Source organism: Serinus canaria, chromosome 1 (genome assembly GCF_022539315.1).
Source record: "Serinus canaria isolate serCan28SL12 chromosome 1, serCan2020, whole genome shotgun sequence".
Taxonomy (NCBI): domain Eukaryota; kingdom Metazoa; phylum Chordata; class Aves; order Passeriformes; family Fringillidae; genus Serinus; species Serinus canaria.
In genome coordinates, this window is record NC_066313.1 from 36,405,111 (window position 1) to 36,458,650 (window position 53,540).

Genomic DNA, 53,540 nt, shown 5'->3' on the forward strand with positions numbered 1-53,540 from the left:
CCCCTGGCTTTGGAGAGCTGGGGCTACATGTAACGCAGCTGGGCATTTACCTGCTGCAAGAATACTTGATGTGATCACTTTGTTTTCTTAGCACTTCACAGACTTTTATAAAACTCCATTCAAACCTTGATGTTGAAGTATTTGACTCAGATTTGATTTATGCTTTGAAAAATCAGATTTAAAAAACTACTTCTATAACTTGATTTATCAGAAGGCAATGGCAGGTTTTTAATGACTTCACCTGATAATGAGCACTCTTGGAAATCATAAGACACTGCTGAAGAAGTGTCTCAGCATGAGTTTTCTGGAAAATGCTTGTAATAAATCATTCAATTTTGCCCACAAGCTACTGTATGCTGGGAAAAGGTTTGAAACCCTATTTCTAAGACATTTTTGAAGGCAACTGACAGTTGGAGCAATACATACAGTTAAAAAAACAGAGGCACAGTTACACCTTTAGCTGAGAAGCTCACACAAGTTGACATTTGGGCAACCACCATTTATTTATTTCCCCATTATTACTCAGTGATTTTTGACAGTTTCTGTCTGCAGAGGCTTCATACCTTTTTTCCAAATCCATATTCTCATATTCAATACTAGTAAAAGGGAATTTGGTGGAAAATGTCAGAATCCAACTTTACTGTTTACTAGAGAAAAAAATATTAGGTTTTTTTAAGTTTCAATTCCAGCTTTTACATAAGGAACCATTCAGAATGTGTAACACTATTTTCCTCTCAATTAGAGCTCAATAAAATTGCACATTTCAGAGAATTGAAATACACATCTTTAATTAGCTATAGGTTCGTATTAAAAGACATTTGTCTCTGAAAATATTATTCTTGTGACCTGAAGAATTTACAGATGAGAAGATATAAAGGAAGGGCATAAGAAAAAGCAGCAGAAATGTAACATCGCATTAGAGGAATAATCATACATGTTATCTAACCTAACTGACCTTTTACCTGTTGAGTTGTTATCAGCCAGTTCATCAGTTCATTGCTCTTATGTCACAGACTCAACTCTTGCAGAAAATGAAGGTGGGGCAAAACTGCATAAGGACTCTGAACAATTTTGGGAAAGGCTCTCTGAATTATAAAATCATTGCCTGGGCTCATAAAGAAACCCTGCAGGTAGAAGGAACTGAAATAAGCTACTACTCAGAGATGGGGAAGTCACAGGAACTTCATTAGAGCCATCACAAAGTATTACAGAACAAGAAGGGTCAGAAATCCCTGGTTAAGAATCTGTGGAAGAGGACAATGAGGAGGAATTTGTGCAAGAGGTTATCAAAAACTGCACTTCTATTCCAGACACCCGAGAGACCAAGTACCCTGCAGGACATGCATATTTAAATTGCACACACTTTTGGTCACTTGCTCAGGCACAAATTTTATTCAAGCTGAACAGCTCAGTTGAAAAAGGTTTAAACTACCAGAGCTCCACTGCAGCCATCCCTGACTGAGGATAAAATAAAAATAGGACAAGGATTTGGTGCCTAGGAGAACAGAAGCAGCTGGGAGATGACAGACTAAGCAATTACTGTTACAGATTCATCATTTCAGAGCTCCCCAGTTGAAGGAAGCGGTTGTCAGTGCAAAGCACAGATAATTTCAGTGTCAGCACACGGCCCGCTGAGCACAGGGGTTTGCCAGCAGACTTCCTGCTGGCCGCTCCGCGGGTAAACGCTCTTGCAGTCAGACCACGCTGGCCATGCTGTCTGTGCAGCTCGTTGTGCACACATCCCAGCTATGATGCGAGCTGCGGGGGGGAACAACCTCACGGTTCATCCAAACTCTTTCTTTAGGTTTTAGTAAACTTTGTATTTCAAAAACACGTCGGTCTTCAGGGCCAGTTTTATTCTAGACACTCCCAACAGCAGTAGCACCAGGTCAGGAGCCACAGCCACCCCTGGCACCATCATTCCCAGTGGAGCTGGTTTATAGGTTTATAGCCAGCCATAGGCTCACCCTGCTGTGGGAACATGGGCCTTAGGGCAAAGTACACTGCAAGGACCTGCATTTTCTCACCTGAAGTGGTTTTTTTTTTTGTAAAACAACTTTGGCAGCAGCATTCTGCACAGGAGCAGTACAAGGGGGTGATGCAGGAAACACAGCCCCCTCTTTCACTGGCACCTCAGTGAAGAGTCCTGCTGACTTCACTGGGACTATGCCTGAGCCAAAGGACTACACATGAGGGAAATACTCAAGGGATCTTTAACTTTTAGCATAGAAATATTTCCTGCCACGCACCAGTGCACCATAGCATCAACGTTCTTTCTTGCTTGACCTGCATTTAAGCAGCAGTGAAGAGTTCTCAATCTCCTTCCCCAAAATCTTCTGAACGTTAATGCCTATTGAGTGCTTTAAAATACTTGGATGAGAAAGTGCTGTAGTGGAATACAGGGTCATTCAGGCATTTTGATGAGAATTTGTAGCTTAATTTCCTAGAGTTAAACTGCCCAAGTTGTGCTCACAGGCTCCTTCCAAGGAGGGGATGGGGGCATGCCACAGGACAGCAGCTCACTTCAGCAAACAGGTCAGAGAGCAAAGTTACACTGTTACTTTTCCCTTCTTAACAAAAGAAATAATCAAGGGTCTGTATGCAAAACCACCTTTTTATTGCCACTTACACAGTTCAAAAATATTGAACATTCAGATAAGCAACTATCTGTATTTGTGTAGTTTGTTATTAGTTACTTCACCACAACCTGGCAGAATCTCCCTGTCCAAATTCTGTATGATTCCATCCAGCAGGTCCTGAAGTATTCACTCTGCGTATTGGCATCTCGCACCAAAAAGAAATTCTTTTTGAGTGAACTATATAGTGGTTGATGAAAAAATTATTACACAATGTAGGCTCTCACAATGTCACATTTTTTTGCAAAATAATTTGAAGATTCCAAGTAAGACTTCTTTTATTCAAAAAATAAATATATCCTTTCTGAATCAAAGCACTTCATATGACATTAAGTACAAAGAAGAAATGTACTTCTTTGGAAATTCTGAAATAGACATATAAGAGCTCATGGGAGCAACATTATCCGTAACAGTGATAAAAGCTGAAAGCTGATTTTTTACAAATTTATAGCAGAACACGATTTCCTTTTACAATATAGAGCTTCAAACAGCTTTAAGAAAAACACCATTTTTAAAAGTCTGAAAGGCACATAACTGGACCATAAAACGTACTGGCACATTCACTAATACGTTTTATGTTACATTCCTAAAGAGAATTTGTGGGACTCTAGCCAAGAGAAAGACTGAAAATACCAGCAAGATCCTTTGCAAAGTACTAAAAGAGTGGCAGAGAGTTCCTTTTGGCTCTTGGTAAAATTAACATCCCAAAGCTAGAGAGTCTGAAAAGCTGCATCATTCAGTTGTATTGGGACGAGTGGCTACATAGACAAACACAACAATCAGCAATACTACGACAGCCAGTGTGGGAAGCACCACGGTGGTGATCTGTTGCCGGGCCTCTTGCATTGCCTGTTTTCTCTCCTTTTTGTCTTTGGAGGTCTCTTTTTTGGGTTTCCCTCTAAGCTGCCTCATCCTCCTCTCTGGATCTTTTTTTTGCTGAAATGTGGGACCAAAAGGAGTGGAACAGCAGAAGATTGTCCAAGGTCTTTCGAAACAAGATGATGAAGAATTCTTTTTCTGTTGAGTGGTTGGCTGTGCAAGAAACTGCAAAAGAAAGAAAACAATTCATTTGAGCAAGATCTACACAAATTCCAGCCATTAAAAACATTTCCAGCTCCACTTGGTAAATCTTTCATCCAAAGGAGACCAATGCAGCTTCTTTCAAGGAAACAGAATCATGGAGTTCAGCTCATCCACACACCACTTTCCCCATAAAAACCAGCAGTTCATCATGGTGTGTATCAGTCCAAGAACCCTGAACTTGTATTGTACACTGTTAAACCAGAAACAAAGCCCAGCACCATGCATTTTATCCCCCCAAGGCAAACAAGGTAATACAGCTAGAGACTTTATGAAAATCTGAATTAGTCTTGCATGAACACAGGGTTCCAGCTGCCCTTGGTGGAGGCAGGGAGGAGGCTCCCTTCTCAGGGGCTGTGGCTCCCACAAACCTGCAGAACAAGGAGGGGCAAGCACACACCCTGCCACAAGCATTTATCATCCACAACAGGTATTAATTGGCATTAAGGGTACTCCAACAGGAAGAAATGGGGAGAAAGAGCTGTTTAATTTAATACTTCTGGTTCTGCCGCCACACAACAAAGTCTAAATCATAACATGACTCAGTGCTGTCACACTTATTGCAGCTGTCATTGACAACTGAAAAAAAGCCCATGCGATAATGAGTCTGCTAACAACCACTGGTGTAGACAAGCAGTCATCAATAAAGTAGAAGGTAGAATGTTCTGAAGTATCTCCTAGACAATTTTTAAATACAGAAGTATCTACAAAGTGAGATTAACAAAAACACAGCATGGTATGAAAGCCTCTCTGAAATGAGAGTTAGCAGCAGCTTAGTATTTCCATACTCAAATTTTTTTTGCTCCTGAGCTGCCTGGAGCTGTGCAATTCCCTGAATGGACAGTGAGGGTGGATGCCAGCCATTGGTTATATTCTTCTCCACCACATCCCCCAGTTCTGCCATGGCACAACAGGTGGACACAGGCCACACATAAATAAACACAGTTTTGGAGGGTAATAATTAAATGTATCAAATACTGAGTTGAATTGAAGTAAATTATGAACTAAGGTTTTTCCATCACTTAATATACTCAGAATAAAATGTAGGTAGAAATTATTGGTTTACCTGCAACTTCCTCTTTTTCCCTCTTCTTTATATCAAAATGTAAAGGTGATTTTAATGTGCTGCTGTAGGTGAGGAGCATATGTCAACAAGCAAAGGTGCAAAGCTCAGTTCACCCCAGACACGATTTCCTCTTGATATGGTGGATGCTACAAGTTGTCTTCTGACTACTTTTTTGAAAAATAAGAGGTTTCACTGAGAGCGAGAAGCTTTATTTTGGTGTTACCACTCAATCTCATTCCTCAGCCTCATCACAAAAGCAAAACGGAACTAAAACCACTCAAACACTCACATACAAAACAAGAATCCTCACCTAGAGGTTATGTGCAGCTACAAAGGACTTTTCATCCTTTTTCTCAGGTAACAACCTGCCTGCTGTGAATCTCATCCAGACAATTACTTTGCATCATTTAAGGTACAATGTGGAATAACTCTGCTAAACTTGGACTGATAGAAGTGACCAGGCTATCAAAGCAAGCCTGGTACTAGAAAACCAGCAACAAGGCAAAGAATCAATACTTCTGGCTTTATATGGTCCATCCTGGATGCAATCTAAACAAATAAACAAAACCAAAACAACCTTAAAAAACTCCACTCCCAACAAAAAAAAAGGCTCAAGCATGACAAGATATCAGTGTTCAGCTGGATTCATCAATTCTATATCCCCTGCCTATACATCTTTCAGGAAGTTTTTTTCTGATCCTAAACTTAGCAAATTCAGCTTGCAGTCTGAGGCAAACCCTTCATTTTGGTTTTGATAGAGTAGAAAAGGGGAATTTTGGTGCCTAGGATATTTTTCAGAAGAGGAAACAATAAAATTCAAGTCTTAAAAATAATAAATTCCTTCTGCACGGTACAGCATTAGAATCAAAATATGTAACAGATTTAGAGACCAGAAGTGGTCAATGAGCTTCACGATGGACAGGTAAACAGGAACTGGATGGTGCAACTATACACAACACCCTGTTCCCATCTTTTAATCAAATGGGCTATGGAATTTCTAAACTTCCATAATTTTCTTAGCAAATCTTCAACTCTCCCTGACTCAGGGAAGAGCTTTTGATATACACCACCTGCAAGCCATAGGTTTCTGGTTTGGTGGTGTTATCACTTCCCTAATTCCTGAATTTCCTCTGAGGCAAAACAAATTTTTTACCCCCTCCAATTCCATTCCCTCTCCTCCTCTGCTCACAAGATTTATTACCAAATGCTAGAAAAACTACTATGCAAAATAAAGTTTTACCTTTGTCCGTTGGGATAATTAGCCAACCAGAGCATTTCAGGCTGTATTTTTGTATTATTTTCTGTTTCCACTGTTAATTTACATCTGAAGGTTTTGTATCTGGATTATCCACAAGACTCAAGAAGTGATGGACAGTAAAAGCCTCTGGGACTTTCTGTGTACCACAGTAACAAAGAGGAGTTGCCATGAAACCAATCTCTCTAACAATAAATGTATGTCTTGCTCTGTGCAGCATCACTTAGTACCCAGACACTAAAAACATCAGGATGGTTTTTTAAGTCTCTTTTGAATGAATATTTCATCCTGAAGCAGAATTATACCAAGTTAATTACATACACTGGCTAACATCTGACAGCTTAGAACAGAAAGCCTTCCTGCAAACGTCAGCACCACTTGAATTGCAAAGCTGACACTCTCCAGTTTGGGAAGCTGGCATCAATCTCCAAACACGTACCCAGTAGACTGTGTTACTTGGCTTTGCTACTGGCAGAGATGGACTCACACAGAAACTGACCCAGAGTTTTCAGAGAAATGAGCCTTAGGGTTCATCTTAACTGAACCATAGAATGGAAGTGGTGAATCTCTGCAAGTTGCTGCCAGAGTCCTGCTGCCACCATGACTGCCAGGATTGGACAGTTGCTGCAAGAGACAACACCTTCCCACAGGAAAAGTCCAGGATGTTGTAGATTCTGTTATGTTCATCCTGAAATGAAACAGCCCTGAAAAAACAATGCTCAGCTGGATACGAATTAAGTCTACAGCCCATGTTGTACAAGCACATTCAGAGTGCTTTACACTGCCAAGCCTCTTACCAGCCCCCACGGACTTCACTGACTACTAAAAATTATGGGAAGAAAAAACCAGATCCATAAAGCACATCAGTGCAGTGACAGGGGCAGGATTACGACATTAGGGTCTTGTTCCCTGTGGCGTGCACAGTCCATGAGAACAAATTATCTGACATTACTGAGCTACATCCTCCCTCAGCCAGCAAACACCCTGCTTGTGCTCTGGGAAGGCTGAATACCAGTAAGAGGAAGGAAGTAATACAGCATTGGGATGGGTGTAATTAACAGTCTCATTAGCACTGCTCATTTGAAACATCTCAGAGCAAGCCTCTATCAAAAGGTCAATGAGAAAGTGTTGTCCCACAGGTAGTTCAGTCTTGTGCAGACTCAAACCTTGCTGCAGAAGAACTGGCAGCTCACCCTTCCTCCTCAGACAGAAGCTGAGTCTCCTTTCCATGCCAGTCTCCCCTGAACAGGGGAGGACTCTCTGCCACAGGCTGCACACATTCCATCCTCCTAAGGCTACTTCCCATGGATATTAACTGCTCAAGTGGCCCAAACATCTGGCAAGGGGGAAAGTGATCACCAAACTGGTTCAACTACTGCCTTAACTGAAAAGCCAGCAACTTCCTCAGCAGGGACACAAGCAGAACATCAACAGAAGGGATTAACACTCTAGCAAAAGTGTCATACAACAATATTACAGCAGCCTGACATTAGCCAGACATGGTAACTTCACCTTACTTTCATCAGTTTTGAAATTTAAAATTCAATAATAAAATTGTATGGGGTGATGAGGTTATTTTTAAGTTCACTATAACAAAGTTTCTCCCAAAAGCAGACACCTGCTGGCTAGAAAGAAACAATCTTGATTGCCAAGTCAAAAAAATGAGTGTTGACTTGGTAAAGTTGTTTGAAATGCCCATCTCAGCAAGCCGACCCCAGCTTGATACTGAAGAGCTAAGGTTTCCAGGAGAAAAAAAACAATAAAAAAATTCAGGCTACAGAGACAAAATCTAAAGACAACGTTCTTCTTCATTCATCATTCTTCACCATAACACAAATTCACTAATTTAGCATTCTGGGTTGCCTACTAGAGCAATTACATGCCTCTTTCCCCATCATCAGCATTGCTTTTTATATACAAAAGTGTTCTTCATTCTGTCTTCTGGGTTGAGTTACTCTGAACTGTTTCTGCAGAGCTAATGTCAAAACCTAAAAACATGAATTGGTGGACTGAGTCACTGAAGTCACTCATACCAATGCTGAAGTATTGGACAGCATCTTAAACCAAGTAAATTGTGGCTAAGCAGGGATAATTTTATACCAGAATGCTGTAGTGGAACGTGACTGATATCCTTCCAAATACACCAACAATCTTCCAACCACATCTGTGTCAGTCTGCCATCTCCTTTTTTTGGTAAAATTGACCCTGAGCTTCGGTAATCTGCAGTTAAAAGCTCCTCACACCACACAAGGCTATTCCTGTGAGTCTTGAATGGCAGCCTCAACTCAGGCTAGACCACTGCTCATGGAGTATTGCAAATTTGCATATGCAACACATGCACAAAAGATTTTGTTTATCTGCACTTAGGGTAATTGCATGTCTCGATGTCTAAAGAACTTATTATCACCAACCCTACAGCATGAATGTATTAACCATGTTAAACTGACTAATTTTTCTCCAAATCCAAAATTACAAGTGTATGCAAGCCAATTTGGCTCAACCTGGCTTCATGATCCTGCTACCAACACTGCAACATTCCTGAAACAGCAAAACAACTTGAAATTCAAACAAATAATCTGACAGGAATTAATTTTTATAATTTAAATTTTCCCCGAGGGGAATGGATATTACTGAGACATTAAAAATAAAATCGAACAACAAACCAGCAGACAATCTGGACACACAGTATTCAGACTGCCTGCCAGCAATTGGAAAAAAGGACACAAGACATCTAAGCAGCAATACTCTTCAGAATATTTGAGCATTAAAAAGCCCCGAAACCGGTAGTTCCCAATCACCAAGACACACCAGCATCAGAGGTGAGAAGAAGCCAAACCAACAAACTTATCAGCTTGTTACTTATGTTTGCTGCTGGGCTGATTACTTCAGGGTCATGCAGCCAGAGCTGCTGCATGGAGGCTGGAAGAACCATTGAGCCCAAGAGCTGGAAAGAGCAGGTAGGGACCCTGTTCCAGGGGAAAGAGGAAGCCTGGCCAGTAGGGAACCACTACGCAGCACTGTGTGGTCATTAAAACAGAAGCACTCCCCATCATCCTTACAAAGACCCTGCCTCCCACCACAGAAACAGGATTGTTCCTTGAGTGCTGCCAAAGCCCCAGGCCATGGCAAGCATCCTCTCCTTGCACAGTCCCAGCTAAGTGGGAATTTTGAAAAGCATTCCAGTAGGAGTCTGGAACAGATGTACAAGCAGGAATACTGGTGCATGGAGCTCTAGATGAGCTCTCCAGAGAGTACAGTTCTGTACACAGCCTTTCCATCCACCGAGGTCCAACTCCATTTTAGTTTTGGCAGATATGTAAAAATTAACAACCCTTCCATCTTCTCTGGAGAACATTTCATCCCTTACTGTGGCTATTACCCAGGTAGAACTTGCAGCAGCACTTGGACTTTGGAATTAGTTTGGAATTAAGTCTCCCACACAGAGACAGAAGCTAAACCTGCCCGTGTTTTTGTCAGACCCATTAGGCACCCAGTGCCTTGCAAGCTTGGTTCTATGGAGGAAGCTTTTGGGGAGAAAAAACGGCAAAAAAGCTTGACTTTAACAGTTTTTAGGCAACTGCAGTGGTAAATGTCCAGCAGTATTTCCATCACATTCAAGCACAATTATTACACTTCATTTTTAAAACTAAAAGTAAAATTATTGTTTAAATAAAAAAATCTTCATTATTCGACTGGTTCTATTTTATCACTTTTGTGAGTGACAGAGCAAAGATTAACAATTTGACTATGAGTTCCGAACCCTAAAGACTGGGCCTGCCCAAAGGATTAGCAAAACCCTTCAATCCTAGTCACATCCTCCATCCCTCTCCCAAACCTCGCCAGACAACCCACTCCGAGCAACACAAAAGCAGTTCCATGGCAAAGTGAATATTCCAGCTACAGGAGAGCTTCTTATGGTACTGGAACACAGTTCTGTGCAACCACTAAAGAGGGAAACTTATTAACAATTGCATAAAAAACCCCCAATTTCTAATTTGTACAAGCCATCTCCTAATAAAACAAGCAATGACTACAGCAACAGCCAAAAAAATAACTTTCTTTCTCTGTGACCAAAATGCTCTGGGTCACGCATTCCTTCCAAACTGAAGCTGCACAGCAGAATTGATGCATACCTGAAGATAATGCTTGCAATGCTAAATTTGGGACCCTGTCTTTCAGTGACACTGTCATGATTTCAGAGTCTGCTGAAAATGAAGAAAAGCATTAAGAGAAAAATTTTTGCTCTGTGAAAAATGGATTTTCACGTTGCAGCATGAGGCCAATTCTTAATATCATAAAAATTTACCTCAGTCTATTTGACTGTAGCAAGGAATTACAATTAGCAAATAAAAAGAACCCTGTTTTCAAGGGTGAAAGCTTTTAATTATATGCAGAGCAATATGGAACTATTAAGATTCTGTTTGAAGTCAGCTTAACATTATTTTTTAGTGAGAGGTGGTGGCTTTTTTTTTAAAGCTGAATTGACCCATCATTACTGCAACATCACATTTACTGTAAATGCAGCTTTGAGAGTCTCCAAACTATTCACAGCATTTGGAAAATGAAAGCCATCACTGAATGCTGCCAGAAAGTCAGAGAGAGCAAGGCCGCCAAAGCAGAAAGCTATTTCTGTATGATTCTCACAATTCTAAGGACTTGGGTACAGCAAGCAATCTCCATTAGAAACAAAGAGCTGCAGATTTCTGCATTTGGGGAGGCATTGTTAAACAGAGGCCAGGTGACCTGCAGTGCCATCCTAGCTGCCCTGAATGCAGCAAAGAAACCGAGCAGAATGCAATTAAAATTAAATAAATAAATAGGCAAATTCTTTTGCTTCATGAACAGGTGGATAAATGACCCGTATTTTTCCTGGTAGAGAACCAACATCAAGATAACTTTTCCAACAGGCAGTCTAATGAAGAAATACAACTAATGTTTACTGAAAACACAAGAAAAATAAACATGTAATTTCTGCCCCTGCATGAATTAAAGTCCGTGGGGGGGCTGTAAAAGAAGAGCTTGGCATTCTGCATCTCCACAGCTACAGATGATCTTGCACATAAATGCAGTAAACCACAACATCTAGCATATGACTTGGTATTATGTGTTTGCTCAGCTGTTTTCATAAAAGGTAATTTTCTCAGCTGTTCCTGACAAGGCTCCTTTGGATACAAAACATTTATCTTTCCGGTGTATTTACATAAATTCAGTCAGTTTGTAAACAGCTATACTAAATAAATATCAACATAGTCACTGGTGTCAGGGCTCCTCAAAATTTAAGTGCTGCTTTCCCAGACCAACCTTTGGCATCTGCCAGAAGGGGCAGCAACAGGAATCTGGTGTGAAAACAATATTTCTGTTTTCCAGTTCAGCTGTGTCAGCCCACCCAGATCTCGAGTGCCACTGCTCACACCTCAAGCTGAACTGTCACCAGAGGGTAGCAGCGCTCATCTCCTGAAATGGCAACGACCTGGATGAGAAACACACTTTTCCTACATGAGGTCTGGTTGTTGCTTCTCCTGTTCAAACTAAGGGGTTCCCAACACAGCCACTCTTCGTGAGACAGCGTCGCTATAAACGCCTTAGAGACAGATCCCCAAGGTGTATGCCAGGCACAATGCCAGCAAGTCCGAAGCCTGATGTTACAGTTTTGTAATGCAAACAGGAGAGTTGAGGGACTCTCACGGCTTTTCATTACAATTCTACTGTCTTTAAAACTTTGGCACTGAAAATTCATTGCAGGCTAAAGATTAGCAGGCAGAAAAATCCTTGCTCACAGCAAGCAAGGATGGAATGTTAAATCTAAAACCACAGAAACCACAGAGGCAAGAGCCTGGGCGGCAGGTGTGTGTGCACTGGAGAGGGGAAGGATGCAGCATGACTGACAGAAGAGAAAAGCTGGAAGAACAGTCTGAGATAGCACAAATCTAGAACATCCAGAAATGTGTACTTCCTGACCACAAGACAATCTGTGTATGCTGGATCAGAACTATTTGTGAAACAGTTTGTTTCTTCAGAAGGCACAAAGGGAAATCTCGCTCTTCTAGCTCAAACATACAGAACTATCTGGCACAGGAATATGCAAGATGGATGCGCATGCACCTGGGCTCCTGAAAATCCCCCAGACAGTCCAACAGGGGAAAATGGACAGCACTGCACTGACAAAAGCACTTACCATTTTATTCTATACAGTATCTCAGAGGTATTCACAGATTTACAGCAAGCCTGATGCAATGTCAGAACACACAATGAGGGATTCAGATCTCAAACTCATCCCCTTTGGGGCTTGTCTGAAGTTCTGGTTTTTCAAGCTTTTCTTGGCACAGATAGTTTTGCAGTAGGAGGCTGAGGAAAGACTGCTGGCAACATGCCTGTCTCTCCCTGCTTCTACATGTGACAGGGAAAGACTGCCTGACTCTGGAGAGTAACTAAATCACACAGAAATCAACCCAAATACAATCTATGAAGTGGGTACCTCTTACTCCCCTCCTTACTCTCTTTCCTAGCTTTATTTTAGAGCTTATGCAGTCCTGCCATTTGGCAGATTTCATTCCCACCTCTGCTGCTTTCTACACACTCATTTCATCTGGATAATCAAGTTATCAATGAATGAAATAAAAGCCTCCACCTTACAATGGAAGAGCACTACAGTTTTAGGCTAGAGCTCTTCCTCCAGCAGCCAGAAATCCACACCTTTCCCAAATTCATTGCAGTTACAGAAACGTTCTCAACATCAGTGTGAAAACAATGCAATCAGGACACCTTTTTTTGAAGGGCGGTGGGGGGAGAAAAGATAAGAACTGAGACTTGCAACACAGGATGGGTGGGGAAGTTTTGCTTCCTACTACTGGTCTCAGTAAAATCTCATTCTGTTTACTCCCCAGCTTAAACCTGAAGTCTTATTACATTTCACTAAACAATCCCACATTATAATAAAGCAGTAGGCTTTCCTGCCATGACTGATACACTCTTTGCAATTATTTAAGGGGAAGGCACATAATTACATACAGCTGGATTAGGCTGATCAAATCCCTGTTAGTGTCTGTCAATATAAACATAATAAGACAGTGTGACATTAAAGTAAACTAATTTAAATGCAGAAAGTTTAATTAAGACTTAATAAAATTACAAACAGAAAGAAGGTTTTGCACATTCTAACCAAAGGGAATTGCTCAGCAAAGCCACCCCATAAACACAAACCTGTTTTGCCTGATCAGCTCTGCAACACTGATTCTTGCACCACCTATTTATTTATATATTCTTACTTACAGTTCTACTGCCAAGACTTTCCCCCAGCTCAAAAACTTAGAAGCAAAAGGAAATGCTGTAGAGCCATGAGTGTAACAGTGTCCATTATGAACAAGCCCAGGTAGTCAGAGAAGGATGTCTCAGAAGTTCCTCTACAACTCTCAGCAAGCAACTACTGATCAGTACCACAGTCCAACACAGTACAGTACAAGTGACCTCCTTTTAAAGCACTTACCAAGACCAAAACATCACCTCCCCCCATGCAACACTAGTCACATTCACCCCTCTCATTTAGTCCTGTACAGCCTTCTTTTTCTTTTTTTTCCCTCCTTTTCCGTTTTTAAAGCAATCTGCTACATTCACAGTGCTCTCAGTCACCAGTGATACAGGATACTGGATACTGCATTAACCCCAGTAAGCTTAGTGCAAGACTAAGCTTCACTCCCTGCTGCATTGTTCCAAGGGTAGTCATGCTTGTGCACTGCCTAAGTTGTCCTTTTCCTGCAACTCCTAAGGATGTGGTTGCAATGATTTCCTAATGACAGCTAAAACACACTGAATGCTTGGTATGGCACCCCAGGGAGATGCGGGTATGGATGCCAGAAGTCCAGCTGTCTACACATGTTCCCTTTTCCCTCTCACTCAGTGATAATTTCCAACCTAGATGCCCTTGCTGTTTCTGTATTAAGCATTTTCCAAGACAGTGGCCCAACAGGAAGGGGGCAGGAGCAACTGTGCCACTGCAGACCTTCCCTCCACCATCAAGGATGACTGTGCTTTGTTACTAAAAAGTAGGATACACAGAGCAATTCGCTCCTTCCCAACACACTTATTTTCCCATGTTAAGATTTCCTGGTATGCTCCCTGCCAAATTAAATCAATTTGAGTATCTTGTTAAAGAAAAAAAACATTGCAGATTTTGATCTATTTTTATTAGCCTGCCAGTTGAGCCTGTTGCTCTGATCTGGTTTACTTGACGATTCCTTAGCTGCTATGCTTGGCCACTTCTCTGCAGAGGCCCTACAGTATTTCAGTAATATTAGAAAGTTCTGACTAAGATACAGGGTTCTCACCACGGCCTTATCCAAAAAGGCCGCAAAAATTCTGGACAAGTCCATTTCACAAATATGAGTATTTCCTGTAGAATTAGGTCTTGTCAGCTGGGGGAAGAGGAAGAGGGAAACAAGGGAAAACCTAAGAAATGTAAGTGCTAGAAAGGATTACAGTGCAATCTCCTGGAAAATATATTAAAACTCAATACCGTATTAAAACTGATGAAAAAAATCAGGCCCTCCTGTGTTCAATCACATCCCTCCAAAGCTCTTGGCCAGCCTCTCCATGTTAGAGACAAATCACTGTTAGATAACCTTTTCTGAACAAGTCTATCACTTATTCTAGTTTATGTTTTGTTTCCTTTGGCAGCAGAGCCATTTAAGTCATCCTTCTAATCCAGAGCCTATGGTAATTTTTCTTTTCTGTTCTAGGGCAATTCTTCAAAGCATCATAAAGGCAAATTTAATAAGCACCTCAATTTGTATTGCTTTCTATTTATAATACTGCAAGCACCTGCTGCTGCTGAGATCTTAGCACATATCTGTCTTACTCTGCATAGACTGATTTGGATTAATCTTAATAGTTTCATATTTTAAAACAATTTCAATAAATATTGCTCCAAGCTGCTGGGTGGATTGGTTGTGGGGCTTTCTTCTCTTTGGGGTGTTGCTTTTTTGTTAGGTTTGGGTTTTTTTTTCCTTCCATGTTTTTTTCTTTGGGGTTTTTTTATTCATATTGTGGTATCCCCCTGTTTTTATTAAGATACTGCTGACCAGCTCTTAAAAATACAACTCATTTTGCTTCCTTGTTTAAACCAGAGACATTTGATATGTGTATTATATATATAGTTACCATTTTATTGAAGTACTCAGTAGATCCCTCTTGTCAATTTAACAGCAAGTACTCAACAATCAAACCAAGTGACTCCTGGAACCCCAACAGTAGAACTCAGGTCAGCACTGGAGCTCATGGATGGTTTTGGGAGCTGTGCATGTGCAGGGAATGGGTGTTTAAAGGTTCGTGCCATGATCCAGTATGTGTAGGGTTTGAATCACGTATTATCTGACCTTCTCTCAAAAGAGGGATATATTAGTTTTTAATCTTATCCAAGTGCCTGCAAACACCAAGTGACAGCTAAGGCTACACAATACAGAAGTTAAGTCCTATGTCTGACCTTTCAAGAGAGACTGAGGAATCATGTCCTTAGGCACCTCTTCAGAGCCTGTCTTCCACAGCTTACAGACAGAATATTAATGGCTGCACCCTGGGCTGTGGACATCCTGGTATCTACAACATCAACACCAACTGCTCTTGCTATTATTTCATTTCACAAGATGACAGATAGGAAGTTTAATGCAGTGGGAGGAAAGGAAGAAAAAAGTTATAATGTAGTGCAAGTAGGTGAGCAAGATAATGAAGCCAAGACAGAAAGTGCAGGTGAGCCCCCTTAGTGTGCAGGAAAAAAAAGAAGCAGAATGAAAACAAAGACAAACCAGCACACAGAATGAAAGTGAATAAAAGCATGGAAGTAAAATAAAGACTGAAAGAAGTGGACGGAAGAGTCCATCCATCAAAGACCGACATCAGTGATGGGTCTCACTTCTGCACCGTGTGTCTTTGCTTTCAGTGGCTGACAGCTGAGGTTTCTACTTCTCATCCATCTCCTGCCTACATATTTAGGTGTGATGGAGCAGCCTCCCCCACAATCAGTCGAGAGACCTCATGGAAGACTTCACAGGATACTCGGCAGACAATTTAATCTCAAGAGTGGCTCTCATTCCCATAAACTCCTACTCCAGAGAGGCTGTGCTATTTGACTCCCTGCAGTATTTAATATGGGCTTTATAAGGTAGGATTTTAAGTATTCCCAATAAAAACACACCTCTTTATCAACAAAATAGAGTCCTATTGCTGTTTTTATTCACCCCAATCATGGCAAGATTGTTGTTAACTTCATGACAAAAACATGCTCATGAATATGTAAAACAAAGTTTCCAAAACTGCTTTTAACTGCATTTGTTGGAAAATTAGGCAAATGGAAAGGCTCAGAGACAGGAAACATCATTGTAAGACAATCAGTAGTATGCTCTCCTCTTACTTCTCAACAACAAAAGCCAATACAGACATTATCTTGGGAATCCATGGATTTTTAAATTTTCTCTTAACATGACAATACAGATTTCCTCAGAAAATAAATGAGGCACAGGGAGACCTTGCATGTCATTTATAAAGAAGAGATGCCATTTATCCTTCAGCTTCTGGCTGTGGATTCCAAATTACTGTCCCAAAACATCTGTAACCTTCATGTGTTCTCATCTTCTTTCACAATTACTTCTTATCATGTGCAGAGGTCTTGAACTTTTGCAACAGCTATACTGAGTAAATCAGCTATAAACAGACATGCTATTGATACTCCAAGCCAACAGCTAATCATGATTTCTAGTCTTTCAAGCAAATAGGACAACTTAAAATGGCAAACACTGCTCTAGCTACTCATCCATAAATTAGGAGTGACAATTGCAGATTATTACTCATTCACTCAGAGCATTTGTTTGGCCCTGAGAGAACTGGCTTTATTCCAAGGGCTGGCAAACACTGGTTAATATACATGTAAATGTTTTATTTCTCTTGGAGTAGGCAATTTCACAAAATGAAATACCGAATTAAAGATGACCTCAGTTCTTCTGCTGATGCCTGTCTTGGATGCAGCGCTGCTGGAAGCCTTCACAAGCTTTTTCCACACCAAGTCAACAGGGAAAAAGACACCTTTTCTTTTCAAAGTAAGACAATTTCACTGTGGAAACATGAAAGCTTTTATATAAATATTAATCACCACATTTGTTCTGAAGTTAAGTGGATGGAGACTGGCTTATATAAGGTTGCAGTACTGACTTGGAAATAGTGAGTGAGATGAACTGAAATGGTTCTGCAAATACTGCTCCAAATTGTTCCTCTAAACAAGAACTTTGGTGCAAGGAATAGATTAGCGACCCAAATATTTAATCTGAGGGTACTATAAAATATCACTTCACTCCTGAGAGTGAAGGGGAAATATGTCCTTTGAATTTCTGGTGTAAGTGTAAAGAAAAGGAAAATGTTCATCTCCTCCAAAACTGCAACTAATTTGAATAGGGAAGAATAAACAAGACTAAGAAAAGGAATGGAGGTTCAACACAGAGGGGGGAATAAACTAAATATCTGAGCAGAAAACCCGTCAGTGGTTTAACAGAGCCTCTTACTAACCAGACCAAAACCTAAATATTCTAAATAATACCAAGTGTACTCCTGAGCATGGGTCTCCAAAACCCAAGAGAATCAACAAACATGTTCTGTGCACTTCAGGATGAGGACAGTATACACCACCTCCAGTCTCAGATGGACTCTGAGAATCATCTTTTTCCTACAAAGGGCTGTAGGTATCAGATCTGCTTACTCCTTCTAAGATACAGGCCATCAGCCATTGCTTACCTCTCTTTCCCACAGAGAAGTGAGATTTCATTTCACAAATCAACCAAGATTTTAAACTAGAACTACAGCTACAAAGCAGATTTCTGAGAAGGGGAAGACAGGAGCATAACCTCTTATCTACTGTGGTGTACCATAAGTATCACCTCACTTTCCTTGAGGGCACACTGCAGCTGAGGATGCTAAAAATAGTTCAAAATTGTTAATAAATCTGAACAGAAATGACACAGTATTAATGTATTTCACAACAGCAAGTATAGAATGAAATACAAAATAAGGTACAAAGCATGGCTGAGATCACAGTAACTTGATGGAACCCACAAGCAGAGAGCATACAACAATTAAGAAATCCCCAACTATCAAGACAGCTGCAGTCTAAATTCACCTCCTCTGAGTAAAAGGAAAAGAAGATGAACAAACATTGATGGGAAGGAACTACCAACAGATGACACCTTCAAAAGACTCAGGACTACATTTATGTGGTAAGAGCTGATGAAAAGTTCAGTTCGCATTTGGCAACTCATTTTGATTGCTATTGCAGTGTTCCACAGGTTTCAGCCAGGTCTCTCCACGGATATGAACACTATCCCTTACTATGGATATGGAAGGGACACCAGATCTGTATTTTCTGGAGATTAATACATCAAAAACTGCAGACATTAGAATTGCTCTCCATCACATTCTGCGTTTTAACAGGAAAACAATTTAGACTTTACAGGCTACTGCATTAACTAAAGCTACTTTTGAAATATTTTCCATTATTTCTTCCTGAAATGATACATTTCTTTTTCTTCTCACCTGAAGAAAACTACTACGGGAGCAAGCACACTAACTAGTACTTGACATTACTTTGAAACTTGAACCTAATGCTGCACTTTTCCATGCTGCTTTCACACAAAGCACATTCTGCCCGCTCTTGTGTGCTACTGCTTACACGGCACCTGGAGATCTCACAGGGAAACCTGCAGGAACAAAGGGCAACACAACAGAACACGACAGTGCCGGCCTCAGCTCTGAAGAGGATTTTAAAATTTATAACGGGGTCTCACTTGGCTGCTCGGTGTTCTACGTGGCTGAAATGAATACACAAGGCAGGAGGAACTGCAAGAGAGGCGCCTATAAAAGGTGACAGCACTATTACCAGATAAGCCAGCAGTTAGACATCACTGATTACCGCGTTGGACAGAGATTTTAACTCACCCAGAGAGCAGACAGCTAATCGGATTTCTTAATGGGCTTCTCTCAGTTTCACTGGGGCTGATGCATGCTGCATACAGGATTTGGAACGAGATTTTTCCCTGAATAGCACATACTGCTTTACTACAGCATTCTGTTACCATCTTGGCTTACCCTTATATAAAATACCAGATGGAAGTTACATCAACAGTCATTAAGAGGTTGTTAATCATTAAATTCAAGCCATGCCAGGGCAGCAACAAAGCTGACCTCTTGAATAAATTGAGCTTGGATACAGGTAACATTGATTTTCCTAAAGAGGTTTCATTACTTAACTCTGAGATTGTGATTTCTTTTGAGAGTACAAAGTTAAGAGCTAATCCACTATTTACTATTTATTTTCTACCAAAGAGAAACCAGCCCGTTTAAAATGCAGACAATACCATAGGTCTCCCTCCCTTTGATTGTTCTCTCCCCTCTGAGAAAAACCTCAACTTCATAAGACTTCAAACCTGAAGTAGGAGGGGAGGAACCCAGAAAAAAAACAAAACAGAAAAATCTTTTAAAAAACCCAGTTCATCTTTATTCTACAAGCTTTCCCTCCAGCACTGAAAACCCAATGTGTGTCTTCTCTCAACTACTTTTATCCCTGTATTGTTTGTAATGCTTTGCTAGAAATTATGGGTTTTTAGCATCCACGTGAAAAACTTTAATTTGTTGAAGGGACAGGGACTGTTTGGAGCCCAGTCAGTAAAAAGGCACGAGGTAAACATTTGGATATACTACAGGATAGTGAGCCTTTCTGCTCTATTTTCTCCTTTCCAACTCATCCTGGTTTTGTTTTTAAACAGGTATCAGAATCAACCAGGTGACTATTACAAGCTATACCATTAAATCAAAGAGGTTCCTCTTCACCTACTTCAAGTATGATAAAGATAATCCATAAAAACAAAGTGATCCAAGTTCCCCATTTCCCACAGGTATGCTAAAGTGCTTACTCAACCACGGCAGTTAAGTCCGTGACAAATGGAGTGTGTTACGGACTTGCGGTTTCCTAACTTTCTGAAATTACTGTTTTGACTTACTCACATCTTTGAGAATGCAAAACTTACTTAAATCTAAGAAAAAGATCTAGGAAAAAAAGCAAGGAAGACACAAAGTTTTTCAGAAAAGCAGAAATACACAAAACCTCCAGAATACACATCTTTTACAAGGGACAATTTCTTACTCTCCAGTTTTGAGAGCCTTACCTCTTTCATACTTAAGCCAAGTTTTCCCAAAGCAGGAATCAATGCTTGCCTTCATTTGGAACGTTTATGTAAACAACATTGAAGTAAGAAGTGGAAAGCCAAAAAAGGATATTAAATCACAGGATATATGCATCCCCGAACCTTGTATGCATCTTTTCCAAGAGAAGAATAACAAAAAAATTGGACATGAAAAAGAAATAACAGGAGGCAAGAATGTGTAACATGAAAGGATTTTTGCTTAAGGTCCCTCATGTCTTAAAAATTTATTAAAAGATTATGTCAGAGCACCTGAATTTTAGCAAATTGCTTCTGAGATGGCTCCTGCTGCAGCAGCTTTTGCTGGAATATTTCACTCTGGCTGTCAGCCAAATCTTTGCCATGCTGATGCCAAATTAACTGATACCCAATTTCAAGGACAGATGCTGTTGTGTTGACACATAATTGATACGTTTATATTCAGGGCTCCCTGGAATTCTGAAACACTTTATTCACAAGAAATGTAACTGACAGCAGAATTCAGAGGGACTTGCACATAGCTGGTGTCACGGCACTGCTGGTATTGTCAGACTGGAAGGAAGAGACTGCCAACTGTCCAGGGTGGTCAGGAATAATGGAGACCAAAAATTTTCCAGGGCAAAGGAAAATATGGAGAGATACAGCACAGCAGTAAATGTTAACCTGCTCAGCTAGAAACCTACATGTCCAGAGAAACAGGAAATCTGAAAGTTTTCAACACAAGTCACGTGTCCCTTTCCTGCAGAGTTTCTAACTGCGTAGGAGATGGAAGTCAGAGAAACAACACAGCATTGAATAACAAATATGTCCATAATCTTCTTTTCTCTTTGACTTCTTTGGTTTCCTAGGCAGGAAACAGATTAGCAACTGTTAAAAATATATTGACCAAAGGTGTGTTTCAAAGAAAACACTATATACCCTGATCCTTGCATGTTCACTCTCCTGTAGACAATTTGTAATAAACTTTCATAAACAGCATTTATTTTGGAAAGCAGCTATATCCCTTCTCAAGCTAAACACACCTTTGCATCCATTGTCATTCTTCCAGGAAAAAAATGCCAATGATATTACAATATATGCAATATAAGCCTACAACCTGAGGGATTTTTTGTTTTGGTAACAGTGTCATATTATTTTCACACAATGAATAAAAACATGGGTGGAAATATTCAGCAAAAGGTTTGTACCCACTCATTTCACAATGAAAAATAAAAAACAGCAAAAAGTAAAATTTGGCATAAAGTAAAAGAGCAAGTAAATGCCACGTGGTAAAGTTTTCAGTCATTTATCCAGATAGTATATGCTGTTCACTACATGCAGTATTTACTCTACCATGATGCCTTTTATTAATTAAAATAAGGTTAAGCTTAAGAATACTTCTGAATTGCACTATATGGGGATTATCAAATACATTTGAAGTTTGCAGATGAACTAACTGAATACATATTTTGTTGACAGTTTCTTAAACAGTAATTTCAGAGCACTGATCACAGCCCAGAAAGCTTCTGCAGCGTGATACGCTTCTGGTGCTTGTGAGGCTTTATCTAGGTCTCAGATATTGTCTGTACTTCTCTACCAGTACCACAGATTTCTTCCTCCAGTCAACTCTTTTCTTTCCACTCTATGAAAAAGGGACTGATGTTAATTCTTCAGACTTTGCACACTGCAGCTCTTTCCTTTAATTCTTCCTCTCCTATGCTTCTAAGGGTTGCTAAGGGCAAAACTGTCACAAGACCTCTCTTCACACTGAATTTCTTCTTCAGGAGTGCCCGGCACTGAGAATACAGATGAAGTTTTACAAGGGAAAAATGCATTTATCATCAAAGTTCCTATCTCTCAAAGCCCCAAATTTTCCAGTTAGTTCAGCAGCAAAGAATAAATAAAATATCCAGGTTTATATCATTGCAAAAGCACAAAGTACTTGAAAAGGTCAAGCAAGTGCATTAAGCAGAAAAGCTTTAGGGGTCAGGGGTTCTTTTTTCACTGTTCTGTGAGGCATTGGAAAAAAAAAACCCAAACGATTTTTGCCAAAATATATCCAGAAGTTAAAACTTAAGCAGCAATTGCACAGGTACTTTCTTTCCAAAACACCTCAAAACAACCAACTTAAAAAACCAAAAAATCACAGAACAAAAAATTTAAAAAGCCCACCCAAGAGAAATCACATCCCTCCCCAAACCACATAGAAATTTTCTAAGTCACAAAGGATAGCTGGGACTAATCTCCCACTGGTATTTGGGCATTTCAGGAACATATACAGAGAATCATAAAATGGTTTGGTTTGGAAGGGACCTTAAAGATCATCTTGCTCCAAAGAGAACATAAAAAACCAGCTAAGCCAGCTGTCAACAGCTTTGATTTACCAGAACCAAACAGAGGGTATGACAGGGTGCTACACCACAGGCAGACCCAATCCTCCTCACTCCCGTTCAGAGGGGATCAGATGCAAAGCAGCTCCAGATGTTGTGCCTAAGCCAAAGTCCATTCTCTCAGCACTGCATTTTACAGTGAGCACAGCACAGAAATAACAAAGCTCAAAGGCTTACACAGAAGATCCTGCTCCTGTTCTAATTACTTGGAAGGGTGTGCAGAAAAGTGCAGGTGAGGCTGCAAGGCACTGCATAGCTACACTGAGTGTGTGTTAGGAGGAGTGTGATTAGTTCAGGAAGAGATCAATGCTAAGATGCACAAACCAACTGGAACATTTCTACTTGTTACTGAATTTGCTCCAAAGATTTATTCCTACAGCTCTTTTGGGGTGTTTGAAAACTAGCCCTGCTCCTCCTTAAGCACATACTAAAGTCAATACCTTTTTTTTTTAAATACAACATCACATTCAATGAAAATAATAATAAACCATCCTCTTATTAACAAAGGCCAGAATTTAAAAAGTCAAATGGTTTCTCACTCCTAGTATTGGTTTCTGCATTTTGTTCTGTTCAGACCCAGAACAGAAAGGTTTCACTTTCTCCCAACTCAGGAAGGCAGTGCTATAGCTGGAAGACATGGGAAAAATTATTGTATACAAATATTTCTGTTTCTCTTCCTCAATTTATAATGCAATTTAAAAGAAAGGCAAAAGTGTGTTTGATGAACATTACTGTACAATGAGTTTAACATGCTAAGTAAATTATCAACAGAAAGAACTAAGTCATCTTCAACTTTTAGAAGTGTAAAAGACTTAGCAATTGTTCAGGCAATCAGATTTCAGATCAAGTCTTACTTTTACAGACACCATTTCCTGTACTCTTAAGTATTTCTCTTACAACTGTGGGAAAGACTTAAACAATGCAGGGAAACTGTTTGCTCTGCAGACTGAAATAATAATTCAGCAGCAAGAACCAGCATCAAGACTTTTGAGTAACGGTATCAAACCCTAACATTAAGGCAAAAAGTTGGCATGCAGCCTTTTCCTCTATGCTAAACTGCTTCATCACAAGTAACTCTAAGACTCCAAGCTTTCTAAGGTACTCCACAGGCTGTAACAGTATAAATACAAGGCTCTCCTGTAACACTTATGAATTCAGAAAACTCAGGTTTTTCTGATGCTGTGCAGCATTAACACCTAAACCTCTCAAGCCACTTCAGACACATTTATCCTGCAAATTATGCTAGAGTTTAACCGTATGTTTTTCCATTCCAAGTAGGCTGTGAAGGTTGAGTTGATGGCCAGACCCAGCACAGTAAGTGCACAGGTTTCTAAGCAGACCTGAATTTGCAAAGACAACTAACCACAGATGAACTTCCTGAGCCTTTTTGTGGCATGACTGCCTTATTTTATACCGGCACCAGTAACACTAATAAAAGGCTCTGGGTTCTCTTATCTTATTTCTATCATGACAGCCATGTACCTAATCTGTGTTTGAGGGTGCACTTTTATGACTAAAAAATCCATCCTGCAGTTTCCTTCCTTTTGTTATGCTTCTAGCTGGGTGCCAAAGTAAAAGATCTATCTTGATGCAATGATGCCACTGACATACAATTACCAGTAAGCAGCCATGCTAAGAACAAACACTTGAGAGGCAGAGCACTACAGTGAATTTTGGTAACAAATTTATGTAACACACTTCCCCCTCCAGACCTGACACTAAGCACTGTACCACAGTCTCCTTTCCAAATATACAAGAAAAGCCAAGGTGTCAAACCAAACTGACACTGAGTGAAAAAGCAGTGAGACCAATTTATAAACCAAAAGCAGTCTGAGAAAGAGATGGGATATACACCCTGAGGTCTAGTACATCCAAACCCTGTTTATCCATACCTCTAGCATGACACAAAGCCCAAAATCAACATGACCTGAAAACAAGGGTTTTATGCTTAGCAACTAATAAGGCTTGAGAAGCCTTATTAGAGACCCTTCTCAAAAGAACCTATCTATCTGAAGGCAGATGGTACTTGGAGTGTTAAAGCCTACCAAGCCATCTCCTCTCATTTAAAATTTCTTTCCCCAAGTTTACCATCATGCAAACACAGCTCTTCAACTCTTTAACTGCAGTGCATCTTTATTCTTCATAATTTTTTTAGATCAGTTTATTAAAAAAACAAAAAAAATCACAGCAGTACCAAGGCAGAATACAGTCACAATCAAAATGGATTGGGTTGCTTACTGCCAGAGTCTAAGGGGTGCCCATGTAAGTAAACATAAGACCACGTCATTCTGCACTCCCCCTCACCACACCAGCTCATTTCATCCTGAAAAAGTCATTTGTGCCTGCAGCAGGGCAGGCCACATCTCTTCTCTTCATGTGACAAAGACACAAACACATTGGTTTAGGCAGAAACAGCTTTTGCACTGATGTTGCTTTTTATTTTCCACTCTTCTTGTGAAATACAGAGACAATTTCTGAGCAGAGCCTTTCGGGAAAGAGCTTTACTCAAAATCACTAGTCCTCTGTCTAGCACAATAAAGCAGAGAATGTAAATTAGTTTCAATAAAAGCAGCTGGCAATCAATAAGAAAGGGCTGGTCTCTAAGAGTAAAACTGGTTCCTCCAAGGATAAGAGTTAAAAGGAGAAAAATGTAAGATGAATAAAGGAAGAATAAATGTAAACAACATAGGTCATACACAGGAGAAAAATCTAACAATGCAATTTAAAAAAATCAGAGAAATTGTCAAAGGACAGCCGGGGTAAACAGGAAAGAAAAATGCCAGTGCAAATAAGAAGACCACAGGAAAAAGTCTAATGGAAAACATGGGCAATCCAAACAAGATAAAAATCAGGAAAGGAATCAGAAAAAAGGTTAGCTGGCACTAAGGCTTAGGGCACCAGTCACGAGTTCACATTCTAGCCAGTTCACAGACTTTACTAAGTCCAGTAATGAGTTTCAGCATTCCTGCTTCCATGCATCAAGCTGTTTCACAAAACCTTGTAAACCTGTCTCTTCTGACCCTCTGCTGTAACACAGAAAGTCAATACCCACCTGAGCAGATCAGAACCCACCCGCTCTGCATGCAGTCAGACTCCTCTGCTATGTCCCTTTCCCTTCACGTCCACAGGCACCTGCAGAGGACTGGGAAAAGCCCAGCATTATTGTTACTACCTATTTAAAGGAAAAAGACTCAAGACTGACACTTTCACTAAATTTCAATATTATTGTGTCTCATTTTTGTAGTTAGAGAGTGCATTATGGTCACAAAAGCAGCTCTTATGGACAGGGGAAAATACAAGAGTGGTTCTGTTAGCAACCTGCACTCAAGAGACACCTAACAGTCAAGTGCTATGCATGCCGCAAAAGTCAGTGTCACAAATCTCTTACCCTCCATCTTCCACCTACAAATGTAGCCCCAATTTCTGGTTTTATCAACATCTCCCACCAAACCTTGGTTAAAGGTGGAATTAAGGTCCCTATATTGCACATGCCTTTAATACAGCTATAACCAAAGAGGAAGGCAGGCAGGTACTTAGCAGCTTTTTATCCCCAAAGAATCTCACCACAAAACTACACAATGTAGCTCCCCTGGCCCCAAGAATGCAGCCCTCACCCCGCTCCCGTCAATGAAGTAGCTACTTAAACAGCAGACATGAATTGCAAAAAAATGGTATTTTCAACACTCACCGGAAACTGCAGTGCAAAGTTGACTGCACTGCACACTCTTTCATTTACATTGTTTTGACTAGACTCAAAAGATAACCCCTCTGACAAGTTGCTCATATACTTAACATTATGCTTATACTTTCAGAACTTTAATGCAAAGTAATTTGATTGGGGTATGCCCTACCTTTTGAGAAATTCTAAAAGATTTCTAATGACAACAGTGGTCAGAAACTTCTAGGTACACAGACACCCAAAAGCTCACACTTTTAAGAAAGCAAGAAGTGACTAGCTTCTTTGCATCTAAAATGGGTGTACAATACAACAAACAAAAAAGGATAAAGAAGACCGAAAAAATCCCATCCTGAAACTAAACTAGTGACAGGGCAAAAGACAAGAGAGAATATTATCACACATTCTCATCCCCTCAAGATACATATGTGCTCAAAGGGCTCACAAATATCTCATCTCTGGCTGCTTCCCCCATTCATTACACAAAGCCTGGTTCCTCTGTTACCTGAAGTAATTATTTTATGGTTTGTCTTAACAAGTAAAAATATCTCTCTCAAAAAACCCAAACAAGGAACCAGAAGAGAAAAGAAAAAAAAAAAAAAAAAAAAAAAAAAGGGCTGGGGGAGGTGGTCTGCACTGTTGCAGGATTTTACATGTTCAACTTCATGGCCTGTAGCTATTGATAAAACAATTACAGCATTTTAATACCACATTTCTCTAAGGTGGTGATTTTCCCTAAGGTGGTGATCAGTTAAGACCTTTATATACTGAAAGAGATGCCCTTCCATATTTGCATGGCCTATCAGCCACAAACAGGATTAAGAGCTCAGCAAATCCTCACACAGGCCACATCTGCCCACATAACTCTTTCCCATAATGAGCAGAAAGATAGGTAACTCCTCAGTTGTATGCATGACTTACTGGGAAGCTGTTACTGCTATAATTAAAAGAAAAAAAAAATTAAAAACCAGCAAAAAACCAAAACAAACCAAAAAATAAGCAACCCAAAATGGCATCATGGACACCTCAGGATCTTTCACCCACTAAAGAACAGTCTCACCTGGTTACAGAACTTGTGGACTTACAGCCCTGTCACTGCTGTGGTGGCCCTGTAAAGCCATCAGCCTTGGGGATCTCCATAGAAGAGGCAAGATGTCTTTGCAGGATAATTTCTCCAAGCATTTTCATAATGAATCAAAAACTAGAGAAATCTATATTGGCATGCAGCACAAACTGCTACTGCATGTCATGGATGCCAATCCATCCAGGGATGCTTCTTGCAGTTTATGATGCAGAGATCAATATGGAGACAGAGATCATTTTATTCTGAAGCACCTGGACCTGAATGAGATGCCAGATCCATTCTCAAAAGGCTCAGATGGCTTTGGGAGCAGCTGAAGCACATCTGTAGCAGTAAAAGCAAAGCCCAGCCCAGCTCAGCAGAGAGAACACGTGGTTAGTTCCCTCAAACCCCAATAGCTCTGCAAAAGACCACTGTATCTCTCTGAGCACAGCCCCCATGACAGCAGTGCTGCCTGCTGAATCAGGACCCATCTCCTCAACACAGGAGTTCATTCAGCTTCTCCTCACCACTGCTTCTTGGTGGAACCACCATTGGGACAATCCTTGTTGGTCTTCAAAGTAACAGGAAAGGGAGAAAGATGATGGAGAAGGAAAATTTGTGAAAATGAACAAGGAAGCTACACTGCATTCCACGCTGCCATCATCAAACATATATACCATCTAATAAGATAGGTCATAACACCCAATCAGAACATGTATCTTTTATATGTACATATATACATATACAAATATATATATATATATATATACATGCAAAAGCGTTACTGTGTTTAATGCGTAGAAAAACTATTAGATTTTTAAAAAATATTGAAATAATTTTGCTAGCATACAGATCTAGTAGCAACAAGTGAGCACACAGTCCACTCTCTCGCTGCTACTGCACCCACACCCCTCTCCAAACAAGCAGCAATGAGCTAGGGAGCGTTACTGAGGGCTGCCGCCTCACACAGGCCCACTTCCACCCCACACTCTGGGGTAGCTACAAAGCTCAGGTGGTGTTCCACAGACAGGAGGTGTGGGTATGCAGTCACTGCTGAACATTTGATGTTCACTGGTTTGAACACAAACCAGTTCCACCAGACTGCAAACAACAATCATACCCCAAAAGTGCGTAATATGTGCTCCCTAGGAGAGCTTTCCAGTGTCCACCTTGGCAGCATCTGAAGCTGCCCAGCTCTGCATATCATTTGTCTTTATCTCTCTGTCAGTGCTCTCCATGCTCTTCTGTGCTGCCCTGCATTTGTAGCCAACAGCTCTGCCAAAACCCTCTCAAGGAGAAGAATGGAGACCTATGCATGTCCAGGCTGGAAAATGCACTAAAGAAAGCGGAAGTTCTCCCAAAATATTGGGCAGTGTTTGATAGCTTCACCTAAAATTCCTGTTGGTAGATGTCACTTTCACGTTTCCCACAAAGCATTAGGAAAACTAGTAGCTAAAATTGCTGTGCAAGGAGCAGTTCATTTATCTGACAAAAATGAGTGAAATCAACAAAGGTTGAGAATAGTTTTCTTCTTAGCTTCATCTTAGGAGGTCTGTGTATTATAACTAGGCTACTGAAAGGCAATTAAGAGAAAGAGGGAGAGCAAAAAGTTATTAAAAATGTACCAACAGAAACTCATTTCACTTTTTTTTCAACAGGGCATAGGGGAATTCCTGTAAGACTTCTAGTTCATTTCAAGGAGGAAATTCTGAACGAAGCTAAAAATAACTGACAATCAAATTTTCGAAATTGAGAGAAACACGGAAACCCCCAGAGGTTCGACCCAGGGTGGCACCACCACACAGACAGATAAAAATATAAAAATTTAGGCAGGATAGGGACCACGGAACAGAAACCACTCTGACAAGAGAACATTTTAAACAGTCGAAAAATAAGATAAAGGCCTGAACTATAACAGGTTTAGAAACACAGCAAAAAAAATTTAAGATAATCAACAATGAGGAGCACTACAAAACTATGCACCGAACTCATGACAGCTCATCACAGGGACAAAACACGCACAAATTAGGGCACGGTGCTTTCAAAAAGAGACGAACCCCACGTTTTTACATTCAGAACAGACTGCGTTTTTTGCTTTCTTGGGCCACCTTTAATGCTTTCCTGAGATTTTATTTTTTTTTTTCCAACAAGCTGCTTAAACATAGGACTCGGTCGTTTTCTGGCACAACTGTACTCACGACTGGGAATCGAAATTAAGTAGATAAAGAAAATAAAAAGCAACAACACACAAACCCCGAAAGTCTTCTGCGAGTCTTCGGAGCAGTTCTTCTTTTCCTCGCCAGCCTCTCAGCGGAGCTTCCCGGGGGCTGCCACCCAGTCCCGGCAGCGTGGCCCGGCGGCGGCTCCCTCCCGCCGTCCCCGGCCGGCTCCCGGCTCCCCGCCCGCCCTCCGCCTTCCCAAACTTTCCGGGCTTATCCGCGGCACCCCGGCCGCGGGACGGAGCGCTCGGAGCCCAAGTCCGCAGGAAGTTGTCCCGCCCGGGAGCCGATCCCGCTGCCCGCGGCTCCCCCGGGACACCGCGGGCTCGCCCCGTGCCCCGTCACAGCGCTCCCCGCCGCCCCCTTCCCAGCGCCTCCCGCACGCACCGGCCTCTCCCGGGACAGCAGGCGGGAGCGGGGCCGCCGCGCGCCCTTACTTGGAGTTGCGTCCTCCCGAGGGACGGGAAGGGCCGGGCAGCGGCGGGAGAGGAGCAGGGTCCGCAGCGCCGGCCGCCGGCAACTTCCCCGCTCCGCCGCCACACGTGGGGCTGAGGCGCGGGCTGCGCTGCCCGCCCGCCGCTCGCCGCCGAGGACGTGGCAGCCCCGGCCCTCCCCCCGGCCCTCCCCGGCCGCGCCGGAGGCTCCTCCCGGCCCCGCTCTGCGGAACGCGGGGCGCCCTCTGCCGCCCGCCCGGGGACCGCCGGCCCCAGCCGCGCCCGGCCCCGCCGGCCCGAGCGCGCAGGACGGGGGAGGGAGGTTCGCAAAGGAGAACGCCGAAATAGATGCAATCAGGGGAGCAATCCCTTTTTTTCCCGCGTACCAGCAGGACGGAAGCGCCTGTTGAGTTGATCAAACTCTGCGATAACGGGCCGAAAATAAAAATGGAGGGCCGGCTCCGCGTCCTCCGGGAACAGGGGCTGTCTGGGCAGAGCGGCGGGACTGGGTGTGCTGAGGAGCCCTGTCGCACGCAGCCTGAGCTGCTGTCGTCTCTGCACCAGCGACAGCCCAAAACACCGGCAGCTGCTGCCCAGCTCCCGTGGCTTAGGCTGGCTGGCACAGAGACATTCTGCTCTCTAACTGCGGAGAAGGGACCTCTCACCGCGTTCCTAAACAGACAGTAGCTGTAACTGGTGGAAAATAGAAGACCTCAGACATCTGTCTTTTCTTCTTGTCAGGATTACACATTTTGAAAATAAAGACGTTTCCTGGGCTTGCATTGGTTGCAGTGTGCCTAACACACAGCTTTCTGTGAAAAGGTTGGTTGGGTGGAATCTTGCCCTTCTTCCATGTTAATAACAGCTAGAGAACTCTTTCCAAGCTTAGTGGTTTCATCCTTTTCCTCATGCCTTACTTAAAGTGTTTCCTGTGAGAGTGTTCATGACAGGCACCTTAGTGTAACCTTAATAAACCTCCTAATTGAGTGGTCTTAGACTGTCCTGTTGTTACCTCCTGTTGCTCTTCTTTCTGCTGAAAACATCCATTTCTCAGAGTGCTGGGCACTGTTTTAATCTCGAGGTGCACTGCCAATCTGAGGTTAGGTTCCGACTTTGAAGTCATAAAGAATTGGTGTTGCTGATGTTCAAATAATGCTGAACCGCTTAGGGCTAAGGCAGAGAAGAAATAAAATTGTGCTTTTCTAAAACATCTCTTGCACTGTGGTTATCTCAAAGGGCTTTATTAAGTAATGTCAAGTAAAGGGGCACCTTTAAGCATAGCAGCAATTCCATGCACAAACGTACCTTTGAACAGGGAAAATTTTGGCACTAGAGTTATCTACTCATTTAGTAGGGCTATTATGTATGTTTAATGATCACTTGCAGTACCATGAGAAATATCCAATAATGGTCACTGCTTAAAACCATTAAGGAAAGATAAATTATGTGTATATATTCAATTCCTCCTTGGGCTGACTCTAAGTAAGAAAATGCAGCCAAGTCGATTTAAGATCAAAGTGAATGTGTGAATCTTTGCTACATATTCCACCCCAGTCCAGGAAAGCTGTTAAACTTACAAAGTACATAATTTGGTGGTTATTAAATTACATATTTATGCTAAAGTACTCCAACAACAAACTATACTGGCACTTAAAAGTTTGAGCAGTAGATCCTGCCTGGCACCCAATTACTTGCTGCTGTGATCACTCCGGCTTCAGGGATCCCCAACAACAGGATGTTGCCATTTAGGAAACACAGATTCCTGTCTGAGCTTTAGGCAGAAGACTGTGTGGGCAATAGAGGTTTTCCAACCTGCATCTGTCCAAAACAGATATGATTAAGTGCATTTTTGTTTAGCTATCGATTTCTTCACCTGGCTTCCTCAAATATCGGAGATATGTATGTCTCTTGTCCAAGAAAAATAGGGCTCTTCGGAGTATTGATTGCAGCTGTGGAGTCTGCAGCACAGCTCAGTAAAAGGTTTGGTTCACATTTTAAGACATTGCACTGTTCTAGGTCATAGGTAATAGTAGGTAATAAACCTACACGTCCTTTGGATGTAGGTGTAAAAATCTGCTGCCAGGATTATAATCTTTATTATTTATTCTTAATGTAGAAAAAGAAATCTTTTCAGGTTGAGCTATTAGTGTGCAGTAATTTCCCCCTGAACCTGCTCAGAATTTATAGATTTGTTTTATGTAGTACTGTAAAGTATGGGAAATGCTATTGCCAAATTTAGTATTTTGTCCCTTTGTTGTATCCCTCTTCTGTGACAGTAGCAGCTTAGTCTTTTAATAAATACATATGGTTTTACATATGTGCATGTATGGAGAGAACAAGCAAAATAATCACACATAAAGTGCAACTGAAGTGCAGAAACTGTGGTGTTCATTGCAAGTTCTAATACAAAATATAATCAAATGGGTCCATATACATGTACACATACAAGGCCCTTTCCCTTATAAGTTTCTTTCTCTGGGAGCTTACAGTGGCAAAACCCTACAGATGATATCCATCCCAACTTGCAAAATATTTTGTGACATTAAGAAACAGATGTTGCTTGCCAAGACTCTTTGAATTTGTGATTTTCACAGTCTCTGGCAGTTATGGACTTTTTCTCCAATGACTGGTGGAACCACAGCACAGATACTTTCCACCTCTGAGTAGTTGCACCTTTTGGTTTTGCTTGTGTCTTTGCCTTCCAAGAACTCCTTTGCCTTTCTTTTGATTTCTCTTTGGTTCCACAGTTTCTTCAGATTTACTCTGGGTTCTTGTTTTCCTTCTTTTCTGTTCATATCAATCTCCTGTGAGACTTCCCCTAAATCTCATCCTCAGAGTCTTCTTTCTCTCATAGGATTCAACATGGAAATCTCACAGTTACCTCCAACACTCAGACTAGATGATCTGTCAAGCTTTGTGTGGGACAGAGGTGCCATGGAAGTGCCTATTTATCTCTTTCTGACTATGAAAAGTACATAAGAAGTAGATCAGATTTAGACATTTAAAGTGGGGTGAGATGAATTCCATCTTCAGATACTTCTTTGTTGCCAGTGAAGTCAAAGACAAACTGAGTCATTTCAGTATTGAAAGATAAGAAATTTTTATGTCCTGGTAACAATCGCACCAGAGGGGATGGACAATGAATGCTTTCTTTTCTAACTCAGCAGCTACCTCAAAACACTAGTGACCATTATTTATTTGTAAGAAGTTTGGTAGTCTTGGACAAATGAGAAATCCACATGGCTTTTAGTCTGTGTTTTCAGTGATTGCTTCATGAGAGATGTCACTCGCTGAACTGTCTCAGAGACTATAATGCTCCTACTCCTCTGGAGAGGAGCTCTTTGGACCTCAGTCTGTGTTAAAACAAGTGTATCAAAAAGGTGCTTTAAGGAGCACAGCAGCTCAGGACTGGAAATAACTATGTATGGAACAAGATCCTAGGAACAGACCATTAACTAAAGTTCAATAATTTTCATACTAAGAATGAAATTAAAAACATAAAAGCAAATAAAAAGGGAAAATAATATACATCCTGTAAAATTGTCAATAATAATAATGTCTAAATTGAAGTAGGATGCTTTCCTGATTTGGGCCCAGAAATTATGATGGCCTCTCTATGTATAGAAAGTCAAAGTAAATTATCACAGTGCTTTCTTCTGACTTTACAAATTACTGAAAAAGCTCTTCAAACAGAAAGCTGGGCAAGTAGAAGAAGCTGGTTTGTACTGTCACCATCCTGCAGAAATCCTTTTTCTGAAACCTGAATAACACTTTCACAGTCACAACAATTTGCCCAGTGTAGAGCCTAAAATAACCTTTAGAAGATGTGAGTTTTGATACAAAACAAAAGACTGGATTCATCTGCTGGCGTTAACTTGGCATAGCTCTATTGAAGTCAGAGGAATTATATTGATTTACAAAAGGAGCAAATATGATCTATAAACATTTGAAGCTAAGACTAAAACACACTAAGACACCACCCTTTTTCCCTAGTACTCCAGGCTGCAGCAGAACTCTTGGACTTTAAGAGTCCTTTCTCAGCAGAACATGATGTGCAGCATTGTGAAAGAGATTATAGAAATGTGATGTCGCCTCAGAACTTTGACTTATCTTACCTGAAAACCATAAAAGTATTAGTCAGAAACTCCTGAGAGATAATTTATATTTTGTATGTTGGATACACGCCAGTATATTTTGCAGGCTAATTCTGTAGTGCAAGTTTAGTCTTTTTATATTTCATCTGCTGTCACAAGCGATCAAATGATAGACAAAAAATTTACTTGATAATAATTGAGTATGTCATCTGCTTTCAAAGGCTCACAGTTCCAAAACTGGGAAAGACCGAACAAGGAAAAATGTATAGTGTCTCATTATACTTTATCTTTCAGGTAGCTAAATATTGTGACTAAAAGTCAGACTAGACAGTTACATCTGTACCATGTTTTACAGAAGTGGAAAGATAAGTCACAGAAGTTGACAAGGCTTTCTTCAGTACATTCTAGTGGAAAAAATGCTTTAGTTGATCTGCTTATAATTTTTCATGCTGTGTCCTCTTTTGGCACTGAACTCTATGAAATTTACAAAAGCAACACCTGCAGCTCTCTAAATCACAGCCCTTTTGAAAGTTGATGTCTACGTATAACACTCTCACATTCAATCATCCTAAATGTGTTAACAGCTATGCAACTTACAGTGAATCCCTGAAGACTTACACTTGAGAAAGAATCTTCTTTGTTTGAAGATGTGTCTCTCTGAAGAACCTGTCATACCAACCAGACTTTCAAACTCTGCTCTATAAACACCATGGTGCAGTGCTGAGCAACTTCCTGTGAGTTACTAAGTGCTTTCAACTCCCATTGAACTTTTAGGAATTGTAGGAAGTTGACTATTTACAGGAAGAGCTGAGACTTTTAAAGAATGAAGTGCAAACTAATTTTATTAGCTTACATGCTTGTAGCTTCTTTTAGGTATAGTTTGACATTTTCTATTTTTTCTTCTTGACATAAAAATATACTTAACTGGCAAAGTCTTGCTGTCACTTCAATTAAGATTCTCACACCAGCCATCAGCTTCTTCTGTTGCTGTTGATGTTAGAGGACAAAATGTTTTGGAGGAACTTATGTGTAAAAAGCTTTAGATTTTAAAGTTGATATGTAGTGCCATGAATTTCAGCAGATAATTTGATTCCGTTACGTATATAAATGCACTAATGCTGTGAGCTATATTATATTTTTCCAAAATCATAGCAGCCAGATATCCAAAGGACCAATTTGGTTGTGGACTTTTCTCTTAACAAACAGTGTACTTCCAGACCAGAGCTGTTGACTGCTTAATGATCTGTTGAAAGATTCAGTAGCATTTGGCACATAGATATTGTTTACAGCATGCCCTTCATTCTCTCTGGCACATAACAGAGCCTTCTGCTTCCTCTTGCTTCCCTGATGATCACCTTACAATGACTCTGGAAGTAAAATAATGTAATTAAAGGGAGTGTGGGTATCTCCAGATAACATTAGAAAATCACATTGCAGGATTATCCAGCTTTGTGCTTAGCAAATTTCGCGGAAAGATGGGTTCTGTGCTTTTTGACATAGATGTCACTATAATTCTTTGTGATGGGCCTTCACATTTGATGATATTGCAAAAGCAGAGTGGGATAGATTTAACCTTGAAATAAATTGAAATCTGTGTGAATAATTAAACAGTAGGGTGCCTTCACAATGAAGTAGTGGATCCCTATAACTTTGCTTTTTTGAAAGTAAGAGTTGATATCTTTTTTTACAAAATATGCTTAAATCATCTGGAAGAAATTTACAGCCCCTGTACTGAGATTATGGGCTGGAGACATTATAGTTCCTTTTGATTTCTGGAACCATGAATCCGTGAAGCATTTATGTTCTTTGTGGATCGTAGCATAGTGAGCAGAATTGTGCCTATAGTCATTGCTTTGCTCATGGTACTCGTAGTTCTGTATTTCATTAATGTGTGTAATTAAAAGTCATCTCTCAGAAGTTCAGATGATTTCCTGAAGTGGTTAGGAAGTTTTCTCTACCTTACCCCCTCACTTGCCTGGGCAAAACTGGCCAGATGTACTTTTATTTATCTTTACCTCCACCAAACCCATCAAAAGTGAGATGCTGGATAGTGTAGACTGGTGGCTGGAGAGGGTGAAGATTTCACACTGGCTGGCTGGAATTTCTTGTTCACAACCCAGCTTTGGGCCTAAGGAAGAGAGATCAGTCATAAGATGAATGTATATGCTTCTGTCAGAGAGGAAGTGTTGGAGGTTTATGCTTACAGTTGGGTGGAGGAGTGGAGTAGATTCTGCAGATGGGTTCCAGTAATACCACTAATGATATCACTATAAAACATTTTCGTACATAACATGATTAAAAGAGAATGTGTGGTTCCTGTTGACCTGCCTCTGAGAAGAAGTTTGTAACTCAGCTGTAAAGTCTGAGGGTTATATTGCTATGCAGATTGAACTAGGCAGTAAAGACCTGTTCCTCATAAAACTATGCAGGTTTAATTCCAGCCCCCAAACCCTTTTATTTATTGATATCAGACTTGGAGATTTTAGGAGAAGCATAAGGAACTGTCTTGTATCAGCAGTTATTTCTGGGCTCAATTCCAAAGTCTTTCTCCACATTGTCTCCATGAATATATCTAATATTACATCTGTGGACATTCTTAATAATTCAGTTTCTTGGATCCCAGAGGCCAAATTAATAACCTTCTTTTTTTTCCCCTCAAGGTTCTACACTTATAATGCAAAGATATATATTGCCCTTTTTTTTTTTTTTTTTTCTTTCAGTGTTGTGAGAAGTGAAGGGGGGAGATACTTTTGCCCTCTTCTCCTTCAGGCCCCCTTCTCCTTCAGACTAATAACTTCCATGAGTAGGTGCTACTCAGCATGAGAGACTATGAGAGCAATCTCACTGAGCTGGGCTGGGCATGAAATTCTATTTTGAAACTGGACCCACATAGAAGCCCACAGTCAGGGGTGGGGGTATTTGAAATAGTACATTGCTAACGGCTTCAGAGTTGGAGTTTTAGCTTTGGATCTTTTCCCAGTGGAGGTAAACATGATTATATACCCTAGCAGGTGTTATATAATCTCTAGTCACATTTGGATTCACTGCTACGTATGTTTGATACTTCCTCTCATCTAAAATATTAGAGATTAGTTCTCTTCATCTGTGTAGCTGGGATTTTTTCTCTATAAAATTCAATAACAAGAAAAAATCCAATGCATTTATACTCACAGAAAACCAGTCATGCAAAGCACTCGTTTATGAAAGAGAGATGGTTACACTGAGTCAATACTAATACAATTACCTACTTGAACAAGCTCAGTTACTCAATGCATTACCTAATTCTGTCTTTTGAGAGTCTTGCTGCGTTGGTTTTCTTTTAAGGTTCTCTTTCTGTATGTTTTTATTCTTGTGTTTTCAGGAACCACCAGTAGCTAGAAATGTAGAAGTACACACTGTTGTCATGGAAAACCTGACTTACCTACACAGATATCTTACCATCACTGTAAACAAAAAACAGATGCAAGATTTGCAAACTATATTTACAGCTCTGAGACACAGTAGGCTATTTGGTGGAGCTGGGAAATATTTTTTTCTGTCTGCCAAAAATCCTGAAATAACCTTTTCTTATTCCCAATAGGACTGAAGTTTTCTTATTCCAAGTGGGACAAAGGTATTGAGGGGCAGGGAAATGAGTGGGATAAAAATTGTCTTAATTAAATTTTTAAATTAAAAAAAAAAATCTAGATGAGTTCTCATGTTTTACCTTACTCTATTCCAAATGTTTTTCTTCAATTTAATTTTTATAAGTTTTATCACTAAATGGCAAACCATAAGGAGGTTAAACACTGCTATTTTGGAAAGAGGAAGATTTTTACTATTTCCTAACAGAAACTGCTTTGAAATTGATAATTTCACATAAACCCTCCAACTTCTGTAGAAATGGTGCTTTCCAAAAAAAATATTTATGTTAAAAAGTGTGACTAGTCTAGTTTATCAACAGTTCTTAAAAATTAAGATTGTTGGTTTGGAGTTATATCTGTGACCCTCTGAAATCAATGGGAATCTTCTACTTTCTAGAGACTGTATTAAATATTTTTTCTAAGTGTTATGTGTCAAGCTCATTTAAAAAACACCCATATTAAAGCCAAGCTCATATTAAAAAACAACTTTAAAGAGGTTTCATGTCATCTTAGAGACCGACTGAAGTTTACCATAGCCTGACATCGTTGCCCAGGAGCAATGAAACAGGAGCTGATCTTAACTCTGCATCCAAGGAGTGTGGAAGTGTTGGTTCTTCCCCTTTACTTGTAGTTAGAGGAAGTTACTCCACTGCACTACACCTGTCTGGTTGCACTTGATCCTCCAAATTTGTGGATTACCCCAGTGTGTCGCTCTGGTTGCAGTTTGAAGTCACTTCAAAAGACACCAGAATCCAATTGTGATCCACATAGAAGTGAGTGGTAAAGATTCTCCTCTACCACAGCTATTCATCTCATAATGTACTGTTATGAGCAAATTTAGGTGTGTGCCATTGTGCATTGTCTGCTTAGCATTCATCTTAAGTTTTCCATTACATATTTAGTAAATTAAAACTCATATACTCCCTGGAGAACAGACAAGAACATTCCTTCTCCAGTTCCCACCGTAATCGCTAAGTTCCAAGTCATACTCTCTCAGGTTCCTGTGAATATCAGTTGTTCTACATAGTGTGGAACAGCTTCAGCAGAGGTGGTGAGACAGACATTCAGAGTGCTCTACGACTCTAACACTATGGCACTTCCATGGGAAAACAAGCTCAAACCTTTAAGGCAAATGAAGTAACTGGGGCACTTCTGCATTCAAACTCGGATCCCTATCAGTGAGTTGCTAGGTAAAAACACTTATCAGGAGCATCCAGCAGGCCCAGAAGAGCTCAGCCTTGAACCTAATCCAAAGCAGTTTGGTAGCAATACACTGGTCACAAGACCATGGCTGGTAGTGTTATGCCTTTTTCTGGAGTTAATCATTATTTAGAAATAATGGATGTAGTGGTTTGTTTTTTGATCAAGTAGAAGGAATGAGGATAGAGTAGCCCTCATATTTGCTGTGTCACAAGGGGAGTGTGAAGCAGTAACTCTTTGGGAAAGCTGCTGCTGGAAGCACCCACTCCATCACCCTGCAGCTCACCCCTGGGAAAGGGCCGGCTTTGCCGAGCTTGGCAGCAATGAGTGTCGCTCGGCTGACAACTCAGAAAGCTGGGCTTGGCTCACACACTGCCATTTCCAGATGATGAGCTGGGTCAGTTGAGACATTCACTTTGGGAGTCAGAGTAAGGAATACTCTCTGTTTGAGCAAGCTACACTGCAGGAGTATCTCCCTCATCTGAAAAAGAGATGAAGTCTGGCGTACAGGACAAGGCATGATTAGCACGAGGGAAAAGAAAGAGAGGCATTATATCTTTTGGAGAGAATAGTTTCATTTATTTTCCCTTGATCTTTTGGAAGGTTTGGGGTTTTTTTCCTTTATTGTCATGTATCCCATTTGTAGCCAATGGGACTCTATGCACCCCTTCCCAATTTTTCACATATACTCCATAGAATGCACAGCTATGGATGTAACTTAACAGCTGTGCCCAGACTGCATCCCTTCTCCAAAGAAGAGGGATCATTACTTTGCAAAAGACTTGGGAATTAGGGACTCTTTTTGAGAGTAAAAAAGTGCTGATAGACACAGGAGGGGACCAATCTCTACTGGGTTACAGGCTAAAAAGAATAGATTTCATGGATCAGATGCCTAGATGTAAGCTTCCCTTCATTGCTTGGATTCTGAGCTGTCTGGAGCAGAGCAGTTTGTTTGGTTAGATTTTTTTTTTTAATCAGGTTGCATGATAAAAATAAGAACAATTTACAGTTCAGTACTGCTGTTTTAGGCAGTACCTAATCTTTTTTGGTGCAGGGAAACAATGAGCTCTTGGCTTCTTTTTTTTAATGTGTCACACATAGGAGAAATTCCTCATGTTTTATATAGTCAGTTGCTGCTAGATTTTTTTCTGCCACTGGCATTCAGTCTTTGCTGTTGCTGCATTTGCCACATCTCTAAGCGAATAATAACAATACAATACATATTAACAAAAATATAGTGACCTGCCACTATGTAACTTGCTGCTATAGCTGCTGCAAGAACAATTTTATCTTCGTGTTTCTAGTCGAGGGGAGAACCTTTCCTAAAACCCCTTAAATTAATCAAATATTCCCAGTGTGCACCTTTTACTGTCAAACTTTGCTGCTTTTAGGGCAGTGTGCAAGTGTGCAGGGCACTCTTACAGCCTGTGAGTGTGCAGGACATTGTTGTGAACATGGTATGTAATGGAGGAGCTGGGCCACTCCTCTATCACGAAGGGCCACATCTGACAAGAGCAGAACAGGCTGGAATCAGCTGGAACCAACTGGAACTGGCTGGCCCCTGCAGGGTGCAGCCCTTACACTTCCAGACTTGTGGCCTCTGGTCTGCTGACTTCCCTTTGGGACATCTCTTGGACTCTCTTATCTCCATGAGGACAGCTCTTGGTATCTCTTATCTACTCACCGGGACAGCTCTTGGTAACTCTCATCTCCCAACTGGTACACCTTTTCTATTCTCACATCTTCCCATTGGGACAACTCTTGGACCCCTCACATCTTCTGCTTTGTATAGAGATGTGTCATTGGCAATCCTGCAGCGTTAATCAAACCAAACAGTGGGCTTATTTTGTTTCTAATACAGATACAGAGCCTTAATTACTCCAGTATTGTTTTAACTACCTCAGCACGTTCTTATCTGTTTTACTGCACTTTATTTCATATTACACATTTCCAGTTGGAGGCTTGACAGGAGGCAGAAGCAATCAAACCATATTGTCTTGCAAAACAGTGGGGAAACTGCCATGTCTCTCATGCAAAAGATTAATCATAGACTGTGTGCTGGCTTTGTTAAACAAAACCACGTCTCGCTTAAACAGCTTAAAAGTTACGTCCTGTGTGATGCTGTCAGGGTGGGGGCCAAAAGTCAGATGTCTAAAGAATCGAATCTTTGAAGAAGCAGCGGGGTTTTTTTTTCCCCCTTGTAAATCGTACCAAAAACTGCTGCAGCTGATCTGGGAGCAGGATGCTGACACGAGGCTGCTGCTGCAGATAGGAAGGACAAACTGTTGCTGGGCAGATTAGTGGGGGAAGCCGGGAGTACTTCAGGTGGAGAAGGAATCGCCGGCTATTGCCAGCCGAGGGAGCTGTTTAGGTGCAAGCTTGAATTTTAGATCCAGACATTATCTCTGGAATATAAGGAGCCTAATTGTGTAACTGCTGCCCTAAAATACCCGCGAGGACCAGGCACTTTATTTCTAGGTCTGGCAACAGCTTGGAGAACCCTACATAGGTGCTGCCTCCCTCTTCACTGTGTTTAATCTGAGGAGGTAGGGCTATATCCAGAGTTACTAAACAGAAAAAGCAGGAGTAGCAAGACTTGTGACAAGGCAACAAAAGTTTATTTGGAATTTTTATCCACAGATTTATTAAGGAATGCTTCAGAAACACATGAAATCGCTGTAGGGACTAATTTTCTATCCAGGAGTGTAACTCCTCCACATTGCATTTACTGTGATTCATCTTGTCCTAAATATCTGAATTGAAGGTAATGCAGCACAGAGCACTGGATTTTTATTAATCTCACAAAAATACAGAGAAATGGTTAAACATAAAAAATTTGCAAGTGTTGGGGAGGCGGCAAATAGAAAGTCCTGGCACAGGGACTTATCCTCTGCTTGCAGGGAATGTGTCTAATCTTCATTAAAAAATTCAAAGCCTGCTTGGCATGGATCCTAGATGGGTAGCAGTTTGTTTAGTGATGACGGAAAGCTCACTCTACATTAATTCCTAATGGTTTATTGCAAAATGTTCTGTAATGATGACGTGCTTGAGCTGTTAATTGATTATGAAATGCCTTGAGATCTTTATGAAAAGCGTAAGATACAACTATTATTGGATCATGGCGTTCATTAACTTTAAAGAAACTAAATGTGCTGTAATTCCAACTGTCCTGTAAATCTCTTCCGTTTGGAAATATTTTTATGTCATCCTCCTTTTCTCTGGTAGTATCAGTGTTTGCTGCTTGTTCAAATTCTAGTACATTCAGGGAGATTAAGGGCCTGAACCAATCTGACTGAAGTCAACCTGAATTCCTCCCACTGAATACTGAGGGAGTTGGAGCAGTCCTTGTTTGCTCTGTCCAAGTCTGAAAAGAAAATCTCTGGAAGAGTGTGGCAGCCATGAGACTTTCTGAAGAGAGGGGACGTGAAAATTCTTGTTTCTGAACTGAGAGAACTACTTTATCCTAAAACTGTTCCAAGCTCCCTGCTGTCTTTTGTTGTCAAAAAAAAAATCTGTATAAATGGTGAGGTGTAGGAGATTGGGACTGATTTCTGTGATAGTATTTCATCTGGCATACTCAAGATCTGGGTACAATTACCCCCTAACCTGGTTTCAAGAGGAGTTTGAATTCTCAGGGTACCACTGAGATGTGGTTAGGTGACACTGGCTAGTGCATAAGGGCCAATCCAGGAAAGGAGATTAATGAGTGGGATTTTTACCTTGTTCTGAATGGGGCTTAGGGAAGAAGCTTGGCAGTGAGCCTCTGTGTAGGGCTGAATTTCAGCTCCCGTTCTCACTCCTGCAGCAAGTCCATCACAAATGGAGAGCTGAGAATTTTTATAATTAATACATTAGAACTAATTTAACTGGAGACATGAAAGTTGTATTTTTAAGCATTTTTATCTTATATCATTTCAGAAATAATGCTTTTGCCATCAGTTATTTGGGAGCAAACACGTGTTGCAAAAAAACTTTCAATTTTATCAAAAATAGTGTAGACCCATAATTTCTGCAGAGCATTCTGTCTAGAGAAGTCAGCAGATTCCTGCATTACTCCAGACTTCAAAAGCTGCCAGGTAGCACTGGCACTCTGGAAGGTGAAAGTGAATTCTGGATATTCATAAGTAAATTGAAATAACTGATGTCCTATTGTTCTTTTGCTTTCAATTAAAAAATGAAGAGAGAGAGAAAATAAGAAATCCCCCAAATGTAATGAAGTGTTTGCATATAAAAAGACCATTAACTTAGATTCTTTGCTCATTGGCAGTCTTTGAAGCCCATAATTCTTTTCTGATGTTTAATTTACTCAGAAAAAAAAATCACATTTCTGGGGAAGTAGAAGTTTGTTTTAAAAATTTATTGTTCATTTATTTTCAGAGGATGCAGATATTTCCAGACACAACAATTGCTTCTAGACACGATCAGGAGAAAAATGTAAGATTCCATGGTGGTGTGTTGCTTTGTTTTTTTTTTTTAAATATCCTAGATAAAGGTTTATAGACACTATATCAGTAGAAAATCTCACTATGGCAGCAAAGGAAATGTGGATGTTTTCAGTTTCTCATCCTGAGTGTGCAGCTTTGTGACTAGCTAACCATGAACAAATGACTTATTATATCAAGGATTAAAGTTAGTGTTATATCTACTGGTGTAAACCTGGAATAACTCCACAGAAGTCAATGGAGTTACAATGCTAATCCAATATTGTTTCCTCCTCTGTAAAAGAGGTTAATGACATTATCCTCTCTTGGGGAACATGTCAAGGATATTTAGTTAATGTTGACTCTGTAAAATGCTAATTAATTGTTAGTGCAAAATTTGTACTTTACAGGTGAAAGAAACAGCACACAAGGTACTCACGCTTAACCCACTCTGCTAAAGATAGATTGGCTTTCATTACAACATCTCAAACAATTTTCCCATTATCTCTTTCATTTGGGAGGCAAGACTGATCCATTCTATTAGGAAAGCAACCAGATGCATGTAAATAAATTAACACCAAAAAGATTACCAAGCGTAGCATGTGCATATGTCCTACACTATGCAGCTTGCTTGTGTACCAGTCCAAGGAGAACATTGTAAATTTAAAATAAGCAGCTTTGATTCTGCTAACTAATTTGTTGTTATATATAGACTGAGAGAGAATAAAATATATACAGACAAAATGGTGGACAGATAAATAATTTCTGCCAGACGTGATCTGCAGCTTTCAGGCAATCCTTTTAACATTTTTCTGTCTCATTATTTCTGTATATAAATGAGAAGTGTCTTTGTAAGAAGCAGCATGAAAGCCCTGGTATGTCTTTCCAATGCAAACAGAAACATGACTGTAATTCTTAGTAACTCAGAATTAGCAATTTATGAACTACTCATGGGACACTGTCACAAAGCAAGTAGAAGCATGCAAAACTGCAATAGCAGTAATTTCCACCCCTGTTCTGAGGTTCATGCTGGTAATTCTCAGTGCATTTTTCACAAATGGGTGCATAATTCCCATTTTGCAGATGTGGAAGGGGATGGTCCTGGGGCAAGTGCCTTGCCTGAACAAAGCAGCAGTGAAGGAGGTGCGAGGAAGTCATTGCAGCTGCGTGCAGAGAAGAAAAGGGCAGGAGAAGGGGTCGCATTTCCAGCAGCAGGCATCCCACAGAGCCGCTCCCATACCCACTTTTTCACACGGAAAGAGAAACTTGGCCTACCAGCTCCCATCATCTATCCACTGACATTAGATTAAGGTAGAGGACAGAAGGATACCACATAAAATAGCATCAAGGAGCTCTTCCTTCTGAATGACCAACTCTAGTGTTGGGATCTCCTGGATTTTTTCAGGTGCTACGCTTTTCAACAGTGTGTTAACACCAATGTTTTGCACTGCATCTTCAACTAACAGCCTGCCAGTCTCCTTGTGTTATCCCCTCTACTAGTGCTGCAATGATGAGGAGGCTGATTGAACAGCTCTCATGTTCTCATCTTTCCAGGGGAAATCTTTCTCTTGAATCAAGTCTGTAGGACACATCTTTCCAGCATAAACCAGCTCAGGTTTCTGTTCAGTCTGCAAGGACTGGTGAAAACAGACAGTAATGGTTAAAGCTTCCTTCTGTCTTCTTCTGTGTCCACTGAGATAATATTTCCAGGGAAAAACATTTTTAACCAGTTCTGTATTAACCAATAATATTTTTACATGGAACTCTTGAGCTGGCAGTGTAGTTGAATGTCTTTGGGCACCAGCTGCCAAGTGTTTACACAGGATTTCAAGCTGGCTTGTTCCATTCATGCCATGAGAGCTACACTGCTACTGGTTCCTCAGTCATCATGATACACAGCCTGGGTTTATTAACATGACATAGAAGATGCTAGACATACCTTTGTTGCCAAAACATTTGCCAAGGAAAACCCAAAAATTCTACAACAATCACTGGAAATCACACTCTGAGAAAACATTTTATTTCCAAAATTAGGTTTTTGTATATTCACATGCTAAAAGGAAAAGCAGCACCAATATTTCCTATAAAGTTTTAATTTAGAAAAGAAAATAATCAAGTAACTTTTTCCGTAGCCTCTATAAATTAACAATAGTGCTGGTTTGGCCAACTTGTCCTTAAAATGAGCTCATTAAATCTAATTGTACACACTGTATAGCAAAGAATCATATGAAAAAATCTCTGAGTTTTATGCCCAATTAAAAGAATACTCTGTGGTGTTCAGCACTGATTCCAGTGGTGGATGTCTGCCAAGACACATTTAACTAAAATTAATACACTTTGAGATAGAATCAGCCCTGACAACAGGAAAGTAATCTATTAGAGGCAATAACTCAAAGATCACAGCAAAATAGCATGTTAAAAGAAATCATAAACTTGGGAAAATGTCAATTTTTATTAAAATTTATTATCTCTGATTTAAACAGATGGCTTACTAGAAGAGATTAAAATATTTTTAAGATTTTGTAACATGACCGTAGTGAATCAAAATGAATGAACACATGCCTTGCAAGTAGAAAACAGGGCTAATATCCTCCCCTACAGCCAAAAGCAAAGCAAAAATGCACAACTAAATAATGTGAGGATGAGCTCCAGAGTGCCTGTTTATGCATCACAAAGTCTGGACTCAGCAGGGGAACCCAAATAACTAAATGATACATGTCAGCTCCATATTCCCAGAGAAAATAATTAGACACCGTGCAGGGTAGCCCAGAATGCCACACAACAAGGTCTTAGTGGCTGGTCAGTATGAGATCCTCAGGATTACAGGTGTCTGAGCAGCCCCTGTTCCTGCGCCTCAGAGCTTCTTTCTGCTCAGGACACACTGCACAGAGCCTTCCCCCCACTGCAGCAACGTAGCTGAGCATGGCTCATTCTTTCCAGGTGAATGGAATGGCTGAAGGAGTCTCGACTCATTCATTCACTTTGAAAGTTCATCTCATGACTGCCTGATGTAAAATGCAATGATCATTCAGAGCACAGCAGAGAATTCAATCTTGGCCTGATTTCCAGGGCCCCTCACCTTTCTCCCTGGCATTGTCCTGGCTTTCTTTCCAGTTTCATGCCTGGATGTGCAGCAGCCCCTTTGGCACAGGATGTGCCCCTAAGAGACTTTTCTAGCCCAAGACAGGGCATTTTCAGGTTAAGGATTAACCCCAAATCTCCACTGCCCTGGGTAACTGCTTTGACCACTAAGCAACAGGTCTGAAGAAGCAAAAGCAGCATCACTTCTGTAAAGGGTAACTTGGCTGTCATGCTTTACACTGAAAAAATACAGTCCTTATGTGATATATATTTAAGTTTATAGCTCACATAGTAACTTCTGGTTGCATCATGGTGGACTTCTATACTCTCTTTCAAAGAAAGAGCAATACACAGAAGTCTCATTTCAAGTGTTGAGAGACCTTCCAAGTCAAGTAGGGGCATGCCATCTCCAAGAGTAGGTTTTCTGTGGAACAAGGGATTTTGAAGGTGAATTTCTTGTGTTCTTCCCAACTTCCTGTCTCTAGGCACTGAAGGGATATCCCTAGAATTGCTCCTGGCTGCAAAGCATGATACCAGCTATGGGGCAGTTGCAACCAAAGGACAAACGTGAGTTTCATACTTAAAACTTCACCTCCACAACTCTCATCACATTCTGTTAGCTCAGTCTATATGGTCTGAAATGGACAATATATGCTTCAATATACTTGTCAAATGCCTTCCCTCTGTGGATCAGGATTTCTCAGAACAAAACCTCATATTAAATCTTTAGTATTTTAGAGTGGAGATTAAAAGACCACATGCAGTGGTAGCTAGCAAGCAAACAACTTGTGAAACTTATGTTTTCAGTAAATCTGCATATTTGTGTGTCTCCAATCACTGCAGTACCTGGAGGATTTATTGCCTTTATATATCATTAGTATTAACCTAATTTTATACTGATCACTGAAGCTCAGCTTTTTGAGTCCCAGACCAGTGTCTTCCAGTAGCTCAGGCATTCTAACTTGATTATTGTTTTTTCTGCCAGTGTTGCTTTTCTAGAAATAAAATCAAGAACATAAACATTGTCTAATTCTGTCTCCTTCATTCTTAAACCAGTGTTCATTTCCATGGAATAAAAATTAACTTTTGGCAGAGGACTGAGCAGCAGACCTAAGCATATTGACAAGCACTGATTGGCCATGCATGCAAAGAATTCAACCTTGGCCAGTCTTTTTCATCCAAACAATCTCAGTGTCTTTCACTGATTTGTGCCTGGCTGTTCCCTGCCACCTGCACTGGAATGAGATGCCTGACCAGCCTATCTGAAAGAAAGTTAACAGATAATGTGCAATAAAGCTTTATTGTTTCCCCAGTATGTGTTTACTCTGTATCACAGAGAATCCATTTGTCAAATATTAATTGAATTCTCCAACATTTGGCATATTTGCATAAGTATTATGAGATAGAGCATTATCTCCCTTGGTGTTATACCCGTTTCCTTTAGATGGTCTTTCTTTGATCCATTAATCATGTTTCCTGTATCCTCCCACAGAAACTTAATTGCTCACATCCTGTAGAACCCACTCACAAAGAAAGAAATTAACTCTATGTAAATCTAAGGTTATTACCTTGCCTCTATAAATGTAAAACAATTAAATTATCCTCTGAAAAGGACAGTGATAAAATTCCAGATGAGAATTGATCACCCAAAGAAGCAGATTGAGGCGATTTTATTGGACCAGTGGGGAAAAGGGTGGTTTTGCTCTGCCAAGGACAATATTGGGGCAAATGATACTGCTGCCTATGTCTGTCTCTGTTACTGCTGTTGTCCCCTCTACTGACTTCAGTATTACTTTAATATCTGAAACAAAGGGTTAGATTCAATAGATGCCTCCAATTTTAGGGTTGATGTACCCTCACACTGGTGGGCACACCACCTGAGCTCTGCTGGAACCTTAAGGTATGATCTAAAGATGTGAGCACACTGTTAGGGAACCATATAAAGTCAAAGGTGCAGCTGTCCAGCTGTCATATAGGAAATAGGAGAAAAATAATATATCTTGAATTCCACCTCTCAGATCTGTAGGGATATGATTTTCAGAATATATATCTTTATTCTCAAGCATCTACTAAATATTAGAATCCACATGAAAAACAAAAAAGCCTTCTTGATACACTAGATGGTGATCTATATATATCTATAGATATGTATATAAAAAGATATAATTCCTGAATCTTGTTCGAGTTTAGATTCTGAGCCTTTCAGTCCTGTCAACATCAGAAGAGTGGGCATATAAAGATCAGCAAGTCTAGAAGCTCATGGATCTTTAGCATTGAAAAATGTTAACGGCTTCTAGACTTTAGTAGCTTAGCAAGACTTTCAGGATCTGGATTGTGGGATTTAGTTCCATTTATCAGATTTATTCCAAAATGCCTAAGCCAGCAATACAGGTACAAAAATCTCTCATCTTCTAGAAAATAGAAGCCAAAACTCCAGTTTACCAAACTAGCATCTAAATCACTGATAGCTTCCTTACACATTTGTTTTCCTCAGACTTGACTCTAAGTTTAATCTTTTGCAATCACTAAAAACTCTTTGTTCTTTCACCCTTCCTTGGTTTTTATAATATTTAGCAAAATTATGACAGAAAATGTCTCCATGTCTTTAGAGAGATTGGTTTCTGTAAAAGAGTAAAATGGGAGCAGTAAGAACCAGTATATCACTACTCCATGTTCACTGCTTTCTTCTGAATTCATTTGTTCCCTTTTCAGCTTTTTCAAATATCTTCTCTTGGTGCAAATTCATTCTCACTTCTTGTAAATTTTTCTTCACCACCCATTCCTTTTGTAAGGTTTTCTTTGGATGAAACATATTTCATCCATAAAGCCTTTTAATGACTTCATCTGTACAATCAGTTTCTTTCTACTAAAGAAAACATCAAAGTTAATCTGCAGTAGAAGTGTAATCTGCTATATCACAAGTCTGTCTGATCATACAGTCTCTTTGATTTACACCATGAAGGTCTTGATCAAACCAGGATCCACTCTTTTACACTGTGAACACTTCTGCTGGTATTTCATAAACAATATTAAGATGTTATAACACCTATCCAAGAATAATGTCATGTACTTTCCCAAGAAGAGACCTGAAACCTGTGTCATATCCTGTATGTCACCCACTGTACAAGTGAGTTGTCAGAGAGATAGCAGAAGCCAGCATTAAGGAAAGGGAGTATCTAACACACATTTTTAATTGCTTCATGTATAAATGACTACTAAGACACCAAAAAGGATTCTGGGCTTCTGAGTTTGAATTAGTCAATATATTGGCAGGTCCTGACAATTTCATTTTTTATGATTTTATCCACAACCTTAATTAAACCTCTTCTTTGGAGACTTGTAGACGTAAAGCCGTAAGCTATTCTTCAGGATGTCTTTGCATTAATTTTTCTGTTTATGGCACAGCATTTGGACACCCATCTGAGAGAAACTGAAGCTTGTGAAAACCCCCATGCCTCCTCTATAAAATGTAATAAATATAATCCATCAAATGAAGGGGGCAAACAATACAGAATAAGTCAAGTTAGGTTAGAGAAAAAGTAATAATTTTGAAATTAGAAAAAAACCCCTAGTTTTCTCCTTTCACCTTTACTACATGCTGAAAATACAATGCTTACTAAAAATGTAGGACTAAACTAAAAATCATTTTTCATTCACATAAGGAGGGCTTTCCCTACAATGCAAAATTTTAAGCCATTTAAGAGATCTTGCTGGAGTAGAATCTGTTATTTAACAAAAATGTCAGAAAATCCAGTTTTCTGCTTGAAAGTACTTGCAATAAAGAAAGGAATGTTCAATATAGTTTCTGAAATTGAATAAAAGGAGATATTAGAAGAAGCAGCTCAGGAAGGTTAGCCAAACAAGATATGGCACAGTAGTTGAGAAAAGCTGGCAAAGACCAGCTGTAAACTCACTGGACTGAGAATAATTGGCCCATTAGTGCACATAGTTACTATGCATATTTTAAGAACTGGAGAAAATTCTGTGTATGGTTCCCAGATATTTTAGAAGGCTGAATGCAGGTTACAAGAATTTTAGCAAATGAATGTGCACACACCAAATTTTCATCGTAGAAGTCTACACATGTGGCATCACTGAGTAATTAGGCAGACTGGTTCTGAGGATATACAGTAGGTACACAAGGCTCCTTTTTGTCTGTAAAAACCTGAATCCAGCTCAGTTCTGTTGGCTTCAAGGTTTGGGAGAGTTCATGTGTTTGAGAGCCCATTTTAAAATGACCTCAGGCAGCATGGTGGTTCATGCATGAATGATAAGTTCTTAGTCACTTGTTGCTGCTCATACCACCCCAAGGCTGGTTGTTTTCCAGTGACTCAAATCATTAAGCTGAGCTAAGGATGCTGGGTGAAATCCCAGGAGCGTTTGTGACAGAGAATGAAGCTGGTTTCCTAATAAGAACTTCTAGATCAATGTCATAGGGCAGCCTGCCTTTTTTTTTGTCTGTAAGACAACATCATATATGTCCAAAACCACATCTGAATTTACAGACATTTCCTTCCAGAACAATAATTTTAGGCTGTACACTGTATTTAATTACACATAATTATCCTTCTGCCAGCTACATAGCCTTTTATTCCTCATATTTTACTTCTTTTTTCATTTCTTTTTTTAAACTATAGAATCTTTATTTTGGACAGAATCTGCACCTTGAGAATTTATACAGACACAGCTATGGATACAGTTGCTTTGGTACTGAAAAGCGTAGCTTTGCAGCTTTCTATTACATGACACAGAGTATAATAACAAAAGCTATTATTCCACAACTGTCAAGAAAATTTATCTCCAAATCAGTCTCAGGCAGAAAATATTGTAGGCTGTGCTTGCACAGGCTAACCATGGTAGATTGGTCAGCCTCAAAAATAAAGATTAGCCCTTCTTCCTTCTTAGGAAACTCCCTGTCTTTTTGCAAAGCTTACACATTAATGTACTTATTGCAAACTATTTAACAAAAGCACTTTGCAGTTTTGAAAATGTATGAACTGCAGGATTACAAACATTTGTAAAACCACATCCCGTCAGCTCCTGGCAGTCACGATAATTAGACATCAGGTGCCAGGTGCTAAAAGAGAACAGCATGGGAGAAGTAATCACACATCAAACTAAAATGAACCATAGGGGAACTTTTAAGATTATATGACAGTGTGGGATGTGACATTGAGGAATACTGAATGCAGAGAAAGGCCAGTTCAGACTGAGATAAATTCTCATTTCATTCTGATACTTCAGATCAGCAAGGAGACTAGAAGCAGAAAGCTGTAGTAATATATAATGATGTGTTAGACGACTCAGGGCAGGGGGATTTCGTGTCTGAATATGACATGTTTTTTAAAGCTCTTCCTTCAGGGTCTTTCAAGGAGAATACTTAATTCATGCAGGGTGCCAAGTCCTGTGCAAGGGTCAGCTGTCAGATGTTTGTACTGTTCCATTACTAGCTTGCAGAAAACCTTTAAAACCAGGGCTCCCCTGCTAAAGATGCAGAAAAGCCTACAAAGACATCTTTCCCTTGTGCAAATGAGAGACATGAGTGGACAGTGAAGAATTTCTGATGAAGAAAGGAGCAAGTGTTCCTGTGTGGCAGTAGAAGATATAGGTTGCTTATGCTGGTCTGCTTGACCTGCCCGGGAGACAGGGAATATTTTCCCTCAAGCCACACAAGGTCAAGTCCAGCCTCACATTCAGACCAAAGGGCCCCACAGAGCACACCAAGGCAAGGTGCCTGTGCCATAATCTCTTGCAATGGTTCACCTACTGATGGAATAAACCTCTGTGATAGGGAAGTACAAACAGTCTGCTCTCAAAAGACATTTTCTGGAGCAGCACAAGGCCTGTACTGTGGTTTGAACTCCTGACTGTGCACTGCAGGCCAGCTCATCAGTGGCTTTCACAGTCATTCAACCCCTCTTCAACCTCAAATGCATTAAATTAATATGATTTCTTTCAAATCTGTGTTTTCATGTAAATTTACTCTGAGACATTTTTTACATATGAAATTCAAATTTTCCAGTGGCTATCTTGGGACCTTGTAGAGAATTCCTGCAAGTGTAATTTCTTTTCCTCAAGAGGAATGTGACCAAGAATTGAAGCTCAGTACCTCCAGTTTCATATATCCCTGGCTAAATGCACCAGTACTGCTGCATCACTATTCACCTTTCATAAAAGGAACATCATCTACTTCTCAGGGGGAAGGAATTAATGCAAGTCTGTCACACTGTAATTCAAGTGTGTGTAGTAAAAAGTAGAAAACATTACAGTATTAAAATTCCTGGTTTTCAGTTTATGCATGTAAATTAAGCAGTAGCAGAAATAATTCTGCAAGACAATGACAGAAAGCACCCTTGAAACAAAATTCTTACCCAGCACATATTGATTTCATAATAGCCCTTTCATTCAACAGTATAATTGAGGAGCATATATTTGACCTCTTTCACATTTTATAACTAGAGGATTAAAATCCATAAGCTCAATTAATAGACTATCTTGACTTTTTTTTTCACCTGTTGACCTGCAGGATAAAGCTATTTACAAGTGATGTTATTGAGGAGAACACTGCCCTAATGAAAATGCTGAAGGACAAAAAAATCCGATAAGGAGACTAGAAAACACATTTGGAAGTGCACTTCTCAAGTCTAATTTATTCAACAGGCATACTGTGAAACAACTGTGTGCCTAATGTACAATCAGGTATTAACTTGGTGCCAGCTATTCCAGTCAGTAGTTTGCAGCAGGCACTTGTCAGAAAGCAAAATTCTGTGAACAAGAAGGTAGTTGAGCAGTGAAATGCAGAAGGCAGGGAAGAAAGCACATTAAGTTGCTATGTTAACTCTTTTCCTTATGCTGACGTCTTTTCCCTTGCAATTCTGTATTTTTTTAGTCTATTTCCTGTGCAGTCATGCATCTGCATGACCAAACCACTAAGATTTACTGAGTAATCTCAGCCTTCCTGGTTTCAGTCCTGTAGGGCACAACATGGTGGGTTACTATGTCAGTTAGCTCCTTGTATAAAATATATTTTTCCTTTTTCTGTAAGAAATTGCCAAAAAAGTAATTATATTTTGCACACAAGTTTCGTTGCAAGACAATTGATTATCTCCTTTGTGT

At 40.3% G+C, this 53,540-nt stretch overlaps 1 protein-coding gene across 4 annotated transcripts; it reads right to left on the bottom strand.

The window, feature by feature from the left end:
- Positions 1-2,596: 2,596 nt before the first annotated feature.
- SMCO4 (single-pass membrane protein with coiled-coil domains 4) lies at positions 2,597-30,195 on the bottom strand. 4 transcript variants are annotated; one of them, XM_050980178.1, is made up of 3 exons: positions 30,009-30,150; positions 25,666-25,755; positions 2,597-3,680 (listed from the first exon to the last, which is right to left on the bottom strand). In XM_050980178.1, the coding sequence occupies exon 3, from the start codon at positions 3,546-3,548 to the stop codon at positions 3,369-3,371; it is 180 nt and encodes a 59-aa protein (XP_050836135.1). In that variant the 5' UTR covers positions 3,549-3,680; positions 25,666-25,755; positions 30,009-30,150; the 3' UTR covers positions 2,597-3,368. The 4 variants fall into 4 exon arrangements, with proteins under 4 accessions (XP_050836135.1, XP_030090774.1, XP_030090776.1 ...); XM_030234914.2 differs by lacking the exon at positions 25,666-25,755 and having other exon boundaries at positions 29,959-30,195; XM_030234916.2 differs by lacking the exon at positions 25,666-25,755 and having other exon boundaries at positions 30,009-30,151.
- Between the last annotated feature and the right edge of the window lie 23,345 nt (positions 30,196-53,540).

Bases quoted from the DNA above. Each gene is read 5' to 3' on its own strand.
- SMCO4 (XM_030234914.2), bottom strand. From the start codon at position 3,548: ATGAGGCAGCTTAGAGGGAAACCCAAAAAAGAGACCTCCAAAGACAAA.